The 72,089-nt window shown below is 37.6% G+C and overlaps 4 protein-coding genes across 18 annotated transcripts in view; 3 read left to right on the top strand and 1 right to left on the bottom strand.

Moving 5' to 3' along the window:
- prom1a (prominin 1a) overlaps positions 1–3,336 on the top strand; it is a 130,810-nt gene extending 127,474 nt beyond the window's left edge. For 13 of the 15 annotated variants that reach the window (XM_084719748.1, XM_084719741.1, XM_084719744.1 and 10 more), the window contains 2 exons: positions 69–101; positions 2,389–3,336. Coding sequence is in view for 2 of the 15 variants with exons in the window: in XM_084719750.1 (XP_084575876.1) it covers positions 69–90 (22 nt within the window). In the remaining 13 variants the exon portion in view is untranslated. Of the gene's footprint in view, positions 1–68; positions 102–2,385 lie in introns of all 15 variants that reach the window. The other 2 variants (XM_084719749.1, XM_084719734.1) reach the window with 1 other exon arrangement.
- An 8,086-nt stretch (positions 3,337–11,422) lies between these two features.
- Positions 11,423–12,787, top strand: fgfbp2a (fibroblast growth factor binding protein 2a). The gene has a single exon (XM_084718466.1). The coding sequence runs from the start codon at positions 11,606–11,608 to the stop codon at positions 12,275–12,277; it is 672 nt and encodes a 223-aa protein (XP_084574592.1). The 5' UTR covers positions 11,423–11,605; the 3' UTR covers positions 12,278–12,787.
- Positions 12,788–14,603: 1,816 nt separating this feature from the next.
- On the top strand, positions 14,604–17,810 carry fgfbp1a (fibroblast growth factor binding protein 1a). Its single transcript, XM_084718464.1, has 2 exons — positions 14,604–14,715; positions 17,131–17,810. The coding sequence occupies exon 2, from the start codon at positions 17,150–17,152 to the stop codon at positions 17,765–17,767; it is 618 nt and encodes a 205-aa protein (XP_084574590.1). The 5' UTR covers positions 14,604–14,715; positions 17,131–17,149; the 3' UTR covers positions 17,768–17,810.
- Positions 17,811–29,611: 11,801 nt separating this feature from the next.
- On the bottom strand, positions 29,612–67,345 carry anxa5a (annexin A5a). The gene is made up of 12 exons (XM_084718300.1): positions 67,229–67,345; positions 61,183–61,267; positions 56,732–56,826; positions 49,393–49,506; positions 45,919–46,009; positions 44,206–44,285; positions 43,782–43,832; positions 41,595–41,688; positions 38,143–38,238; positions 37,876–37,934; positions 32,871–32,993; positions 29,612–30,135 (listed from the first exon to the last, which is right to left on the bottom strand). The coding sequence occupies exons 1-12, from the start codon at positions 67,343–67,345 to the stop codon at positions 30,076–30,078; spliced, it is 1,065 nt and encodes a 354-aa protein (XP_084574426.1). The 3' UTR covers positions 29,612–30,075.
- Between the last annotated feature and the right edge of the window lie 4,744 nt (positions 67,346–72,089).

The following is a 72,089-nucleotide window of genomic DNA, read 5'->3' as shown; positions in this document are numbered from 1 at the left end:
ATGTTTTGAATTATTAATTTAATGTTTAAGAAATCTAATTCATTTTTCTCCAATATTTGCCTTCACAGTGCCCTCGAAAACTGGAACTAAAATACACCATAGTAAGTTTTCCTTCTTACTTTTTTAACATTTTAGATTGTAGCCAGTTAATTGAATCTGTTGCGATCGATCCTGCAGCAGAATGGGCTCTGATTCCCAGATCAATAATAAGGTTCAGAAGCATTGTTGTTAACACGTCCATTTAACAAGTAATTTACTCTCGTATCGAGCCTGAACACCTCATTTTCCTTTAAAATGTCTGCCAAATGAGAGTTTGTGGCAATTTTGCATTTGAAAGCCGTTTCGCCTGAATGAAGAATTTTCAGCATCAAGAAAAAGGCTGATCACTATTGTCAAGATAATGAAAATTCCTCCTGAGCCGACTTGATTTGTATTGGAAACAAATGAGATTATTACATCACACTAAAGTTTTTTTTATATATATATATATTTAATTTCAAGTGTCAGTATTAGGATTGATTAGTGCAGGATTATGTGAGTGAGTACTGACACAAAGAGTTAAAATTACAATTCCAAGGAAAACATCATTTTTCCTCTGGTCTATAGTGCTGTTTATTCATTTAGATTGTTTGGGTGTGAGATTTGGAGATATCAGTCTTATGTTGAATATAATGGACTTAAATGACACTAAATGGTGCTCAAAGTGCCAAAATAATAATGATAATAAAAATCAAAAACTTTATTTATATAGCACCTTTCATACAAAGGATGCAGCTCAAAGTGTTACCTACAGGCCGTATCACCAAACAGAAGTTAGAGCTCAGTTGAGGAGGACACAATTAAAGGGACAGTTTGGATTATTTGAAGTGGGGTTGTGTGAGTCACTTATCTATAGACAGTGTATTAGCTACAGTAGATACCAGTTGGCAGACCCCAGTTTGGAGAGGCAGAGAGGGACACCATCCTGGAAGCTAAGCAATGAACTGCTGTGGACAGAGTCAACAAAAGGTACTTTAACCAGTTAAAAAGTTCCACCTAGAAAAAAATCTATATGAATTTAAGTGTCTGCTATATTTAGAATATTTTCACCACTTTATCACCATCAGATGTCAGACAAAAAGTTTGTTGTTTTGAAAGGTTAGTTCAGATTCACAGAAGTCACACAACACAAACTAACTAACTGTGTTTCCCAAACTTTTTTTTCTGAGGCCTCACTTTTTAAAAGTGACAAACCATCGTGACCCAGGTCTTACCAATACATCTTGGGAAGTGTGATTTGTGCATAAATGAATGTTCCAAGAAAATGTTCCTGGCTCACTTAACAGGCCATCTCATTGTTTTCATTTTCTCATCAGAAAAATAATCTTAGGACATTTTATGCTTCTTTATAAATGAGACAAAATAAGTTCATTTAGGTGGAATTATCAGGCCCTCATTTTTTTCCTCTCATCAATAAAACAATATACAAATTTTAAAGGCTTTATAAAAAGTGTACTACAGATATAAATCTGAAATTTGCAGAATTTCTCCCGCAGTCTTTTACTTATTTAATGACCCAAATAAAATCTCTTGTGACTCAGCGTCTGAACTGACAGAGCGAGGCAGTGATAGAAGGGCAACTCTTGTGTTCTGTGAGGTAAAACTACTGATTTTTTCTGGGTGGAGTTTGGTTGGTTTGGAGAAAGCTATATTTGGCTTGTATGATGACGGTTTCCTACTGGAAAAGGCTGTCTGACAGTGAAGTAGAACAGTGAAAATATTCCGAATATGGTATACTTAATGTTTACATTGCAGGTTGTCATGAGCACAAACCTCTCTTAAACTCAGCAGCTCACACCAACACAATCTAGATCAGGGGTCTGCAACCTGTAGCTCCAGACCCACATGTGGCTCGTTTGCCCCTCTCCTGTGACTCCCTGTGGCTTTGTCAAAACTTTATATAAAAATGAATATTAATTAAAATAAAAACTTTGAATATTTTTGTCAGCTACAATGTGCATCATATCCTACTTTGCCAGTGGCTACTTTTAGGTCTCTCAAGGATAGCTGTGAATGCCAAATCCGAGAAAGGAACGGTCTCAGAAAAATCGATATTTTAGTATTTGTGTCTCCAGACAGATTTTTCTGTTTTCTTCTACAGCCAAAATGTCTCTTTTGATAGTAAATCATAAACAGCACTACAGGACAGAGGAGAAATATGTTTTTTTTTTCTTCATTTGGGGATGTACTATCCCTTTAAGAAAAGCAGTAGAAGTTTTTCTAAATTAATACAAAAGTGCAACAATATGTGTGTGCAAAATTATTTGAAGCAATGTCCAGAGAAGCATTTGGTATAATTTTGGGCTGACTAATGAAAACCTTTCTTTTGTTGCATCTATCTTCAAGCAGTTTCTTTCGCGACTCCTCGGACCAGAAGAAGCTCAACAAAAGCTGGTTTACTTACAGAACAAGAACACACAAGGCCCTTTGGATGTTTTTATCTTTAGCGATCAACTGAACCTCCTCATCCAGGCAGATCACACCCTACAGTACATTTACCTGCTCCCCGACGTCCTCCAACCCTCCAAGACGCTCTGCCTGCAGGACATCAGACCCCTCCCCTCCCTCAGCATCAATCTGAGCCAGGCTTGTTCTGCATTTTTCAAAGGACTGCTGTGTCTGCGTTTACATTTGTTCAGACACAAAACCAAGCTGAAACGCATTCAGCAAAGAGGACATGACAATAACTGTGATGCCTGTTCGTTTTAATGTACTTTGTCTGTGCTTAAGAAGATGGTGGCTGAAAGGTCACTCGAAGGTCATGGCAAGCTGTTTCTCCTGCACTTCGCCTGGATGTATCACGTTTGACACAAGCGGCATGTGTGTGAGCGGGTGGCTGTGCAGTATCTTAATGTCTGAGAAGTGAGTGATTTGAACAAAGTGGTAAAAAAAAAAAAATCAGAGAAAAGTTGTTCCTAGGTGGATTTATGTGATTAATATGAAGAAATTTAGCATGACTTTTTAAAAATGTTTACAATATTACAAAACATCCAGACTGGTTTTGGGGAAAATTTGCAAATGACTGGTTGCCTTTCAGATGTATGTGTCACCCTGGCGTTTTGACAGATGTGCTCCTTCTCACAGGGAAAATCCACCCACAGATCCTCTTACACTGTTAAAAATCACCAGCCTGTGATATTACATAAATGTGTACAAGGCATTATTTTGTAGCATTTAAACGTCTTACTTTTACATTTTTAGCTTACCCATTTCCTTTGACCTGTGTCATACTTTTGTGCCAGGTGTTTATTTCCTACATTTCCCAGAATGCCTGAAAATAAGCTTGAAATTATTACAAAAAAAACGTAAGACAAAATATACAGTGTCTTGTCATTGTATTCTGGTCTACTAGGGCTGAAACCGAGCAAACTGTTGGTACGAAATCCTGATGTTTAAGACCCAAATGTTTAGTCAGAAGAGAAATATGTTTCATATTTAATGTAATAAAAAATAAAAATGACCACAATATGTCATTAGAGATGAAGGAAACCTGCCAAACTGTTTGCTAATTAATCACAGGAGTACCAACAATATGCCACAAAATCAGTCAAAAAAGGTTTCACCATAACATTTCACTAACAGTGTAAGTATTTGGGGTGGATTTTCCCTTTAATTCACATGATAAAGTCAGAGCATTTGTTATCTCTCACACGCCATGACAAAAGTGTCAGGTGTATAGATTGTCCCATAGGTGATGAATTGATTAATAACACAAGCTATCATGTTGAGTTCACTAACATGACATTATTACTGAGATCTTTCATGCTTTCATAGTGATGATACTTTTAAAGTGGAGAAATACTTTCTCAAGCCAAATTGTTTTTTTTTTGTTTTGTTTTTTTTTGTTTTGTTTTTTACTGTAGGTCTCAGGTCTTTAGTGGTCGATCAATTATGTGCTTATTGTTTCTGCTTTTTAAAAACCCAGAGTAGCTATGGATACATTTAAAAATTACTGAACGAGTGAATGTATTCAAAAGCTATTTTTTATTTTGTATTACTTGATGATGTATGTTGGCTGAGAAATATGCTGAACTCTATCACTAACGCATTGGGCAAGCCAATCCAGTTATCCCACCCACCTCGCCTCCATGTTTACAGGTTAGATTTGCAGCTGCTGTCAGCGTAGTACTGATGGTGGAAAATTAGACAATCCATTCATGGAACAAGTGAGCGCTGTCAATCAAACGGTAGAAAACCAGTAAAATGCTTTATGGTTTACACAGCTGATGGTGTTGATACACACTGTGAAAAAATAATGTCCATCCTAACTGAATTTTGTATGCTAACAGTGCTAATAGCAGAATAAGCTAGCCTATGGTACCTTACAATATCAAATGTAAAGGTTTACGATAACATAAAAATCTGATTTTACATTTAATCAAGTAAAAAAGTACCAAGAGGATGAAATAAATTAGTACATTTCAATATTTCTACTGTATTTTGAGGATTTTAAGAAAGAGTTGACTTGATTTTTAAATAACTGATACTAGCATCAAAGTTGCCACTTTATCCTACAAAATCAACTGATTAGCATTAAAAACTACAAGATTGTTAAATCTCCTCTATGTTATTCCCTTTTGTGACCATTAACCTACATCACATAGACAAACTAATTAATTTCATGAAGCAAAAGGAATAGCCAATCTATATTAACCTGGCTAGTGGCTACAGCTAGAAAGCTAGCTAACTTTCTTTTTCTACGTATAGTAGCCTTTACTGTCAAGTAAACGTGGACAGTAGATGTGAAGGTTTACACATAAAAATGTAAAACATGATTTTTTTTTATTTAATCAAGTAAAAAGTATAAACAAGATTAAATAAATAAGTAAAATATTTTCACCTTTTGGTGAAGTTAAGAATAAGCTGACATGATTTGAACAACTTTAATGCTAGTATTTTGATACTATTAGCATCAAAGCTGTGTCACTATATCCAATAAAACTGATTAGCATGAAAACCATAGTAATACTTAATCTCCTGTACCTTATTCCCTTTTTATAACCATTTTTAATCTACATCAAACTAATTTCATGAAGGAAAAGGAAAAGCCCATAGATATTAAGACTAGACTAGTTAGCTACTAGCTACAGCTAGAGAGTTAGCTAACTTTCTTTTTCTACATACAAAAGCATACATTACTATATTTACAGTATTGTATATTACCACTGACGTAGTAACAGTATACATAATGTCCCAGGCACCACTCTTCAGAATAAAACCTTGCTGTGGTGTAAATTCAAACTTTTCAAACTAGACTTTTTTACTTACGTCATTTCAGTACAGTTTCTTGTTAAGATGGACATTTTTGAAGTACCTTTGTGTTCACTTTGACAGGACTATCATTGGTTTTCTCGTCTGCAAGAGTCTGGATGTGACCCATCTTGGAAGAAAAAATAGTATGATTTTACTAAGTGCTTAAACTAGATATCATGTAGGCCTGTCCGAAGCCTGGATGGATGCCGTCAGTGGTAACTGGTTTGAACTGTGATGCTCCGAAGTTGGGCACTGATGGAGCCACTGAAGAGGAACTTTTTATGTGGTGGTGAAAAGAGAGTGTACAAATTGTGAATAAACTTTGAAATTCAATGTATTGTTATTCACTGTCATTCTTTTTTCAGTTGTTTGCATTTTCGTGCCAAATGTGGCCATTAAAGGTTCAATATGCAGCAGTTTCTTTAAAAAAAATGTATGGACTCCTATAAACATAAATCCCTTTCAGTCATCGGTTATGACCCACTAGAGGTGTGTGTGGTGGTGTGTGTATCTGCAGAGACCCTGCCCTCTGCCTGTATTTCCTTAGTTTCTCACTATTTTGATGTGCTCTGGATGTTAAATCCACCAGAAATGTTGGTTTTTGACATCTTGGTGTGTATCTAGTGTGTTTAGCAACAGCCGGGACAAATTGTATTACCCTTTCTACCTTTAAGAAATCGCTGATCATGAAAAGTGATCTTGAATTCTCAGCTTGAACAATGTAGTATAACATTTATTCATTTTATGAGTTGCATGTCTGTTTACTTCCTGTCACTGCTATAGTAACAATAACACCATCTATATACTAGGTGATTTTTCATCCTTAAGTTAGTTACTTAACTTTCACAGTTACTTTAGTACATATTGTTAATATTGTGACTGTTGGATTAGGTTACAAATTATATTTTTAACATGTCATTAGTAATTGTACTGGAGTACATTTTTTTAATAACCCTTCCGAGCCTGCATGAACCTGACTTTTTCCACATAATGACCAAGAAACATCTGTTTCCACTGCCTTATTTGTGATTTCCCAATAATGTATTTGGTGCATCCTTAGTGGAAACATTGCAGTGCAACATGGCAGCCACTGTGGAAGAGGACCCGGTCATTCTGCTGATATAAACAGACACTTTTAAGGTTACAAAAAATATTTTCACATTATTATATTTCAATGAAAACACACTAATGAATATTATATCAAATTTCCCATTAAATCTTACACACTGGTCCTTTAATGACAAGGAACTGAAATCTTTAAGCCTTTATGTTAAATAGTGCGGTAATGAAAATGATGTAAATGTGTTAAATGTGAAACAAATGACATGTAACATGAGACATGGCTCAGGGCTTGAACATAGTGTATCTTAAGACTTTAACACAGGACTGCACATTCTTATGTGGTGCTGACAGGACTGGCCAGAACCCACTGGGTTGTGTTACTGGTCAGCTATTTTCAATAGCAGATGATTATCTCCTTCCATAAGCTCCGTTCTGAGGTTTTCTCAGGCACCAAATGGTATATGAATAAACACCACCAGCAAAACCACATGCCAACTCATTCCTACGTCAAAATAGTCTCGTATAAGACACAGATGAGATTTTTTTTTATATACTTAAAAAACAGAAGCAAGTGGTTTGGAGAAAATCCCTTTTATTGTGTTTATTTACACATCAAATGCTGCATTTGGGGTGGTTATTCCCGAGATTCTGCACAAGTTGTACATTACTTTATGTACAATCCAACTTTAGCTTGATGGTAAGAGTCATATACACCAACACACCCAGCAGGAGCCCCTGTGCTTTACTTCAAGGGGCCCTGGAGACTCACAAATTAAAATGCATAATACTGTTTACTGTCAAGAGGGAAAGCCAGCGCAAAAATACTGTATATATATCCTACTACATTATAGATGCTTTATTATAATTGCCTCATAGCTCTTTATTTATTAATCTATTTATTATTGGGGTTCCAGATACATGCAGCTTTGACGTTTCAAATGTCTTATGTCCTTTTAATTCAATTTGATTTTTTTTTTCCAAGGTAAAAAGATGTATTTCACTGTGCCAGCCATTATGTAAGTCTTTCTCTTCTCAACCAGCATGTGGACAGCATACTATGCATTTACACAGGCTGAAACTTACATCAGACAAAGTGTGCCCGTGAATATGCTGCAGTCTCAAGGGAACTCAAACATACAGGGGGTAGGAGAGGGAAGACTGCATGTAATATGAGTGCAGTGATTTCATGCTCAAGAATTCTATATCAACAAAGACAAGAGAAAACGGTGACAAAATTGCTAATGGAGTAAACATGAAAATCACTGTTTAAAAACTGTAAGTGACCTGATTAGCTCTAGAAAATGTGCACTCAACAAAAATACTTTAAACAACACGTTTTTGGTCCTATTTCTCACGAGCCAGAGCAAAAGACTTCTTTGATGGACACAAAAGTTTTATTCTCTCAGATTTTGTTCACAAATGTGCTCGAAGCACATTGAGCTCACCCTGATATTCTCACCCTAACCCTAACCAATCACTCCCCATGCCTAAACCTAAATCAACACATCAAACCAGCACACACGGGGACGTCGCCAAAATGTCAGGCCGCACCCCTTTTGAGGGATAATCACAAATACAATTATATGTGTTTTTGAATTACAATTTTGACAAGTTTGTATGAATTCATGTGGAGTTTTACAAACCTTTGTTTATAGACATGTCTAATAATTATTCTGTGACCTTGTCTGAACCTGAGTGTTCTCGATATCTTAATAAATTAAAGATAATCAGTCAGGCTGCTTCAGGTGGATCAATAAGCCAACACAGTGTCCAGACACTGCTAATATTGAATAACCACGTTTCATTTGGTTTAATATTGTCTGTAAATAACAAAACCTGTCAATAGACAACTGGTGATCTGACTTAGACTGAAATTTAGACGGAGACGACAGTCTGACGCTGCTGTACTGTAACGTTTTGACTGAACTCCAGCAGCCTGACACCCAGAACGTTAAATCTCTAACTAATGTTAGCTCTCCTTCAGTGGTAACAATTACTGTTCTCTGGAGGCTCAGACATTCTCACTGCTGTCTTTCTGGGATCCTTCCCTCAAGATTTATGGGGAACCAGTGGTTTTGATGGATTTGTTTTACAACCTGCTGCTACACAGTAGCTTTTCAGCATTTTCCTATCTCTCCCATTATGTGAAACCATGAGTTTCATCCCAGAGGGGGACGTGGCCTCACTGACGGGCACGTGAGGTGCTGCTAATATATGTTTCTTTATTCTAAAATGTATTTTATAATTGTAATCCTGCTAATAATCCCAGTTTTTACTATATGTATCTTTAATCTGATTACATCTTTTGTTTCTGTACCTATAAAGGAAAACGGTTACCTTTTTTGTATCCTGATTACGTAATTCCATTACATGTAATCTGTTACTCCCCAAGACACCACCAGTCAGGTGGATGGATTATCTTAGCGCTAACACACAAGAACAAAATGTGAGAGAACTAAACCTTCTGTGAGCATAGTGTTAAGATTCTTTTACTCACGAAAAATGGGAGTATTTATATTTTTGCTGAGACTATATCCATGAACATTAATTACATGACACATTGTGTTTTCTGAAAAAAATAATTTCAAAGATCCGACAGTTCTTTTCTCTCCATTCAGTGAAGCTAAATCTCTTCCGGATGTTTTGACGACTCACAATGGGACCTTTTTCTCCAGATGGGCCTAAAAATAAAGCCACTTAAGAATATCCGACCCCACCCCTCACTATCTGGCGCGACATCCATGCCAACCTCCCCCCTCCTGCTCTCATACAGACACTTCTTGTTCTTTCTTAATGGGCACAGCAGCTACTAACCACACACCACACTGAGCTCGGTCCGGCATGTGTGAGTGACTTCTGCTCACGTTTCTTTGTGGTTGTGCAGTCTGGTGTTTAGTGTTTATGTTTGGAGAGAAATGATAGGCTGCGCTGGATAGCTGTGAGCTCCAACTGCCTTTAAAACAAGCAGGAACCTGAGGGCTTCAGGAGGCTTATTTACATGAGTATATTCCCAGACATGCTGCATTTCTGTTTAATTGAGACATACTCAGCAAACACAGGAGAGTTATTGAAACCTATGATGTTACATAAACCCTCCAGCAACAAAAATGCATCAGCATTTTCTTTTTATTGTGTGATTCTTCACTGCAAAAAAAAATCATACAGGAATTTTGTTGAATCAACTTATCTTTTCTCATTAAAGTAAAAATAGTTTTTGGATGTTATTAAAGATAATTAACTTAACATTTTTAGAATTTATTTTCACACTTTTGAATTTTATTCACATGTACTGTCATATGCATGAAGACATGTTTTAGGGATTCCCTAAAAAATTGGTGTTTCACCCAGAGGTTGTGTCTTATGTCCTGCGTCACACAAGAGTGTTGCATGTCTGATGCTCTTTCTCACTGGCTCTCAGTTGGTTCTCTATTATTGTGCCGTCACTTTCTGGAATACCTAGTAAAACTGTAACCTTAAAATATTATTATTAACCTAATCTTTGCTGTATCACCTATATTAAACGTACAGGAGATTTTTGCCCCTTGCATCACTGGCACTGCTGCAACCACAACCAGCATGAGACCTCCCTGATTTTCAAATGACTTGACTGTAGACGAATTCTTAAACTGACCATCATAATGTTATACTGAAAAAACAAGGCAAAATTAGGAGTGCAGTGGTAAATACAGCAGTATAATGCTTGTTTTCCTGCACTGATTAAATTAATCTAGATTAATAAACTCTAAGTCATTTTAAAAAGGTGGATAAAAAGTTCACTTGAATTTACACCTCAGAATTTAAACTGAACTGAATAGAATAAAACTGAATAAATATTTCAAAGGCTTCTTGGGTTTGCCAGTTATGTTACTGACGCAATCCTAGAAATTTAGGTGACCATACTGAGCAGGAAGACAAAAGGTTAAAACGCTTTTCACAATAGTTTTGTAAACAAGCTCCAAAATCTGCTGAACGACACCAAGGGCACAGAGTCTCCTGAGAAGACACTCAGCTGGGAGTCGAGAAATGTGCCGAGGTATTTAAAGTTTTCCGCAGTTTCAACATGTTGATCAAGTGGTTCTCTCTTCAGATCTTGTTTTGTGCAAATAATTAGTTGTTTTCTTCTTCTTCTTCTTCTTCTTCTTCTTCTTCTTCTTCTTCTTCTTCTTCGTTGAGTTCTAGACAACTAATTTGACACGTTAGTGCTAAAATATGTTGACAAGATGGACTAAATTATGTCCAACAACAAAAACATACAAAGATGCAGGGTCTGTATTCTGATATTAGTGTAGTACCTTTTGCCCAAAACATCAAATACACAGTTGTATGCGTCTATTATTCCATCTAGTTTCTCTAATTTTCCAAGCTTCAGACATAAAATCAGCCCACTCTTTGCTACTCTGTCCAACTTCTTTTTGTGTTCTCAGAGCACACGCTGAGATGGTCACAGAGCCCGTCCATGAACTTGCTGAAGCACAAGTCCTGCAAAACCACTTCCATCCAGGCGAAATGCCATGGGTTTTTTGGTTTTATGGTGAAACTAAAGGCAAATTTCCACAATGCAGACAAACAAGTTTTCCCATCTGTATTTGTAACACATAGGAAAAACACTTGTTGTATGTCTCGATCATACTTTAAGATATGTAATAGTTGTTTATTTAGAAAACACAGTGAACCATGATGAAGATTAGTTACCTCCCAAAATCTAGTAAACTGACTGGGAACAGATTCACATGTCGTCTTTGGGGCAATTCTTTGTGTGAAATGAAAAACTGACTTTTCAAAACTGAGGAGATGTGAAAGGAAATCAAATTTGTTTGTAATCTTTGTCAGTGTGACTGAAGAGTTGTTATTTAAACTTAATATCTTAAGATTATTGTACATTTCCTGAAGTACAACTAGAAAAGATTATTTGTTTTAAATCATTACAAAATTACCTCAACTTGTCTTTCAATTCAGTCAGTTTACAAGTGTGAGGTTGTTGAAGTTAAAACAAAGTTTTTTTCTTTTTACAGTGTTATTACATAACACCAGGATAAACGTGAGCATCACTCTGAACTTCTCTTGTGACTTCCTATGAACTGATGTTGTCACTGTTCCTCCTCCTCCCGTTCAAGTTTGGTTTAGTCTGGCTGCTTTTTTTTGGGAACCTGACTTCCCTCTTTGTTTGCTCAGCCAATAAATAGCAGGAGGGACTCTCAGTTCGAGCAGTTCCTCTCTCCTCCTCTCTCCACTCAGCATCCGTCTTGACGCCATGTGGACCCAGGCCAGCTCTCTGCTCCTGCTCGCCTGCTGCCTTTGGTCGGCTGAGGCTCAGGACACCAGGAGACAAAGCATCTGGGAAGAGCCCATCAAATTCAAGACCAAGGGAAACGACATGTGCACCATGATCGTCACCGGACAAGGGGAATACACCCGGCTGAGGCTTTCGTGCAAGGGCAACACTCGCTCCTACTGGTGTGAGTACCTGGGCACGCCTCACACCTGCCGCTCCTACAACAAAAACCCTCGTCACTATTTTGTCCAGATGATGTGGGGCCTCAGAAAGCTGCAGAACGCCTGCCAGGCGCCGAGGCAGATCAGACCTCACATGTGCCGGATGGCCACCGCCGACTCTCAGATGGTCTTCTCAACTGCGTCCTTCTCTCGACCATGGCCGGAGGATTCCTCCAGGGCTGAGGTAAGACAAGCACCGCAGATCACAAGAACTCGACCTCCTGCACCCACGACGCCTGATTCAGCAAGGCAGCCTTCAACGAAGACCATGCGAGTCCCACCGAGGGTGACTACCACACAGGGGCAGGAAAGCAGCCCACAACCGACAGCGCCTCCTGTGGAGACCAACGCCAAGAGGATGGCTCGGCAGTACTGCTGGAGGTCACTGCAAGGTGTCTGCTCCTACGTCATCGGGTTGTTTCGACATTAATGAGGAAGGTGAGCAGCAGAATTGGGCCTTTTCATCACCACACAGCTTCTACTGCATTGTTTTTTGACTAATATAACAGTAACATGAGGGATTCTGTGTATTTAGTTCAAGTTGGCCTCCAGCATTCTTTTGCAAAACTTTTTTCTTTTCTTTTCTGCTTAAAATATTACTACTGTGCATTATTTACAACTGTATATGCATTATCCCCTCTGTTATATTCACAGATTTAAATTTCTGATGAAGATAAATTCTGATGTCTGATTAAAGTGGTCCTTGGAGGGAAATTCTAGACCAGAACTTTGTTCACCCGTGGTAGAAGAACTGTAGCGCTCTCTTCAGGAGGAGGGATGGTATTACTGTGATGTCCAAAGAAGGATTTCTTACTGGGCCTTGCATGCATCGTCCTCCAAATGTCACAGCTGAAAAAACTACCTTAACTGAATAAATGTTTTGCAGAACTGCAATAACAACAATAACTTGTGAAAAGGTTTCTGCAAACCATTACAACAATAAATGCAACTCATTGATGTCACTTATTTGTATTTATATTTTTTACTTGTATATAATCTACTTGCATCACTTAATATTACCTTGAATATAACAATGCTGAAATACCAAGTTTTTTATTTTGGCCTGAAAATAACAGTGATTTCTGTACTGATGTATTTTACAGAATGATATAATGAATGTGAAAATGATTGTGGTGAATAAATAAACAATATTCTCCATTATTCTGTGTTGATCTGCTTTATTGCTCTGTGTTGATGAGAAAAAAAAACTTCAAAGTGACAGTTCAACCCACTTACCTGTTGTGCTGTTTATTTTGGGTTAGTATTGGAAATGTTGACCATAAAGATGTCTGCCTTCTCTCCAATATAATTGGACTAAATGGCACTCAGCTTGTGGTGCTCAAAGCACGCAATACATTTTTGGAAAAATTAAAAAAAAATTAAAAACCAGTGTCCAAAAATCATGACCCAGTTACTTCCTAGTAGAAAATAAAGTAGTTCCAGTAGATTAAACAGCAGAAAGAAAGAAGTTCCTGAATGAAACCGCTCACAACAAGGTTTGTAGATAATCTGCGTTACTGGGTTGTGATTGGAAAGAGACAGTGATTTAGATAGAGAGAGAAGGCAGACATCTCTATGGCCGATATCTACAAAACTCTGCAACTCACACCAAAATAGTATTGATGGATAAATAGCACTACAGGCCAGAGAAAATATGTATTTTTGATGATTTTGCAGTGAACTGTCCCTTTAATATATTAGATTTAGTGAGGTTTGATAGCATAATTTCATCAATATTTAAAACGACTGCTATAAGGTACCATTATGTCCAATAAAAACCATCATCATAATGATTATTTAATAGTGGAATCACTTGCTATCCCACATTTGACCTGTAGGTGTCACTGTTGCTTTAGTTAAACACACCACAGAGTTGAGTCAGTCAGTGATTTTCTCCTGCAGGGATATCTGGCTCCTTTCAAGATATTTCAAGTCATTTCACCTATTAGCACACACTGTGCTCACAGATGGTCTGGTGACAGTATTAAAGAATTATGAAAGTTATTTGCATTTGTTCATAAAAGCCCTAAAAGTGAAGTTGCATTAAAGCAGGCGGTAATTCTTGAAGCAGCCAAAACAGATTACTGTTAGCCATGATATCTCAACATAAATCCAGTGTTTATACCAAAATATGACTTAATCATTTAAACAAGTTGTGACTAAGAACTAAGAAGGAAAAAAATAAGATTTCACAGTGCATGAGATGTGAGAAAGAGTAGTCTGTAAAATTTGAATGATGGTTTCACTGTGCTGGTTGTAATATTATTTCATTTTATGTCACATCATAAATTCATTAAAGTGATTGCAATTTAACATGAATAATGATATCACAACAGCATTCTCTTGTTTTTAGGTTAGCCTGCCTTTGTAAAGTTAAAAAGGTCATTTATTTATTATTATACAACACAAAACCTTTGTCCCTTCATGCTACACACACATAGACATATATACAGATAATTAAATTAATAGAACAGTGTAATAGGAATTTGTGTCTGAGGGAATGTAAATGCAACAACAAGATAGTGGTGATAATATGGTCAATATCTTCATATAAAAAGTTTTACATACATTTTTGTCATAAGAGAAATCATTTTACAGGCAGTAATTTGACTCATAACACCTCTTAAAGTCTACCATTTCATTGGCTGACCAGTGTGCACTCCACAAACGTTGTGTGAGCCCCTAACTGTGTGTGTGTGTGTGTGTGTGTGTGTGTGTGTGTGTGTGTGTGTGTGTGTGTGTGTGTGTGTGTGTGTGTGTGTAAAGGGGAGGGCTGATTCTGCAGCAGCACACTGCAGCTGCAGGTGAAGGCGAGTCTCAGCTCTCAGGTGTCAGGAACTGAACTGAATTTTACTCTGGAAACTTCTGGTAAGTTAATTCATTACTGTTTTTATGACATCCCTGATTAATACTTTGGTATAAGTACAATATTAGAACTTGTACTGTAATGTGTGTGTGTGTGTGTGTGTGTGTGTGTGCGTGCGTGTGTGTGTGTATGTGTGTGTAGTGGCTGCTACTTAAGTCAGTTCCAAAGAAAAAACTACACATAAATCCTAATAAATCGGTGCAGATGTGTGCTGGAATTTATTATTTTCTTTTCTGGACTTTGATTTGAGACCAAGCATGTGGTGTTGCCTTCTACTTTTCTGCTATTTACATTAGTACCTTTTTTTTTTAACAACACATGACCTTAATGGTATAATGTAGACTATATATTCCTGTATGGCACTTATGTAATTTATGTCCTATTATCTTACAACAGATTGTACGTCTGACATAGAGGGGTTTTTTCATATGCTAGCACTATTTTCATATCACCCTTTTCTGTGGCTATCTTTTAAAACAATGATTAAAAACTTTGGAGTGTCTATTTTCACCTGGGTACAAATAAGCACATGGCTGCTATTCAGCTTTTTACAAACTCCTTATTTTAGCTGGAAAGAGCAACAAGGAGAGTAAGGTTTGAGTCTGAAACCTCTCTGGGAGACAAAATTTTGACAACTGAGTGAAATTCAGTGTCAGTGGCATCTGAAATTTACAAAAATACTTACTTACATTTAGGCAACAAAACTGCTTGGTTAGGTTAGGAAACAACACGACAACCCCAGTTCCAAAAAAGTTGGGAAGCTGTGGAAAATGGAAATAAAAATATGATGCAATGACTTACACATCCTTTTCAAATGATATTCAGTTGAATACAGTACAAAGACGAGATATTTAATGTTCGGACTGATAAACTCTTTTGTTTTTTGTAAATGTGCACTCATTCTGAATTTGATCCCTGCAACATGTTCAAAAAAAGTTGGGCATGTTTACCACTGTGATACATCATTTTTTGTTTTAACAACACTCAGTAAGCCTTTGGAAACTGAGGACCCAATTTTTTAAGTTTTGAAAGTGAATTTTATTCTTATTCTGACTTGACATGCTTGCATCAGTTGCATTGCCTCGCTAAAAGAAACAGGGGCGTCACTGAAAAAGACATCTGGATGGCAGCATATGTTGCTCCCAAACCTGTATATATACCTGTCAGCATTAACAGGGCCTTCACAGATGTGACCGCTGCCATGGGCACTAACACACTCCCATACCATCACAGACGCTGGCTTTTGAACTTTTTTGCTGCTAACAATCCGAATGGTCCATTCCTTCTTGAGCTTGGAGGACACTACGTCCACGATTTCCGAAAAACACTTTGAAATCTGGACTCGTCAGACCACAGCACACTTTTCCACTTTGCGTCAGTCTATCTCAGATGAACTCGGGCACGAGGGACGTCTGCAGCGTTCCTGGATGTTGTTGATATTTGGCTTTCACTTTGCACGGTTGAGTCTTAACTTGCAATTGTTGACAACGGTTTTCTGAAGTGTTCCAGAGTTCACGTAGTATCCTTTATGTAAACACATTGGTTTTTAATGCAGTACTGCCTGAGGGCTCACAGGTAGTCAGTGTTGGTTTTCAGCCTTGACTCTTGCATGCAGAGATTTCTCCAAACTCCAAAATCATGATGACATCATGGGTTGTAGATGGTGTAATCCCGAAATTACTTGCAGCAATACACTGAGATTCGTTTTCAAACCGCTGGGCTATTTGCAAACTATTTTGAAACTGGGTTTATACCTGATTAGGTCATGAAACAAAACTACTTGGTTGGGATTAGGAAAAGATCATGGTTTGTCTTTGTCAGCCAGGTGTAAATAGCTAATGTGGCTATGTACATCCTGGGTGCAAATAACATTGTTGGCTATAGACACCAGAGTGACTGACTCTGCCCTGCAAGGCTGAATACTCTCTGGTGTAAATAGGCACATTGGCTATTCCAACCCCTGTGCAAATAACCACATGGGTGCAGATGGCAGCAGCCCTAAAACTTTTTTTGCCACATTTTATTCAATAAACATTTGGGGCTATTTATTCACATCTGTCATTGCATTATAAGTTTTAATTCCTCTGTTTATTCTAAATTATTCTTTTTATGGCTTATTATTATCTTCCCCTTCATTTCATTCTTTCAAATTCTTTTTTCTTAATGCCTTTTTATGTCTTATGTAAAGCACTTGAAATTGCCTTGGAAAGAGCTGTACTGAAAGCTTTGCCTTGCCTTTTTGTTTCAGAGTGAGTCACTATCTTAAGCCTTGAGTATCATCATAATGTTTCAGCAGGAAAACTAGCTTTCCCTCTAAAACATGGGTTTAATAGAGGATTATAATGATTCTTTTTGAGAAGGGAAATGAAAGGGATTTGAGGTTAGATGTCTAAATTTGAATTTTTATCCTCTTTCAGCGTCTGTTCTGCTGGTTTCATGGCTCTCCTCACCAATTTCACCATCCTGCTGGTCCTGGCTTGTATTTCCCATCAGCTGATGTTGAGCAGCTGTCAGAAGAGCCAGGGACGGAGGGGAAGAGGGGTGGACAGAGGACAACACAAGGTGGGGCGTCAACCCAAATCCGTCTCATCTGCGCAGCCAGTTAAGGGCAAAACGGTCACCAGAGATAAGTCAGAGTGCACCTGGGCAGCAACAGGCGAGGACCTCTTCGTCCTGGGAGTCACCTGCAGGAAGGGGGACAGGAGCTTCAGCTGTGAGTACATCGCCAGACCGGCTGTTTGTCCCCAGTACGCTTCTAATGTCAAACTTTACTGGAAGCAGATGGCCAGGGCTCTGAGGAAGCAGAAGACTTTGTGCCAGGACAGTAAGGCGTTGGTCAGGGCGGGTATGTGCAGAAGAGCTGCCAGAGATGCTCATTTCAGACTCCGCAACACTCAAAGGAAGACTGACTCTCCTTCCGCTCCACCACCTGCACCCAGAGCTGTCAAATCCTGTCAACCTGATAACAGGAAGCTGGCAGAAGAGTACTGCAGCGACGCCTGGTCAAGTTTTTGCACCTTCTTTTTTACTATGGTGCAGGATTATGATTGCTGAGACAGGAAAAATTAAAGAACTGAAATAAATTCAGCTCTTGGTGCAGTTACACTAATACGTGTCTTATTATAAATTCCTCATAAATCTATTCTACCACTTGTAACTGTGGTTCAACTCCTCAATAAATACTTTTTTGATATGACTCTATAATTTGTCAGTTTGTTTTGTTTTGTCCTTTGTCCTAAATGAACATTTGAGAGTCATAAATGTTCTTTGTTTTTGTTTTTATGCGATGTGGTGAGGTGATGACGGTTGGATTTGCTTATGTCAGAGTTATGAAATAATTATGGGATAGTTCAGATTATTTGAATTGTAGTTGTATGAGATTACTTATTGATAATCAGAGTATTAGCTACAGCAGACGCCAGTTGGCACGCCACCAGTTTGGAGGAGCAGAGAGGAGCAGCAGCAGCATGGAAGATCAGTGTGGACAGGGTCAACAATAAAAGGTATTTTAGCCCTTTAAGAAAGATGTACCCAAAAACACAAACAAACAAACAAAAAAAACAACCCATATCAGTGATATTTGGCTTATTTAATAGCAGCTTCCTGTCAAAAATTTATACAACCCCACCTCAAATAATCCAAACTATCCCTTTAAATCATTCACCTTTGCTCCTTACATCTGAACCTTTCTTTGTGCATAAACTACATGTTAACTTGTTTTTAAAATACAAAAATATGAAATTATGAGTTATATTGTCGGTATCAGCCATAAGAAACAGGTAAGTATCAGTTATTGTAATGGAATGAAAATTGGTGCATCCTTAATTTAAAGGCATTTGTTTTCTATCATATGCTTTGGATCCTTGATTCAAAAGACCTCTTAAAACACATCTTGTCTGTTTAAAACAACTTCATTTAGCCTCTGTCAGAGCCCCTTTCTGTCTTCTCCAAATGTGTGTGTGCACAGCCCTGCTGAAGGTATTTGCTGGGAGATTAGCAGTTTGAGCATGTTGGGTATTGACACAGTAATTTAACCAGAGGGAGTGTGATTTTTAGAAGCCGTTGGCCTGCATACTTTGGCACCGACAAGCCTCTGAATCCACACTCTCGGTATGAAACCATTAAAACATCACATGCTCAACTTTACAAAATCAAAGTCAAAGGGAAGCAGGGTCTTGTTAGGAGGATCAGATACAACAACAACAAAAATATGTGGCAGATGAAACTGAAGATTTGTACGTTATGTTTGGCATTCAGAACAGGATTATTAGACCTCTCCATTCCATTCAAGTTCACCACAGACGCTTGATTCATGCCCTACTATGTAAGTTAGTACTAAGTGGTTAATCAAAGTTGATCTGTTACTTCAAAGTTCTACTTAACTTTTTTTTACATGACATGCAATCACTAATATATCACATGTAGTTGTAAATTGTCATGAGTTGAATTCACTGATATGTAGGAGAAATTATTTACTTAAAACAGTATCAGAAATATTTATAATGCAGAATGGCCAATGTGTTATTCTATTATTGTGTATTACTGTAGAGTTGTAATGACTAATCAGTTATTAATCAACAATTAAATGAATCGCAACTATTTTGAGAAGCAATTAATCTTCTTGTGTCTTTTCTTCTGAGTTCAGTTTGTCATATGGAAATATTTTCTGGTTTCTTCACACTTTTATCACAGTAAATCAAATATGTTTTGGTTACTTCAGGCTTTGGGAAACAGTGATCAACATTTTTCACCATTTTCTGACATTTTATAGACCAAACAACAAAATAGCAGGAAAGAAAATGTACAAATACCTCAAAACTGTCTTTAATTACATTATTTGAGTAGATATAGATACATTCCACGGTTATTTCTCTCACTGGTAAAGGGAAACTTATTAATGTAGTATCATATTATATTAACACTGTAAAGTTATTAATCACAGAATTATTTAACCATCAGAGTTGCCTGCGACCTGAGGTTCTGTTTTCAAAAAGTATGAGCAAAGTTTGTACAACTCAAGCATTGTCTTAAATGAAGAACACTCAAAGTCATGTTTGCTTTCACATTCACACAAAACAAGATGAAAACTACAGAGACATAAGAAGAAATCAGTGAAAAAGTTAAGATGGAAACTTCGTAACAGATGTAACAAGACAAAAATAAACTAAAATATGAAACACGTCAAAAGAATGATGTAAAAGATGTGACAAGACGAAAAACAGCCTAAATGAAATAAGAAGACATAACAAGACAGCAAGAAAACTATATAAAACTTAGACATAAGAAGACCAAAAGACAGCATAAACAATATAATTAATGTAATGAGATGAAAACTATGTAAAACAACTTAACAGACAACAGTAACATATAAGTTGTATTGAGATCATAACAACATAACAAGAAGAAACAGACAGAGAGGGAGACTCGAGACTCAGTGAAGGTGAGGTTCAGATAGTTTTGCACAGAAACAGTCAGTAGAAACATCCTTCAGACTTACTTTTATACTTTGAGTACATTTCAGAGCCTGTACTTTTTCACTTTTACTTGTGTAAAGAAGTTCAATCAGCGGTTCTATTTTTACCAGAGTCTTGTTTATCTGTACTTCTACTTTAGTACAGACTGTGTGTACCTTTGCCACCTCTGGTCCGTCCAGACATTCTGTTATCATACAAGATTTTTACGTAATATCAAAGACAACTTTCTCCACCCTCTGAAGCTCCAGCAGAGCAGAGAACAGAGCAGCCCCGGGGCGTGCTGTGATTTGAAACACGGGGAATGACTCTCATTTTTCTTGATGATTTCAGCTTCATCTCCTGCTGTAACATAATGCACCACCACAGCTGAAATCCATCAAGTTCAGACTCTCAGCAGGTTGCATTCTGGGCCATGTAGGAAAAATCCCATAATGGCAGATGAGGCAGACGAAGCAATGTGGCGGCAACAAGAAGTAAATTAGAGGGCAGGGTCACAAAATAACTGCAGGAATGCAGAATATAGACGCACATTCAGGGAGTTTTCCCTTCAAGCGAGGTTTTTAGACACCAGCTGCCGAGGACACTTTGATTTTGCAGAGCAGTTTGTGAAATGTGACGCAAAGCATGGCTTTAAGAGAGTGCTGAGTAAAAATAGCTCCCATAATAACATTGAAATACCAGACAAACAGCTATTCATTCTTAATTTAACAACATTTTATAGGGAATAATTTGATTAAAGGACAAAGGCCAAAGGACTGACTGCAGTGTTCAAAGCTGTTGAGAAAGGTCTCATATTAGGCATCAGCTTTCCTGTTAGACAAACCATGAAAAATAACATTGTGCAGGACATGATAAAGAGAATGGATTAATTATCCGTAATGCTTTAAAGTTACACCAAAATAGTTTTTTATGTTCCATCTGAATGACCCGATATAACCCTAACTATGCTACCTCATTCTGCTCCCTCAGACCTGTCTCCAGTGGTAAGACATTAAATAAATCGCTGTCCAACACTCAGTAAGTGGACGGTGTGGGTCACCCAGGTATTATGATAGTTTTGAAAACTTTGGATAAAAGCCTCCAGTAAATAATGGAAATGTTGTTATGCTTCCTACATTGTGGATTATATAGCTAATGGAGTCCTAGAAGCAAACATGTTGTGTCCCTGAATGCAGCTCAGTTAAATCTTCAGAACATTTGAAGTTTTGATGCAGGTGCAGCAATTTGAGGTTATGAAGAAACAGAGATGATTAAAACTGAAGAAATTAGGTTTTAGATACTTTGTTGCACCTACAATCAGTGATAAAATGTTTTTATTGTAGTTTGTCTTAGGAGTTCATTTATGTCCTCCATTCATTCATTTCAGTGATGCATAGCTCATCAATTCTTTTAATTGTTGCAAACAACTGAAATAAAGTCTGTGTAGAGGAACAGGAGAGCTTTTCTTGTAAACACAATTTACAATAACTGCTGAAAACATGCAAACAGACCAAGAAACTTTGAGAAGCCCTGCTCTATGGAAAGCCCAGGAGGCCAAAAACATGTGAAATGACATGTGAGAGGTGTACTACAAAGGTGTGTTCAATCTAAACCCAGCCGTTTCTCTTCCTCATGATAATCTTTAAGAGCGATGCAGCATCTCAACTGAAGGAAGACGTTATTATATCATGCAAAGTTGTTAATCTGTATGTTAGTAATGTCACTGAAAGAAGCTGTATAATGTAATTAGCAGCAACACAAACTGTATGCATCATGGTACCACGAGAACCTTTGTTGGTGATGCAGAAAATATTTTTTTCCTGTTTGCTTCAGCTCATATTAAAGCTTAGATTTTTATGTGGTATTGCATCCAAAAACGAAAAGATGAATCAATGAATCAAGTATAAACACTTTGAATAATATTTTAAATCCTGATCCTGATTTACTCGCAAGTCTGTTTTGCACAGCTGATACTGCATCTGAGAACACTAATTGGTTTATTGGTCCAAAATATCACAGACAATATTCAATCAGTAACATTCATTTTATTTTAATGTGGCCAAAAGTGATGTCCATGTCTCCGTCATTGTGGGACAGTGTCAGACTGACAGTGTGTTGCTTTTAGCTGTAGGATTTAAAAAAGAAATTCTCTGCAGCTCTCCATCAGAATGACTTATTCATCTTGACTGAAGTAGGTGTCACAGATAAATCAAATTGTGCACCAAATGCATGAGCCTGAAGGAGAAAACCTGGGTAAAAGGGATAGTTCACCCAAAAATGACAGTTCAAGCATTATCTTCAAAGTCAGGTTTAGTTTTTTAGTCCACAAAACACTGCTGGAGTGTCACAGGAAAACAGTTTTGCAGAATCTCCCAAACAAACATAAAAAAAACAACCCAAAAGATAAAATATAAAATGCCTCCACACTGCTCATCTGGTGTAATCCAAGTCTCCTAAAGGCCCAGCAAGCCAAGTTGACCTGAAAGATGTAATGTACACCATGTTTTCAGCCTAATCTTCACTATAGATCCTTAGCTTGGAGCCACTTTCTTGTGCGTGTGCACACCGTCTGAACTGGATGTGTGTGGTGTGACGGTGTGCACGCAAGTGAACCGCATGTCAGAGCTTTAGGAGATTTTAGGAGATTATGCCAGATGAGCAGTATGGAGGCATTCTATGTTTATTTAGTGTTTTTGGAGGTTTGTTTTTTGCATTTGAAAACTGTTCATCACTGGAGATTCTGCAATACTGTTTTCATGTGAAACTCCAGCAGAGTTTTGTGGACTAAAAAAAATAAACCAGGTCTTTAATCAACATGAGGGTGAGGAGACAATGACTTAATTTTCATTTTTCAGCAAACCAGCCCTTTAGTTCATCCAAATACCTATTTGTATATATATGTGTATATATGTATATATATGTATATTGAACTTCCTTCGCACATGTACACAATATGTTCCAACAAGTGTAATTTCACATGTTTTGATCTCTTTGACTTTCCATACCACCAAGACTTACAAACTTTAGTTTCTCTATGCTATGAAAGAATCATTTTGGGGAGTATATATTTAGAAAAGGATCAAAACTGTCAGTGAGTCTCTTCAAATGACTGAGCATCTCCTGTAAGTGAAAATATATACAGAAAAGGTATATATTAGTAAAAATGTTTCAGACTAAGCAGCACTGGCTCTGAGTTGTTGTTGGCTATTCTTTCAGGTTTAACACTTCATGCTGCTTTACAGTTTTTATGGGCCGGGCCAAAACATCCACCCTGAGTGAACTGTGGACTTACAGGTGGCCTGACTGACTGTGGCTCCTGATTGGTTGTGAGATGTGGGCCTTGGTTAAACTAAAAGTAGGGAGAACACACCTCAGCACTACCAACTATAAGGAGATTTGGCACAGTCTGTATGAATGTGTGTGTGTTTAACCAGGCTTACACGCTCCTATGAATGGCCTTGTATGTGTGTGAATGCTTTATAAAGCGCTTTAAACTCAGTGGAGCCAGAGATTACAAAGAACTGAATGGAATTAATGAACCACCACAAATATCACATTGTTAGCGTGAAATGAGACTGATAAGTGTGTCGTGCCACCAAGAAATCAGCATCTACCAGGAGTGTGACTGTAACATGAAGCAGCCTATAACTGACAAAAATAAAACAAATAAATCACCCAGTCACATTTTCATAACAGAGACGAGTGAACAGCTGAGTTTGAGCAGAGATTTTTTTGATAAGTAAAGAGCTGAACAGCCACATTGAATCAATGTTTTATTAGAGTATGAAATGTCACACTGGAGGCTGGTTTAGAGCATCTTCCTGCTGTGGAAATGAGCGTCCAGCACAGAGCACAAGTGATTTATGGCAGTCACAGCTCCCAGCCACTGGCCACATAAGCGCTGAGTCACTCTAACTGATTAACAGCTGTATCAATCATCCAAGCTGTTGGCGTATTATAGTGAGTCTGTGTTACGGCACAGTTGAGATCTCAGCTACTGTACCATATAGACATAAAATCATGTAGTGATTGTTGTGTGTATGGTGGTATTTTTATTGTAGACCAATGAATCAGTGACCACTGACTATATTTTTTTCCCTTCCAGCTCAATCAGCCGGCCATGAACAATTCACTCTTTCAGGCGAACCCACAGTCACCATGAGCCAATCATCTTGTTGCTATCAAGACTTTAAAACTCGTCTTTTCTGCTGCTGTCAGTTGTCATCCTTCTCCTCATTTACCTTCTGCATAGACTGCATAAAACATGGACACACTAATTGGTCTCTGAAGAGCGGTGAAGAGAGGCGAAGTTCCTCTCCTTGCATAAGATATTACTTTGTCAAAAGTATGTACGGAAGTTAATGGTGAGAGACAAATAATCTTTTTGATCGTGTTTGCATTGTCCCATGAATAACACACATGATGTCTGTCAAATTAAAAATTTGTGGGAAACTACAAAACATCCTGCAACATGGCTGCCTTTAGGGACACTGTGAAATCAGGATAAAACAATCATTTATCTGCATAAATTAAAGACAGCTGGACTCAACAGTGATCCTAAAAACTTACCAAAGACACAGTGGATCACGGACATTGACATTTGGACAGGAATCGGGTGTTCTGACCTTTATTCGTACGTGATACACAAAGCAATGGAGGCTTTCAAAAGTGCTTTTGACGTTATTTCAAAGCGAGATTTGTTGGCGAAATTAAAGTGACAAGGACATCAAAGGATATTCTGGTTGTATGTGGACATGTCTGTACAGATTATTTTATTTTATGGCATTATTAGAGAGATGTGTTCACATAGGATATAAATGAAAGATGCTACAGTATATAACTTAAATTATGATTTCCCCCCAAAATCTAACACAGATGACACAAAATTGCAACTGCAAAGCCACGTTTCATTGACCAGTTTGCTTCTCTTTTCTTTAGCTTTTGCTGGTTTGTAAAAGCATCGCTCTGGTGTCTTGTTGAATTGATTTGTACAGTCAGCAGCTCTTTCTCATTTTAGATGTATTTTTGTGTTTTGTGGTGTGTTGTCCAGCTAAACACTACTCTGTAATCTTTTTACTACTCTGAGGGTGACCCACTGTGACATCATGTGGATATCCTCTATTAGTTTTTTTTCTTTGTAATTTATGATATGTCAGAGGAAATTGTTGCTATTACCAGTGACTCATCTTTTCATTATATCTTTAAATTTCCTGCATTATGTTACACAGAACTTGTTTGTCTGATTGACTGGATTCACACTGTGGATCTAAGCCTGCCATTGGTTGCTTGGTTTCAGTCAGCATTGCGGCATTCGCTGTCTATGTTTGCAAAGTCCCCAGGGCACAACAAAAACCTCTGAGCTACAACCTACATGTAACCAACATTAGGAACATAAACAAGCCAGCAGCTGTTACATTTTCTTTTACACTTTAATGCCAAAATCATCCTCCTGATGTGCAAACATTCCACCAAAACAAGCCCCCCGTCAACACTATTTTGCAGCAGCACCGTCGCTGCATCCTGGGCTTAGCTCCACCCAAGATGTTTGTGATTGGTTTAAGAAATGAGGAAGGGGCATTCTCTCACACCAGCATGTGCACGAGTGCAGCCAGACCTTTTTCCAGCACTGAGCACACGGAAATCTCTATTAAGTCTGTCCTGATTGTAATGTATCCTACATCTTACACTACATCAGGCCTATTCAACTAGCGGCCCCTGGGCCGGATACGGCCCTTTTGAATTTTTCTATGGCCCGCAAGACTGCTGGTAAATCACGATTACATGTGTGTCATACATGTGATAAAATAAAATAAAGATAGCCTACATCTCTGAGCTTACCCGAGCCGTTCAGGCTCAACGGTTCTGATCTGACTTGGATAGTTCTACATCAATGTTATGTCACACCGTGCACCTATATGCTGGACAGGGGTGTGCTGTAATTGGCTGCCACGCTCGCTCTGCACTTGCACTCAGGGCTCGCAGATGAGAGAGGTAAAGTCTGGTTAGCTAAGCTAAAGTCGTGTTGCAACATGTCGCTCTCAAAACCCAAGAGCCGGAAAGTTGATTTTGAAAATCGGCAGTTCCATGGCAAGTGGACAGACAAATATTTATTTACTTTACCTGCTGCAACAAGTAATAAACCGGTCTGTTTACTGTGCAATGAATGTATATCTGTCATGAAAGAATAGTGTGAAGAGGCACTACAAGACAAATCATGGCTTGTTTTATTTATAGAGGGTTAGGGACCTTGGTTAAAAAGCATTAAAGTGAAAGAAAAGGAATATGTGTCACTAGTTTATTTCATGTATATATCTACTAACATAAGAGTTATTTTTAGCCATTAGTTGACAAATATTCTGCGTGGCCCACGAACCCCCAGTGATTTTCCTATTTGTCCCACTTGGTATTGAAGTTGAATAGCCCTGCACTACATGGTGCCTGTGGACAGTACGCTTAATGCTGCATTATTCAGTTTTGTCCATACTGCATTCACTTGTATTGCACTTCCAGTAGGTATTAATAAACAGTTCATAAACTGGACTTGGACCTGATTACCTTCCCCATTAAGGAATTAAAGGCATTAAAACTGGAATGCCTCGACTCAGCAAGTTCTCTTCATTTACAGTCTCTCTTCATTACAGGACTGCTGTTAACAGCCAGCAGCAAAAAATACTAAACTGTATTATACTGGATAAAGGCCACATAAATCAAAACTTTTCAAATCTTCCACATATTCATATGAGATATTGACTTCTTTGTATCAATGGTGTTGGCAGTTTGTGTGGCATTTTTAAGACCTGTCCTCAAAATTTACCACTTAATGTTCAATGCATCTCTGATATTTTCCTGATACTCGCTTTGCCTGTTTTGTTGTTTTATACTGATATTTCAATTCAGTAATGAAATCTTATTGTGATACACTGGATTTGTTAATAAAGTTGCTAAAAAAAGCAGTCACTTGTTCTGCCTGTTAAACTTAGTCTTCATATTTTGTAGTCTCACCTTGAGCCACGCAATAACTGAGACAAATAGAGGCTTAACTGCAATAAAAAGCTCAGACAGCAACAGAAATACAACCACGCGTCCTCAGCTGAATGACTATAACCACAGAGTCAATTTGAGAGGCAGTTTTCAGTGAATTGGAGTGAATACGTGTCTGCAAAGACAGCATGAGCCTCTGAGGAGAAGCATGCCAATACATGAAAACATTTTCCAACTCAAACCTTCAGGTGGTTTTGAATACATAACACGTCGTCTGGCAGACAGAGATTTTATGAAGATAAAGAGACACTTCAGAGCCACAGAGACATCTATAAATAATCACTTAGGTTGATTTTCTAACATACATGCTGATGTATGAATGATACATTTATGAAACCAGACTCAGATTTACAACTGTGATAGTGTAGCAGGTAAATAAGCTTGTTGCTGTAACTGGTGAGCTCACTCAAAGATCATCCTGCCTGTGAATTTAACTTAAATGGATTGTTCATATTATTTTAAGTAAGGTTGTATGAGGTACTTATCCATAGAGTTTAAACTACAGTAGATGCCCTCAGTTTGGAGAAGCAGAGGGGAGTACTGGTTTAAGAAGCTAAGTACTGTTGTGAACAGGGTCAGCAGCAAAATGACTTTCAGCCACCAAATATATATATACTGTATATATATCAGTTTAAATGTGCACTATATTTATAATATTTTCACCACCTTAGCTTGCCGTCATGCAGCCCTTTCTGACTGCAAACAACTGTTAAGCCAAATATCACTCTCCAAAGCAACCACACTCTCTTGGTACAATCAGTAATTTTATGGTCTGATTTTATGGTCTAACGCTGCCTTGATCAGTTAGTTTTATTGTCTGATTTTGTTGAATCTGAATAAACCTTTTAAAAAAGTTAATAAACTAACAGATTGAGGCAGCGATAGACCAATAACTCCTGTGTCCTGTGAGGTAAAATTAGGCTTTGTCAATGAAGTTTGGTGGCTTTGGAGAGAGTGATATTTGGCTTATATACTGGGGGGTTCCCACTGGAAACAGGGTGACCAGGTGTCCCCCTTTATGAGGAGCTACACAGCATTTTTATCCCTTGTCCCATGTCCCACACACTGAGATCACATCCCACATTTTGATTGGTTCTAGTTTTCTAAAGTCAACACTACTGCAGGACAGACATTTTTTTATGAAGAGAGCAAGGAAGGCTCATGGGACAGAGTTCAAACTGCACACATGCTGGTCAAGTGTTTATGCTACTCTACACCCAACAGATAAAACTGCAAGTCACCACATGGTCGTAAGCCCGGCAGATTTAGGCAGAATACGAAGGACGCTACCACAAAGAAAATGAAAAGCAGCGACAACAAAGACTGAGACATGTGTCTGCTGTCTATTGTGTGCTACTGAATCAACCACAGGACAAAGAATACAGATGTTACAAGCAAAAGGCAGAATAGATTATTTTTTAACCTCTCAGCATTGGTAACTTTTCCCACATTGTCCCAAAGGTTTGTTGGGATCTGGTCACAATAGTTGGAAAAGGCTGTCTGATGGCAAAGTATAGCGATGAAAATATTCTAAATACGGCGTATACTTAAACTGATATTGATTGTTTTAGGAGGCTAAAATATGTTTTGTTGCTGACCTTGTCCACAGCAGTACATTACTTAGCTTCCTACACTGGTACTCCTGCTGCTTCTCTTAACAGGGAGCGTGTCGACTCCCATCTACTGTAGGTAACACGCTGATTTTAATGTCTTCAAACCCAGAAACACTTTAATGGATGACAAGCATTTCTCAAACCCAGAACTTTAGTTTAAATTTTAGTTCTAGTAAATTCAAGTTATAAAATATGTCTAGGACTTAAAGTGCTCCACGAGACAATAAGACAGAGGAAAATACTTCAAGTCAAAACAGTGTGCTTCTCTTTGAAGATTGAAGGACTCAAGTGGCTGAAAACTAGATTTTCATCTGAAATCTTACAAGGTGGTAGGTAAATAATACCTGCTAAATCTAAAAATATTGAACCAATTTGAATGTAGTTTTGAAATAACAGAACTTGACACTGACTGAATATTTAAGATGGAGACTCAGATATTTCAAAAATGAAATACTTCAGTGCTATAAAGTAGGATCTGTTTCAGTGGAACTTAATTTCTCTTGAGTCACTGTGAATGAAAACAATGTGGAGTAACAGTCTGCTCATTTCAGACTTTGCTGCCACCCTGTGGTCCAACTCCTGCAGAGCGAAATCATTCCCTATCGATTGATGTAAGGAACCAATTTGTTTGACATCAGGCTCTTTCATGCAGAAAGACATGGAAGGTAGTAGATGTCTTTATATCAGTCAACAAATGTCTAATAGTGTTCCCATTACTTATTGATCAGTGACAGCCGTATTGCAATTCAAGTCCGGATCAGCAGTTCATTTGTAATTAATGAGAGCGGGAGTGCTGTCGACATGTTGGGTTTAATAATTCAGCAGCAGTATTGTATTTTCTAAGTTGCATTTAACACATGCAGCAAACACTGAAAACAACTTTAACATTGTATTTTAAATTTGACAAAAACAGAGCCACTAAGTGTTTAAAAAATAACAAGATATTAAAGTATTTGAAATGTAACAACTATTATTTTTACATCAAAATCATAACTGTACTTATCAATGTAGTGGAGCTGCTGAATAAATTAAATTGTGTCTAATATTAAACAAAAGATAAATAACTAACTGCTGTTCATGCAGAGGATAATATCATAAGTCAAAATGACAGGTGGGTAGTTCACACTAATTCAATCAATAGCAAGCTGAAGTCAGAAAGAATCATCAACTCTGGATCAATAAACTCATCTCATGTTGTCTCGCAGCAGCACGGCGGCTCATCATTCAGTGCTGCTAAACACATCATAAAGCAGCATTAATCATTCCCACCGCAGAGGTAGAGTAAAGCCTTCTGGTAGTCTCCTGCGGTGTCCTCCTGCAAAAAAAAATGACAGACAGGTTATCATTTTAACAATCGTAGAACATTCAGAAGGTTTCTCTGGATGAATCGATTCTGAATCGATATCATAAGTCCTTTCCAATTAATGTGAGCCTTATGTAGGAAAAAACTTAATCAGTTTCTTCTTATTTCTTTTCCATTTTGTTTTAAATGCCATATTTTTCTGGGGATTTTTTTCCAATGACACTTGTATGTCAAAGTGTCACTCGTCATGTATGTGGGCGGTTGTAGCTGCTTGTGGTTGGACGTTCAGCTCCTCCTCTCCACATGTTGAAGTGTCCTTGAGTACGACAATGAACTCCAAACTGCTCGTATTCTTCTTGTTGCTCTTGACAAAATCGTTGGGGCGAATGAATTTTAAGTTCTGGTGTGAGATTTATTGGCAGAATGTGGCAGAAATGAAATGTAATATTCAGAAATATGTTTGCATCAGTGTATAATCAACTGAAAACAAGAATTGCATTTTTGTCACCTCAGAAAAGGGATACTCAACTCTCTCTACCTGGGGGCCACTTTTGCAAAATGACAAGAGGTGAGGGGTCAGTTAATAAACAACAACAACAACTCATAACTCATCTTTCTTTGAAATATTTTATTTTTTGACTTATTAAGTCAACCAAATCAACTTGGTACAATGATTGACAGGAAGCTGATATGACAGATATATTAGTTATTTTACTGAATTTGATAACTGCAACTGCTTTTTAGTTGTAAAACTTTCTTGACATTTGAAAAGGTTTATACAACAATAATCAGAGCTGGAACCTCTCCCTTTATTCAATCAATGAAATGTTGGAATGATTCATAAACATAAACTGATCCTATCAGAGACAGAATGAATAAATATTTAAGCTCTTTGTTTTGTTTTTAAGCTGATATGCCACTTGAATATTTTATGACTATTATTGAATATTTACTTATTGGTATAAACAAACAAAAAAGTCCCAATGTGAATCAATTTAATTTCGGGCCACCCTGCACTATATCATGGGCCAGATTTGGCCCCCAGGCCTTATGTTGAGTGTCACTGCCTTAGAATGAGCCCTTTATATCCACAGAGGATGGCTGCTTCCATGGAGGCTGCCATGTCGCACTGCCATGTTTCTACAGTAGCCCAGAATGGACAAACCTTTTTGCATTTTGCAAGTTGTGCAGCCGCTGTAGGCAACGGTTAAATGAATGAAAAATAAAATTCTGAGTTGTATTTGTTATGACTGTGTATGTGGAGATGATGTACTGTCATGTGCATTGCATATTGTATTGTATGTGGACAAAAAGGTTTTTGTATTTGTATTCATATTCATAGAGATTCTACATAGCTGGACAGTTAACAACCTGTCTTGGAAAGGTGATTATTTATATTATTATTTAATGCATTTATGTATCTATGTATATCAGTAATATGACTGTTATAAATGTCTAGATTTATTCAAATGGCTATTTTTATCAACACTTCATTGGTATCAAAGTAGAAAGCTTATTTTAGAATTAACAATACAATCCTGTACATCATTGTAATTCAATGAAGCTTTAATGAAAGACTTCTTAATGCTGCATTCACACAATGACAGCAGAATGTAAAAAAAAAAAAGATAAAAATTACCATTATTCTGACATTAGAGGAGGGGGAGGAGACCTGTCATGTTCAGGAGTTCCAGGAACTAGCTGTGGTGCTAATTAGCCTGAAGGAGGGTTGAATTGGTTAAAAGACGAGGAATCAGGAACGGGTGAAGATAATAGACCTTTTTCATAGCAGACATTTTTCAAATCATCATGTCGGCTAAAACAAAGCGGAAAGAGTCACGTGTTCATGACCTGTGAGTGTTCATGCCGTCAGAAAACCCCTGGTGGTTGTTAGATTACAGAGTTGGTGGCATGACGTGAAAATACAATATAGTGGCAACATAAGTATGAATCCATGATAAATATTGGCTCAGTTACTTTGGCTTAAATTCGTCTGCTTTTTCAGGGACTTTAGTATCACAGTATTAAAATTCAGATTTATGCCAATGCTACAAGCCAGACACTTGTAATCATGGGAAATCCTATATAACATGTAAACGGTGAAATCACAGCAGGAAAAACGCAGATGAAACTAACAAGATTAAAGATATCTCTGCTTCATTTCAAAGAGCCAGTAAGCCATGACAGTGACACACGTGTGATCGAAATGTCATAAAAAGTGATAAAAACCATTGAAAAAGGGAGCAAATGGAAATAATAATTGCTATAATTAAATATGAATGAACCAAAACTGTAAGAATATATATATGGGTTCATATTCAGAGGTTATTTCATAGTGACTTATTTATCCATTCAATATTGGCCATTTGGGAGTTCCAGTGGAGGATGGCAATAACTCTGCCTGAACATCTGGCCCCGGGAGAATAGATTAATTCACTTCGGCTTGTGTAAAAAGGGGAAGCAGTCTCATCACACTGAACAAGGCATTTAAAGTAAATCACTAATCTGCACTCCATCACTGCACTGCTATGAATGGTGTATAAGCATTATAACCACAGTACACCCAGCTGGTGCTTTAAAGCATGTAGAGGGAAAGATGAGAACGTCAGGGAGAGAACTGTGAGGAGAATTACTTTTGTTTTTTGTCTTCTGAGGGATTAGACTATCTGGTACATGTCATTTAAAACACAGTGAAATATGCAGAGACACCGAGTTTGATAATGGGTATGTCTTTAAGTGAGCGGTACCTGGATAGTCGTGTAAAGAGACGCCCCATACGTCTTTTTGAAGGTGGCTCTGATGTCCAACATGTCCACTTCGCTCCTCGACACCATTATCCTCATCAGGGTGCTGTCATCAGTTCCAGCACGCTAAAAAAAAAAAAAAAAAAACAACATAGAAACATGTTCAACAGCTGGAGTCGCTGCAGGTGAAGAGTTTAATTCTCTCACTGTTCTATAAATCCACTTTGGAAAGAGGAGTTGCTACTTGAAAATGTGAACTTTAAAAAGACAAGTAGTTTTGTTTTCAGGAGGTACTTATCAAAGGAGTGTTTCAGTTTCTTTTTAAAGAAGCAACAAGTCCAAAAAAAGAGTACGGTGGTCCAAATAGTGAGTTGGAGCCATAGACTGTGTAGTTAAGAGGCTGGAGACCTGTTTAATACACAGACAATAGTTAAAGTGAGTTGCTCTAGCACTTCACTTTTTGCTCCAAACAACTTGTTTTCATTTTGCACATCTGTCTCTGTTGTATGTTACTCTTCTACTCTGGACTGCAGCTGAAACATCCAGGAAATTTTGCACAGTCTGCTGCAGCAGGGTGGCTGGCTGTTAAGCAAGTGCTTGATACGATTTGATTTGAGCTTTCTATGAGTGGCACACACATTTTAAATGTCAATATGTACAGCAGACAATAACAGTGAACATCAAGCCTGCAATTGTGTGGAACATTCTTATTAATTTTCTTGCTAAGAGTTACACAAGAGGCTTGATAGGTAGATGTTGTTATCTTTATGTTTTAATCTACATTACAACAATAATGTGACTTTGATTATGCAGATTTCATGCTCACTGTGATGGATCATGGACCTCAAACACGTCTTAAGAGTCTGCTAATTGATTTTCATTATGTAATGAAATGAAGTGAATCCAGTTTAATTTAGCAGGAAAAACACAATCTAAAACACATCAGCACTGATTACCAAACGTTTAGTTGTGATGTAAAGTCTATCCTATTTCTAAAACACACAAAACCACTGTTATGGTTCTTTAAAGCAACAGTTCAGAGACAGAGGGAAACAGCTGGCCTGGCTCTGTCCAATGTTTAAAACAACCCCTAAAGCTTACAAAGTCACATTTATATTTCTTTTATTCAATTTTTGTGCAAAAAACCATCAAGTTTTATGAAGATTATGTGCTGTATTATTTCTCGTTCTGGGGGAGGTGACTTCCTTGGATCTGGCAGGAAACTAAAGAAGAAGAAAGGGTCATTACATCACAAACATCCTATCCAGACTTTAGTGTCAGTATTATTGAAGCTTATAGGATATACAGTGGAAGTCATGCAATTTGGAGACCAACTGCAAATAAACAAATGCACACATTTGCCAGTATGTTATTCTCTGAACTGTATATTAGTAGTGTTCTTTCATTTTTTGGAGGCATTGCTTTATCACAGGTCATATGAAGTTGCTATGGTGGGTTTTAGTGAGTGCTGCCATGTATCTCTTATCTCTCTCTTATCTATCTCTTAAAAAAAAAAAAAAAGCAGAGTGTTTTGTTTTGTTCTTTCTAAACTTTATTATTTGAGTTTTAGAAACCCCGCAAATTTGTATTTCAGAAAATGTTCACAGTGACCCGTGGACATGATTTGTCATTTGGGGGCTTAAAATGGTTGCAACTGAAAATATGAAATCATTAACCATTAACCATTCACTTCAATGAGTTTATTAAACAATTTTTGAAATACAATTTTTTGGGGCTTTCTAAAACTCAAAGCTTCAAGTTATTATCTGAAGAGGAAAAGTAAATCATCTCTCACAACATTATTAGTTAGTTAAACTCTTTTCAAAACTTAATGGTTTGAGTTGGGCTCAAAACAAGCAAACTAAAAAAAATCTATTCAAGTATGTTGCCTTCAAATTTTGAGTTTTCTTAACTTTTTTGTTTTTACAGTGTAGGTTTTAATAGAAATGGCACCAAGCAGAGCACAGATTGCTTGTTAGTGATGTAATTACTCTTCTTTCTTTTTTAGTTTCCTTGGAATATTGTTGTCACCCAGAGGTTGCCAGGCGACCAGCAGAGAGTCTCGGAAAGAAAGCAAATAAATTCAACATGTACCACAATATTGCTTATTTTCCATTGTAATGCTTTTGAAATAGTTTGTTGTTTTGTTGTGTTAGCTTCTGCCAGTACTTGAAGTCTCATTTTGGAACAAACCCTTGCCTCAAAAAAATATTATTCTATCATGTTGTTGTGTGCTGAGGCATTACGCTGAGGGCAGCAGAGGTCAACCGACTCAACAAACTGATCCGCAAAGCCGGTGACGTTGTGGAGGTGGAGCTGGAGCCTTTGAGGGCTGTGTCAGAGAGAAGGACGCTGTCAAAGCTATGGCTTATCTTGGTCTCCCTCCCACTCCATAATTTGCTGGTCAGGCACAAGAGTACTTCAGTGAGAGACTCATTCCACTGAGATGCACCACAGAGCGCCACAGGAAATCATTCCTGCCTGTGGCCATCAAAATATTCATCTCCTACCTCAGAGCATCTGACACTCAGAGTCAACAGACTGACCCTTGGACTGATTTCATTCCTGTCAGCTATAACTATAACCTGATAATTTATTCTCTATTTATAGTTCAGCTGTGCACTACTGACTGACTTTACAATAATTCTGTTCATAAATTCACCTGTGCAGTTCTTACTTGAAACTAAAGAAGGCAATTGTGGGTGTGAATGCTGGGTTTTGAAAAGCTGACAATTGAAACTTGATTTCTGTCTTGAAAAGTAAAAAAAAAAAATGTTGAAATATTTTAAGGTTTGTTGAAAAGCTGACACTAAACTTAATTGCTGTTAAATAATACAAAATGTAGGAATAACAAGGAATATTTTAATGTTTGTTGAAAGGCTAATGCTAAACCGACTTGCTGTTGAATCATACTAATGTAGAAATCATGTGGAATATTTTATTGTTTGTTGCACAACTGAGGCCAAATTGAATTGCTGCTGAATAATACTTAAAGTGTAGAAATGAGGCCAACTAAGGCTAAACTGAATTGCTCTTAAATAATACCAGTAATATTGGAATGATGTGGAATATTTTTATGTTTGTTGAAAGTCTTCTTGGAGCTTAACTGCATTGCTATCTTTAAAAGTTGAAAAAAATTCTGAATTGTGTGAAATATTTTAATGTTTGTTGAAAAGCTGACGCTAAACTGAATTGCTGCTGAATAATACCAGTGATGAAGAAATGATGTGGAATATTTTAATGTTTGTTGAAAGGTTGTTGCTAAACTGAATTGCTGTTGTGTAATAACAATAATGTGGGAATCACAAGGAATATTTTAATGTTTGTTGAAAGGCTCATGTTAAACTGAATTGCTTCAGAATAATACTAATAATGAGTAAATGATGTGGAATACTTTAATGTTTGTGGCAAAGTTGAGTTGTTGAATAATACCAGTGATGTAGGAATAATGTGGAATCATTTTAATGTTTGTTGAAAGGCTGATGATGAACTGAATTGCTGTTGAATAATACTAATAAAGAAAAAATGATGTGGAATATTTTAATGCTTGCTGAATTGCTTCACTAGTTGCTCAGAGCTAAACTGCATTGGTGCCTTTAATATGTATATAAGAGCAGTTGAGGTATATGAATAATTGAAAATACTCATGAACGGGATTGAAAAGTTGAACAAATCTCATCAAATATGACAGATGGGGAATATTTTAAGGTTTGAATTGAGTTTCTGGCTTAGAAAAGGTGAAAATATTTAAGATCTCTGTGTTTTTGTGTGTGACTGTGCGTCAAGTAAAGGTTGCCATGGTGATGCTGGATCAGAAAATTCAGTTCATAGAGATTTAAGCTGAGGTGCCCCTCTTGTGCTTCTGCTATTACCTCAAAGACAGTAACTCCTACCACTTAAATTGGTGTATCAAAGGAAATAGGAGAACCTGCCGAGGAGACTGTGTGAAATGTGTGTGTGTGGTGTCAAAAATGTGACAACTATGGTTGTTTAGAAAAGTATCTCTCAGTTTAAAGAAGTGTTTGTGCTTCACTCCTGAAAGCTGTCTTAAAGTTGAGTCAAAATAGGAGCCAATGTGGAGTTGGCTGTTGATTTTGTTGCTTGGAGGCTCAGCAAGCCAAAAGTGTAACTCTGTTTGCCTCCAAAGTTACACGTCTGCGACCAGCATTAATTTTCCTTCAATTTGATGCAAAATTGTGCATGTGGAGTGAAAATTTGGGGCGTGGGAGCAAGTTTAAGAGAACATTTTTAGATGATTTTACAGCTCTTCTGCCCTCTGGCATACAAAAGTCTGAGAACAGCTGATAATTGCATGAATTGTGAACCGAGACGGTAGAGACAGTTTGTGTAGAAGATACTGCAAAACTGAATAAATGGGAGAAAGTCCAACTTATCAACATTTTAAACTTTGAAAAGAGTTTCTACGTGAATGTATGAATAAATGAGATAAAGTTGAATTTGAATGGGTTTGAAGGATTTTCTAATTGACTTCCATTGTAACTAAGCTTCATAAAAAGCTGAAAATTTTGAAAAGTCTGAAAGAGATATAAAAGTTAAATGACAGCTGAAACGTCTGAAAGATGTATTCATGTTTGAATAGCTGAAGGCATGAGGATTGGAAAAGTCATAATTGAGCTGAATATTTTGAAGTTTGAAGGTTTTTTTTTGCAGAATTCACACCCAATTACAATTATTTGTGCAATAACACACCTGTCTAATACATACAGCATTATTCGCTCCTTTATATATGATTGTAGCATGATGCACATTTTTACATACGTCTTATTTTATATATTTTGTTACATAATTGTTATATTATCTTGTAGTAGAATATAATTTCTTATAATTAATCTTATATGTAAGCTCTGTGCTTGCATATTTTTCTATTCTTTAATTTCAGTATCTGTAATGTGACCAGTGTCCCTGTGGGGAACAGTAGTGTTTCTGATTCTGGTTTTGATATGTTGAGAAATGAAGGAGTGCAATACTGTGGGACAAAGATACTTACCCTCATAGATTTATACAGGCATTCAGCAAAAAAAGCTGGGACACTTCTGGCACATTTCACTGTGGAGAAAAAACATCAGTGTAAAATTGACTTTTTGTCGTGTTAATCTGAATCATATTGGCATTGATTTCTACTGTCAGGTGGCGTCTTCTGCTGTATTTCATTCTAACATCCATGTCAGGAAAAAAAAAACCCTGGCAAGAACCCCACTGTTTGTTGTCTGTTTGTGGTCATCGCAGTACGATCCTCGTAAATCACAGGTCTTACCGACAGCCAGCAGTAGGTTCTCCAGATTCCCAGTGGTCTCCCCTTCAATGCTGTCCTCTAAATCAGAGCCAGAGATTTTCTTGTAGGCATCAAACACTAAAGAGAACAAAACAACCACAGTGACAACTTTGATATTCTCTTTAAGAGCAGAATAAACCTTATTATACTGAGGGACAGACCACCCTGAGTTAGTAAATAAAGTTGATAAAAGTCTACACAAGTCAACACACTCTCAATATTTCACAATGGCATCATAGCGTTTGTGATGTCACTGTTTCCACTGATGCAAAACAAACCAAAACAATTGTTGCTGCTTCTCCTGCATCCGGGAGACTGTTGCTAACTTTGTTTGATGCTGAACAATATTTACTGTGACTTTTTCAAAGTGCAGTGGTCAAACACAGTTATCACGATAACTACAATTTAAAACTAATATAATACTATAATATTTCCATAATATATATAATTATTGTGAAACAGATTACCATTTCATCTCCATTTGGATTAAAATGATCATTCTTACAGGATCTTTTGTGGGTCTGGAGTCCCCTTCTAGACTCAACCATCACTCTCTCAAGCGACACAAGACACAGTAAAGATCCCTACTATGTCGTTTCCATACATCTCTGGTCGCCTCTGGCTACATCATCAAATACAGTTGTTATTTCATTGGTTGTGCTTTGAAAGGTTAGTGGCAAACAAGTTTAAAGTTCAATAGTAAAGGTAACAAAAACACAAAGATTTCAGGTGATCATACACTAATAAAAACATACTTATATAATATTTTTATCTGTTCTATCAAAAGATCCCACTACATCAGGTGTTTACTCTCAAAAGAGACATTTTTTTTTGCAAAAAGAAAAATATAAGTAATACAATAATTGGAGCCACAACCAGTACATTTTTAAATTACATTTTTTCCTCAGAGATTTTTCTTTTATTGAATTTGGCATTCATAGCTAGCCTATGGGGACTCAAGACTAACCACCAGCATAATTTAGAGGAAAAGGCTCTGAACTGTAGATGTGGGCTATAAAACACATTTCAATTAACCAAATATTAAAACTTTCTTTTTTAATCCATTGCAGAGGCTATACATTTTTACAATAGGAAAATGTAAGAACCACTTCAGGCCTATGACAAAGATAAATGAAAATTAAAATGCAAAAGAAAAGGTTATTAATTAGGTTATTAAGTGAATTTTGCAAACAAATAGCTGTTTGGATATTTCTGCCACAACTTGGTGAAGATAAGGTAAAACTTTATTATCCATTATTTTGCATGAAATGGAAATATGCTTTCAGCATTCTGGCAACACAGCATAAGACAGCCAGTAAAGAGCAGCTAATATACATAATATATATAAAATTCATTTTCAGCAGCAGTGCTCATGGCCTGTGGGGCTGAGATGGGGAGTGGGGTGGATTATTTTATTATGTGTCTGTTTAGAAAGGCCCAAGCAAAGGGCAGAAAGAATATATGGATTATGAATTTATATAGAAAACAAATGTCCAACTGTGTGGCTTATTTCAGTCTAAACATGCCAAAGAACATGTCATTCCACTGTGTTTTAAAATATCTGATTTTGGAGTTGAATTTAGATCCAGGGGGAGAACTCAGCTTTCGTGATCAAGATGACACACCCTGAGCAATTTATTGCCTCAGCTGACTACATTTACCATCATCCGTTCTTCTAATGGCCACCCATTGGCAACTCTTGTTGGCTGTCCTGTTTTCCTTCTAGTAAGGGTCATTGAACCCGTCGACTGACCGTGTTTTTGCTGCTCCAGTCTATACACTTCAATTTTTCAGTGAATTGCGCATTCTGTCGGACACCTGACTGATTAACCAAGAACAAGTCTTAACATTTTCCTCTCTGACCTCTCTTTGCAGGGAGCAGTTTCTGCCCTCAGGACAATCACCGAGCTTGTGGTTGTTGTTTATCACACCTTAATAAACTCTACAAACTCTGGTGCTCTCTACTTTTTTGCTTTGCTCTGCTCTCACCTTGTGTCGAACTTCTGTGTAGTTTCAGCTTCTCCTGCTAATTTCAACCTCACCTCTTCTTAAACACTGGTGATTCGTTGTACTTTAAAAAAAAAAAAAAAAAAAAAAAAAAATATATATATATATATATATATATATATATATATATATATATACATATATATATATACATATATTGAGGTATTTTTGCATTTTCCCCCTTTTTGTGTGAAAAAAAAATCTGAATTTTCATTGGTGCATTTTTTAGCAACACTGATACCAAAAAATTTTTAAAGTTTGTCACACTATTCACTTGATTGATTGATTTGAACTGACCTTTCATATACTTAAAAATGCAATGCATAAAATTACAATGCATAACATGAATGGATAGTGATGGTATGTTGTTTGCAACTTTTGATGTTTCTCTCTTCAGCAAATGATGGATGGACAAATTATTGTCATTGACACATCACTACATACAAAAACCAATTCAAAAAAAGTTGAGCCATTGTGTAAAATGTATATCAAAACAAAGTGCCATTATTCCCAAATCCAAGAAAAGATATTTAATGTTAAAACTGTTGAATGTTTTTTGTAAATATACAATCATTCTGAATTCAATGCCAGCAACATTTTCCAAAAAAGTTTGAACAGGAGCAACGACTGGGAAAGTAGAGGAATGCTCAAAAACACCTGTCTGTAACATTAAGCAGGTTAAATGTTAATAGGTGAAGCATTACAAATCCTGATAATTGTATAAACGATACTTAATGGCCTTAGGAAAACTTTAGAACAACATTAAAATTGCAAGTCCAAATTTCACATTGTTTTTGGAAATTATGGAGGTAAAGGACCATCCAGATTGTTACCAGCGCTAACTTCAAAAGCCAGCATCTATGATGGTATAGGGGTGTGTTAATGCCCATGGAATCATGGGTAACAGTCACATCGGAGAAAGCTCCATTAATGCTGAAAGCTACATCTAGGTTTTGGAGCAACATATGCTGCCATTCAGTCATATTCAGACGTCTCTGCTTATTTTAGCAAAACAGCACCAAGACTCATTGTGCGCGTGTTAAAACAGCGTGATTTTGTAGTAAGAGTGCAGCCACTAGACTGACCTGCCTGCAGTTCAGACCTACTGTATCTGCCATTGAAAAAGTGTGGAGCATTATGAATTGTAAAATATGACAACAAAGACCCCAGACTGTTCAGCACCTGAAGTCAAATGGGGTTTTTTTGGAACATGTTGCAGGCATCAAATTCAGAATGAGTGCATATTTACAAGCTGACAAAAAGTTTGAACATTACATATCTCGTCTTTGTATTCAATTGAATATAGGTTGAAAAGAGTTTGCAAATCATTGCATTCTGTTTGTATTTATGTTTTACACAACATCCCAGTTGTTGGGAGATTGGAGTTGGACAAATATGCAGGCACAAACAACCTGTCACAAACTCACCTTTTCGGAGATGCTCTGCGCTCCTGTTGCCAAGAATCGTAATGATTTTTTCCTCATCTGTGCCGAGCTTGCCCTCACCAGCGGCGTACAAATCCTGTGGTAGCAGACGCACACTTGTACATTCACGCTCATGCACACAGCAGCCTCGTGCAGACGTGATTTATTGTAACACACAGAAAGAGCAGCAGTGACAGCGCTGATGTAGGACCTTGTACACTGCCAAAACAGCACAGAAAAGTTTTGTTTTTCTCAATTCATCTCTGCTTTTGGAAAGAAATTCTGGATTTCGGCTCCTTTTCCCTGAGCTTCTATGGCACGTCTCATCTCATGGTCAGATAAACAATTAATCAAATACAGAAAAAATAATAATAAAAGAAATCAATAATTAGAAGTGGTTTATAGGAAACAAAACGTCCCATTCCTGGAGGTTTATATCCTTTATTTAATTTTTCTTATTGACTGTTCTTCAGCTTTGCCCTTTAGCTTTATTGCACTTTTGAGAGCTGCAAACACAATCATATATTTAACATGCTGACATTTAAAGGAAATTGAGTTAAAAATGATCTGTAGCACAGTGGTCATCTACTTGATATGTAGGATTTTGCTGTTTTCTTTTTAAAATTCTGCTGTATGTTGCATTTTAACATTAATAAACTGTTATCAGCCTATATCTGACTGCTTCATACATATTAAATGGCTTCTATTTTCAGTTTTCATCAAACATGGTGAGTGACCAGCAGCATATAAAGTAGAATGACATCCATACTGGATGATTCTGCACCTCACAATGTCTAATACAAACACTCAGTACCGCTGCAGGAAGTCACAATCTCTCCCTAAACTTGAAGGAATAGTTCAACATTTTGGGAAATGCCCATCTTATTCATTCTCTTGCAGGGGTGAGATGATCGATACTGCTTTCATGTCCATTGAATACAAGGCTACAGGCAGTGGACAGTAAGTTGAGCTGAAGACTGGAGGGTTTTAATCGGGCCTATTCACAGCAGCCCAGCCCTTTGACAACCTCTATCATGCCCTTTGATCATTTAGAAATAAGAAATAAATCTATATGGTTGTGATTTATTTTAATAACCTGCTAACATTCTATGTTTTGCAGTGTTTATGTTGTTAATTAGAAGTTCATCATGTCATGACAAAATAAAGAAAAAGGTGCATTTCTAACTTTATGAGTCATACATCAGGAATGTAAACATCTGCCCCATTGGTACTTTTTTTTTTTTCAAATCTGGCCCTTTTTAAAAAGCAGTTTTATAGGCCTGTGTAAACCCACATCACCCATTTGCTTGTAGACTACTGTTTTGAAGCACTTCTGAACTCAGAGTGCCGTCTTTCTTGCCTGTAAGGTAGATAAAACATGATAAAGTGCCCTTCCAGTGGACAAAATGTGTTAAATTGCTTTCTAAGGTTCCCTTTCAGTGGATAAAACATGCCAAAGTGCCCTCTGGAATGCCCTTCAGGGGACAAAATGTGATAAAGTGCATCACGACTTGGCTCTGGTGACCAACCACATATAGCTGGTTCCTTTTTTTTTCTCCCCTGCCCCTCAGACAGCCACTGTATTGAAGCCTTGAGTTTGGCATTATGACCGTCAACATGCCCATACCTGTATTTGGGCAAGAGTGTTGAGCTGTGGAGGATACATATTGCAACGACTCCTAATTAAATTGTACCTGTCAACCACGAGGTAGCCTCACCCTAAAATATACCCTGATTTATTGTCTTTTAAATTTTATTTTAAATGGGACTAGAATTTACGAAATGAGCACCATGCTGTTTTGAGACCATAAATTCACCAGGAAACATTTTTTTTGAGGTAAAAAATCAAGTGAAAAGTAGGTTTATTTTCCCATAAGCTTTCAAATAATCAGACTTCTTTTTGCAACCAGTGGAGTTAACCCCTGCTGGCCATTATAAATAATCTAGGTTTAAGGCTTCACTTTTCAGACCCAGAGGCTCTGTCCACTATTTATTATATAGTCTATGGACTGGAATCTGGGGGAAGTTTTTTGGAAACAATTGGGTTTATAAAGAGCACAATCCAGATTAGAAAAGTGCTCTGGGATAACCTTGTTGTGATTTGGTGCGACACAAATAAAACTGAACTGAATTGATTAATGGCAGCTTGTTTCAAAAGCACATCTTGCTCTTCTTGTTGTTGCTCCTTACCTTAGCATCTTTCTCGATCTTTCCCTCGTCTACTCCTTCCTCCCTGCTCCCCTTCACAGCCAGACAAATGATCAACACAGACAGAAAGACAGACGGAGAGAAAGACAGGTTGACAAACAGAAAGCAAAAATAGGTCAGCGTGGATGGAAACACAATGAGGTCGGTCCTGCTCAGAGCATCTCTAAACCCAGGTAACCCCTGAAGATTACATTATCCACTGAGCATCCTAGAGCCATGAAGATTACATTTCTGTCTGTAAACCAAAACACATTTAAGAGCCCAACTGTAGTGTATTGTGCTCTCATCGCCCTCCCCCTCCTCCCACTTACACCTAAACCTCTCATGACTTTGTAATGGCTTCACCAGAGGCTCTCATTAACAGGAAAGGAAACATAAGTCTCCCCAGCAGCCCCCCCTTCTCTACCTGTAGGAGGATCACCAGCAGTTTCTGATAGTGCCCTGAGGTATCACCGCAGATATCTTTCTCCAGCTTGCCACTGAACTCTGGAAGAAAGAGGAGAAGAGGGACGTAAGATTGCTTACACTTCCTCATCTCACAACAGTCACTAATGGTTGCAATCGACCCCAGTGGGCCGTCCTCCGTTTTGCAGGAGGATCTCCGACGGCAGCGATTTGATTAGTCGGCTAAAGGACAGCGTGGCCTTCTCTTTTGTCCAGATCAAATAAACTGGCCTCTTTGCCTCTGGCCCTCGGTGCCTTTGTTGTCACACCCAATTTTCCACCGGGGTTTGTTGCAATTTAGAGATGGAGCATTAGAGACGTTCTTGCAGCGGCAAATTTGAGTGAGACAAGTATTAAGAGAGATGCAGTATAATCAAAATGACATAACTCTTCTATGTTAGAGAGGGAAATAAAATGAGCAAATGAGCAAATGTTAATATATTTATGAACAAAGCATTTAGAGACTGACTTGGGAGCCTATTTGGACACTTTACTATTGGTTGCTTGTGGAGTTTCCAATCTTGAAATTATGCTTTTATAGACAAGTAGTCTTAATAACAATCCTGTAAGCAAAATGTATGCAAAAAAGGCACTTTTCTCTCTTTTTTTTTCCAGTGCAGTTGGTACCCTCTCAATGTAGGCAGTAGTGACGGGAGGATAAGGGTTTTTAAGACCCACACTCAGCCCACCTGACTCATGAACTGTCTCTCCCTTTTTTCCCTTCATATTTCAACAGGGGATATTAACATAATAGTAGTATACACGTGAAGGTCTGTGCTGTACTTTTTAGCCTAGTATTGGCTGCACAGTGTAGAAAAAGAACAACAGTCTACAATTTCAAGGTTGAACCTATTTTGTTGTGCTTTGAGCACCCATCAGCTGAGGTGACAGAGCGCTGCCGTGCACACTGCTGCAGCCAGCAGAGACAGACAGAAATAGACAAAGAGGGAGAGAGGAAGACAGAAGGCTTGTTCGCCTGCACACAATGTTTCTGGAAGTCATACATTACTTGCTATGGCTTCTGTTTTGTCACGACCCACCTGCCCAAATCCGTAGTATTTTCTAGAAACTTGACCCAAACCCGCCTACTTAGTGGTTTGTGAGTTGACCTGCGCCTGGAAAAAATGCCGTGGCACGATCTTTAACCATGAACTGTATAACACGTGGATGTAGTCTTTGTAACGTCACCCATAGGTTTCTGAAGAGCCATTGTGAAGCTCAGTGTGGTGGCTGTGGCCGTCGCCATCTTGGGAGTGCCTGACTCTTCTTAACACCCTGCTACTCCAAAAATGTATTAAGAGTGGATTGTGGGTGGAGCTGAGGTGGGCGAATGGAGTGGCTGTGTAGTGGCTAGCCACCTGTGACATTACCCACCTCTCAATCAAAGCGGGCACAAGCTTATTTATGCATAACTTTCAACATTAATGTAATTTTAACTGAAATACGTCATTGCAGCAAAGTGAGAACCAAACCATTGGAAGTCAGTAAAAACAAGACTTAATCTAATGTTAAGTTGTGTTTTAAACTCTTCACAATATTGAAAGATTTGTTCAAGACAGTCGTACATTTCACCTTGTCACAACAAAACACAAAGAAACAGCTGAACTAATCAATAAAAGTATCAGTAAACATATTAATCTGCTTTGTTTCTCTGTTTCACAGCTGAGTAATTCACCTTTCTTGTAGACTTTGACGATATCTTTAAGCTGTTCTCCAGTCCTGGAGGCCAGGATCTCAATCAGCACGTCGTCATCAGTCCCGGCGCCCTGGGAACCAAACGCAATAAGTGGATGAACTCACTATGAGACAAAATGGAGTGTGGCAGCATGTTCTCACAGCCAAGTTATCTTTTGCTATTTTTTCCCATGTCATGGTCTGTAAAGATCAATATTAGTGATTAAAAGTGTCAAAGGCTTAAAATTGCTGAAGAAAAAATGGCTGAAGGAAATGATTGAAGAAAATCAGAAGTATAATTTGTCAGCACAATACACTGAAGAGGTATGAAATTAGAGAATGAATACGTTCAGTTTTCCAAAGAGAATTAGCTTTGAGCTTCAGCCAGAATTTAATTCTCTTCTCTTCGCTGTAATTAACCTTCCAGGAAAAAATATCTGACATACCAAACAAATGGAGCAGAAGGTGTGATGGGAATGTTGAGGCCAAGTCCTAAATGCTTTGCCTTCACTTTGATTGAATATTTAATTTGCGCCGGTAATGCAAATGTAAATGTGATTAAAGAATAATGAGAAGGGGGAGAAAAAAGTGCCATTTGTAACTTATAAGAGAATCCTACAGTTTGCTGAAACTATTTTCTTCAGGCAAGTTCCTGCAACCTTTATGAGCCTTCAGTGTGACATAAAAACCAGCAATTAAGTGAGTATGTGATTCATCAAAAAATATAATGTTTGAAAGTATCTGAGATATAAAACCAGTTGGCTAATGGCAGCACCATTACTTTGATGTGTAATAATTAACATTGTTCTGTTATTAACTCCCAGGTGTTACAACCTGCACTGAGATCCAAAGACAAAATATGAGATGGGAAGCAAAGATAATAAGACAGGAGTGTATCTCTAGAGAAGCTCTAATGAAAAGCTCCGACCTTAAATAGATTTGATGCATAGAGAAAAGCAAGGTTATCCAACTCATGAAAATGACACCATTTGAAGGATGATTTTCATTATAGAGCACAAGTACTCTACTTAAGTCAGGTAGGAGAAAAAGGTTGGCAAGCACCTGCATGACATTGTTGTAACCTGTTTTTAGTACCTGAATAGAGAATTTTTGACATTGCTAAACTAACTGTCAACTAATTTCTCACAGAAAGTCTGAAAACATGGCATGAAAGTATGAGAATATGTCTTGAAGGTCTGAGAACATGGCATGAAAAGCTACAGATAGTCTGACAGTAACATATTCTATTACTGTAATTCCATATTTTCAGACTTTCATGCTATATTCTGTGACTTTAATTCCACATTCTTAGACTTTTCCATATTCTTTATTTACATCCATATAATAACCATGAAAATGATATAAGAGAACAAACTAGTTTCATTTGACTAATGCAGGAAACTATCCTTCCATGGCAACCCTGAACAGCTTCATACCTGTGACAAAATAATAAATACTCAATAATTAATAATTAAGTCCTGCTCTGTCCTGCTTGCTTTGTCCTCAAATTGCAGTTGATCAAACTTGGTAGCCAGTGGAACCTTTTCTCTTTTCCTGCTTCCTGTCAGCTACTTAGATATGTTATGTGCTAAACTCATCTATGTTGAAAAGAAAAACAAAGTTTGAAAATGTTTAGAAGATTCTGTAAAAAATATATATAGTGAAGTTAGTCCAAAAGCTAACTAGCTAGCTCTAACATTGACTGCATCCTAAATCACTCACTGCTAACTACATGGTTCACTATATAGTGAGATCAACCTTTTGTAGTGCTGTCTGAATGTATAGAGAGAATTATAATACTCTGTATAGTGGACTCAAAGTGTCCCGCGGTGCATCATGAAAAGCAGTTGACCACTGACATATATAATGATGAACTACATGACAATTTCCAAAAAGTGAAGCCGAAACATCTTGACTGACCTCTGGTGGCTGGCTGCAGTATGGGCCATAAATCCCATCCCTCTCCATGTTAGCAGATGTGAGATGGGCCAGATTTTCTCTGTCGTTTTAGGCAGCTTTTATCACACTGATGTGTGTTCAAGTGTTCATCTTCTGGATCAGTTTGATTTTAATTAGTTATTTGATGATATAAAAAGCAGATTTCATGTCACGATTCACAGCTGAGCCTTGTTTGCAACTGAATCAGTCAGGTGTGTGAGTGGGAGTTCGAAAGCAAGGCTCCAACCCTGATCACTACTGCGCAGAGTCTGGCTCCAAATGATGTCACCAGCACAAGATGGCAGCAACTGGTATATTTTGGCTTCATTTTTGTTTGTGTGGTCACTAACGAAGCACTATATACCACTGAAATGGCAATAATGACATAATCAGCACCGCTGAGAAAACTAAAGTGAGTTCACTGTATAATCCTCTACAAACCACTACATTGTAAATGGACTGCATTTATATAGTGCTTTTCTAGTCTTCCAACCAGTCAAAGTGCTTTAGAACATGTGTCACAGTCATATTCTAGCTGGCACTAATGGCCAAGGCTGCCATGTAGCCATTAGTTCCTCAAAATTAATCATTCACACACACTCACACCCCTTTGGGGGCAATTGTTCAGTACCTTGCAAAAGGATACTTCGACATGCAGACTCGAGGGAGCCGGGAATCGAACTGCAGATCTCCCTATTAGTGGATGACACTGCTCTCCTCTCTGGTTTGGTTTCCAGCAATGTTTGAGTAAAAACACTCGAACTATTTAGCTGCTAAATTCTCAACTTCGTTCGTTAACTAGGCGCTAACTTTGTTTTGGTCTATCAGAGCGTGTTAACTAAAAAAAGTGCTGCTGGAACTTACCTATAGGTCTACAGTAAGAAGTCATGAAGCCAAAATAATGACGTAAAAAGAAGCGCTCATTAGAGCCACAGAGTTGGATGATAATTCTCTGTGGGTGACCCTTTTCAAATAACAGTAGTCATTTATTGTTAATGGAGTGATTAGTGGAGGTTTAGCTATCATGTGACGTAGCAGATAACCATTAGGACATGGTCCAAAAACCATTTCAACCAGTGCAGACAATTAATAAGAACATTATTCCATATTAAACAATGCATTGGCAATTCATATCACGTAATTAGTCAAGACATCCAGCTATGATATTTTCGCTTTTAAATGATGGATCTCTGTCTGTCCTACTGTAGTTTTACCTTGGATGGCTATTCAACATGAAATCTGCCTTTCTGGCAGACATTTCAACCTGTCAGTCACAGGTGAAACTGATAAAACCAATAATGGCTGGGTTCCATCTGTGTGGGCCAATGCCAGAGCTCTGTTATTATGCATGCTGGCTTACTGGCATGGCCTAAATAGAAGAGAGACTTCATCACAGTAATTAGTTCACATGTGTTTTTCCTGCTATGACAAGTTGAAATGGGTGCACCGTATCATCTGAGGGGTTTCAACTCATTTGCATATAAAAGACTTGCGATCTGGATTAAGTGGAGCGGCTGAGGAAATTCTCATCGGTTACCTTGAGAGCCTTGTGCAGCTGGGTAGCATCATACAAGACAGCCGGGGTCATCAAGGCCACAATCAGACTCTCAAAGAGCCCACCGAGCTCTGATTTCAGTGCGCTGACCAAGTCCTGATAATTAATGATGAGAAGAACAAAACCAGTGATAACTGTGTTTATATAGAACAAAACCTTCAATCATTTGCATGTTGAAACATTAAAGAAACAAAACAAATGAGCGAGCACGCTTTTAACTCCATTCACAGCAATAGTCTTTAAGAGCATGAACCATATTGGACACCAACAATGTAACAATAACATGACAGGATAGTACTTCAGATGTGTAAAAGTAGAAGATGTAGAATATCCAGAAATTATTACAGACAAGAGTGCACTCAGTAATAGTGCCACCAATGCCACCACAACTTCAAGATGCAAGCAGCAGAGATTTACAAAGTTTTAAAAATTTGTGTAGTATAGAATAGTATAGTATTTTCTAGTATATTGCAGTTTAATATAATATAGTATAATATGGTATAGTGTAAGATAAGAAAAGAGATAAAATGAGATATTCCTTTATTAGTCCGACAACAGAGCATAAATAAAAAAACAAGGGACAGAAACAGGAGATATACATATAAAATATAGGAGCAATATAAACACAAATAAATATTTAAAAAAGGAATACTGTATGCAATAAAACATGAACAGTAAACAGACTCAACAGTTGAGTGTGCATCATTGCACATAGGAAGTAACTACTGAACATACTGCACAGTCAAAATGATTAACATGAGTGAGGTATTGATATTGCACAGTTGAATGAAATCTCACCTGAGGCACATGTTGATGTTGCACAGCATGGAGTGAAATTATACTTGAGTAAATAATGATTTTGCAGTGTCAATGTCCATTAATAGTACAGTGCAGTACATAGTGTAAATTTCCCTATCTATATGTATGCAAGTTTTTTTAATGAGGTGTTTTGTATTGTAGAGCCTCAGTTTTCTCTTAATGCATAGAATAGTGTAATAGTATTGTAACCAAGTTTTCTGGGTTCACCTAACTGTATAAACTTAGTAACATTACATGCAACATGCAGGCCCCATTATAATACAATGATATAGAAATCTATATTTCCGAAGAAACAAATTTTGCACTTAATGTTGTTGGAGCCTGCATGTCCCTGTATAAGTTGTGGCTATTCAGAAAGATTAATGCTCTGGCATAGAGCTGATTAGACCAGTGGCTGAATATAATTCCAACAAGTAACCAGTATAAAGTCAAGTATAAAGTATAAAGTATAAAGTCTTGTGCTTATAACAAACCAAATTTCATGAAAATTGGTTCAGAATTAAGTGAGTTACAGTTGAATTTGCTGTTTTGTTTGTTGAAGACTTTTAACGCTCCATTATGACGACTGTGCAGGCATCTCGTATCGTACCTAACTTAAGTGGATCATAACACCCTTGGTATGGAATTTTAGGGCATTCATTTGCTCCTTGGATGGTCCCAATTTTTCCGAGACAGGATGTTGTTATACCCACTTCAGTGTCCTTATGTGCCTTTAAGTTGTTAAGTGGAAACATCATATATGCTACTTAGAATAGAGGGCAGTAAGGGTAGAGTTGGGGACTTCTTTATGGGCGGAGCTTAGGTGGTGGCAGAACAATTTGAGCCAACATTAACTAGAAAGTTTTGTTGGCTTGTTTCCCAACTATGACTGAAGAAAATCCAAGTTTTTCTAAATATATACAGTCACTGTAACACTCACCAGGGCTGTGAGTGTTGCTTGAAAAATTTCAAATTAACCAATGAGACCAGACTGGCCGACCTGTACACACTCAGGCAATGGATGGACCATCTGCCGAAAATTGCCATAGCCCTGGGGGATTGAATGAATATATCTATGACTGGCTGATTACATTGCTGCTTCTTTTTTTTTTTTTTTTTATTTTGCTAATTTCATAGTCTGCAGAGTGACAGATGAGGGGAAACAGCCTGTCGAGTCAGGCTCTTTAACATCTAACATGGTGTTAAGGATAATTAAGGATTTATTTTGACCAAAACAGAGTTGGTGATTGCTGGAACAGTGGAAAGACTGGACAAGACAGTTTTGGTGAGTTTTATTTTGTTTCTGTCTGTCGAGTTCAAATGAAGTGTGTTTTACTGAGCTAATGAGGCAATTAAAGCTCATCTTAGTTAAAAAAAAAAAAAGAGACTTGAATTCAGAAGGTGATGGGTTGTATTTTTCTGTTTAATAATTAAAATAGATGTGAGAATATTTCCTTTCATGACATTGTGTGTTCATTTTCTTCATTTCGTCATTGTTTGCACAAGTCTCCTGGCTTTCTGTTTAACCATAGTTGTCTTTGTTTTTGACTGACAGTGGCAACTGGCGTGTGACAAAACTTCAATTCTGAGCCATTAGATTCCGGCACCCAAACAAACTGACATTTCAGTTTGGTTATGTGGTCTACTACTCCATGTTTGCCTGAAGTTCTTCCTTTGTTTTGCCACCAGCTAACACTGTGATGTAATCATGACATCAGCGCAGCAAGGGTCTGGAAAAAAGAGCAGTCAATAAAATAAGTTTTGTGAATCACCACAACTCAAGGAGGTCCTTGAGCATACAGTTATGACTGTGCACATGACTACGAAGAATGAACAGATCCACAGAGGGTACCAACTCCACTGCCCTCCACTCAGTCTTCACTCACCTTGAGGAGAACATCTACATTAGAATGCTGTTGATTTCAGCTCAGCTTCAACACAGTCTTCCCAGTGAGGCAAACCTAACACTCAGCCTCAGCAAGTCAGCAACTGGGTTCAGACAGTTCATCTCCTCCACTCTAGTGTCCAACACTGAAGTCCCCCAGGGCTGTGTGCTCAGCCCCCTCCTGTTCACACTGTGCACCCATAACTGCAGCCCCCGACATGGAGAAAACTATATTGTGAGTTCAGAAACAACACCACCATCATCGACAGGATTTAAAACATCGATGAGGTTTCATACTGGGAGGAAATTAACAGTCTTGCTGAGTGGTGCACAGAAAACAACACACTGATCAATGTCAGCAAAACCAAGGTGGAGTCTTAGGTTCCTGGGAATCAACATCACAGAGAAACTGTCATGGACATCACACATCTCTACCCTGGTCAACAAGGCTCAGAAGTTTCTTAGGGAAACTTAAAAAGGCAAAATTCCTGTGCAGAGTTCTTTTTGACTTCGAAAGAGAAGCAACGGAAAGCATCCTGACTGGAAACATCACAAACTGTCATGAGCTGTGCACAGCCCAGAACAAGAAAACTCCACAGCAGGTGGTTAAAACTGCCCAGACCATCACTGATATCCATACTGTCTGGCAAGAGATATAAAAGTATCCACTGCACTACCACCAGATTAAAAAGCAACTTCTTCCTTCAGGCTGTGAGACTGCTTAAATTAATCCTCAGCACTCAAGAGGATACCATACTGAAATCCCATTATACAACTTTGTTGTAAATGATGAATATATCACCTTGTATCCTTGAAAATATTAGACTGATTGGTCCAGTAGTATGCAAGATTAACTGCAGACACGGACAGACAGACAGAGATAATAAGCGTGAAGTGTGAGCATAAGTAACATCTCACTGAACTGCTGACATTTTAAAAAAATGATGATAATCATAAGAATGTACCCGCAGAAAAGAAAAATCTATATTTACTCAAACCACCAGGCAATCCAACAGCACATATTACTCACAGACAGGTTCATCTAAACTGATTTGTGTATGCTATGAATCACATATTTGGGCATTGCTGGGAACATGACCTGAATAATAAAAGCATATGTCTTTCTAATGTGCATATGTTTAGTAATATAAAACGCCTATGGGATCCTATCATATACTGTACTTGGCCAGTACGCTTCTGTACGCAGACAAGTCAAAAACTCATCTCTTGAACAGCTCAGGATGGGAAATGTCTCACAGAAAATCCACTTATTTCTAGATCTAGTCTGTTTCCATTTCAGATCTGTTAAAGCCAGGCAAATCATATTCCCATGAATGGTTTGTCGAAAGGTGCATTACAGAGCAGAAATGACTCATGAATTATAGAAAAGTGAAATGAGAAAGGAGAGAAAAGAACATTCATTCTTGAGAGAGATAACTTTTACACTGTTTATCAGTATTCCTATTTACTTGTTTGCACCCATTCTCATTTCAGATGTTATTACAAATGAGTAGTAGTAGGCAGTGTCGCTTGCAACCATTACATTTTATAATGTGTAAAACAGAAGTGCACGGAAAGAGTGACAAAAACAGTTAAAAGCAAATAGGCTCATTTTGATAAAGTGCTGTAATTTTCAGAGATATTCCAGGAGTCACTTTGTGATTTTCCAAGCTGCCTCATCGATTTCTACTTCAGGCGGCGGTTACATATGCTGGAATGTTTTTCAGTAACCTGCACAGAAGACAAATTAACTTGCTGCCTTCAATCCACAGGTGGTCATAAAATAACTTGACAGTGTGGTGGGAAAGTGTGCGCAGGAGAGCATAAAATGACCCAGACCTTGTGTAACTAACTGAACAGCATTCTGGTCCATGAAGACTCATTATTTTTTCCCTCTATGACTGTCGGCTTGCTCTTTTAGTAACAGAACAACATGGCATTTTAGATGGCTGAGTGACTTCTGTAATTAAATTTGTGTCCCTCAGAAAAATGGCCTCTGGCACTGATATTATATATGATATTATTAGATTTAAGTAGGATTCTATTTCTGTAGCTTTAACTACTTTATGTACATGTAGTTTTAGTCGAGTGGTTTCCATCGTGGGGTCAGCCTCTATGCAAAGGGTCACAACCAGGCCTGGAATTTCATCATTTTATGTGCAAGGCCAGTTGGTGTTTGGGGTTGTCAGTTTTTTAAGGGCACAAAGGCTAAAAGCCAGGGCAGAAAGGCCATTAAATAAAACAATGATTTAAGTCCATGGAAATGATGTAACATTAACTACTAATTAACTTCAGGGTTGAGGATGATTTCATTTTTATTCAATTTTGTCTTAATTTGTCAACACTAAGTACAGTCGGCGTATATAATGACATCGTAATAAATAGTGTGCGATATATAATGAGATTCTGAAAATAGTCATTGAATAATAATGGGAAGGCTAGTCATTATTTTGAGGTAATAAGTCATTATTTTGAGATACAAACTCATTATGCCATAGAGGTCATCATGCAATTGCATGTGTGCGTGCATGAGTGATCATGGGACATGCAGCTTGTCTGCAGCTGATTTTGGATACTACCAGACAGATAAGTCTAGTTTTTTTTTCATGCACTTTCATGACCTTATGCTGAAGGACCTTTGTGATTCAGAATTTTTGAAACACCTTTTTAATGCCTCCACAACTGTGGCAGCTGTGGCCAGAGGCGTTGTGTTTTCAGGTCATTCCATTCTTGTCAATGCAATACCTCAAGACCAAACTGAGGGAATTTCTTCACACTTGGTACAAATGTTTATTTTGACTGAGGGATGAGCTGATTAGATTGTGGTGGTCGAAGGTCACAGTCACAGTGACCTCACCAAACATATTTTGGGCCATAACTCAAAATTTCATACGCTAATTGTGATTAATTACAGTATTTAACAGGATAAAATGATGAGGAGATGAGATTTTATACCCAAAATTTCAAAAGTGAACTTGACTGTGAGATCATGATGTTCAGTTCTCTATCAGTCCTCTGTACTCCTCTGTAAAAAAAAAAAAAAAGTCCCTAAGTGAAGACAGCATGTTTCTCACTGGAAATTATTCACTAGGATCACACATGTATGATAACTTCCATTTTGACAGAAAATAAATTGGTACTTATACCTCTCACTTACACCTTTAATAAAAATTCCTTCGGTGTTACAGGTCAATATATTGGTAATTTCACATCAAATCCCTTCAAAGTTTTCTCTATAGTCATTAATATGAGCCTGGACAGACATGGATGTGAATTATAACTTCACTAGTTGGTGGAGACAAACAACTGTGAGGCAGTAATTTATTTTTTGGCTGCTCTGTTTTATACAGCTATTGACAGCAGACTCCCTAGTACTCAAGTCCAAATTGTGAATTGAAGCCAAAGATGGTATATGAAATACGTCGGATCCCTACATAATAATTGAATTATGGTTGAAGGAAGTTGCTTACAGCGGCTCCCTCCTCTCCAGACTCAAAGCTCAGGCAGCTTGCCTGCAGGCTGCAGGAACAGTGAAGTGCAAGATGAGCGTAATATTATATTTTGACAAGTGACGACGAGTCATCCACTGTAAGTTGATCAGCTATTTATAACTGTCATTTCTGTTGTACTGAACCAATGTAATAAGTTGTCACTTCCATTCATGCCCTGGGGAGGCCCGCTTCCCACCTCTGCCGCAGAGGAATGGTTCCCAACCTGATTGGCTGTTTTGTTCAAATATTTTCTCAATGCAACACGGATGCAAATAGACCAAGTACTGGTAAATGGATAAAAGACCTGTGAGCATGTAAATTCTAGGAAAAGATTATTCTGTTAAGGTAAAAAATGAGGTGCTTTGATTATGTACACAGATCTGATCAGCAGAGTGGATTTAGAGATGATTTTTTTCTTAGTGTACATATATATATATATATATATATATATATATATATATACATATATATATTTTTTTTTTTTTATCTTATTTTATCTCTTCTATTTATCTGTTGTCTACATTAATACAGTTATGTATTAGTTATGTGTCTTTGAAATGAAGAAAGTAAAAAAGAAAGAACATCTAATGTTATCTAGTCAGTCAAAAGCGAAAAAGAAAGATCAAAGAATTCATTGAAAAAATAGCAGCTATAATTTTTTTGTGCCCTCAGATTGAACTTGCTTATAAATTAAAAGTTCCCAGTGAAGCATGATTTAGTTGTTTTTGAAAAATATTTGCTCAAAAGAACAAATAGCTCAAGAGTACAAAATATCTTTTTTTAAAAATGAAACCATATATTTTTTAAAATGTCTTCAGTTGTAATGAATGGCCTTGGGACTGAGTGCCACAGACATACAAGTTAGAAAGTATTAATACAGACAGAATAACACAATGTTGGTTTGGAACTTTTGGTTTTGGGGTAAAAACATAGAGCACTCAAATAAAAGGAAAATAATGAAGGGAATGTAGAAAAACTTTAAGTGCACTTCGGCAGATATCTGTTTGCCTTGAATGCTGTTGGATTGTGGATCATCCAGGTAATGCTGGTAAGAAGGACACAGCGGCTAAAGTGACTTGTGGCCATCCATCATTCTGTCCGCAGATTGTCGTCAGCTCTCTGTTTCGTTCCCAGCGGCTCGCCTTACCTTTCCGTAGGCCTTTTTATATGCCGCCTTAATTTGCTGGCGCTGATCGTTGCTGCGGGCAGTCAGAAGCATGAGGATGGCATCTTCATCCGTCCCTGCACCAGAAGTAAAATAAGCATTAAAGTGAGCTTCACATAAATGCATGCCAGCACTTCACTGCTTGTATTTTCAAAGTTTTATTGTTTTTATATCTCATCCTTGGTATTTTATGCATGGTTTTCAATCATCCGTTGTTTTGTTTGAAGTTTCATTTCTCTTTTATTCCCTGTGCCGGCCTGTTTATTCAATCATTACTGTTTATTTTACTGTCGCATTTAAGGCACAATGTAACGCTGGTTTTGATAAGTGCTATAAATTAACTTAATTATTATTACTGTTATTATGTGGGATGCAGATAAAGACTAAAACCAGCTTACATTTTCATAAACAACGCTTTATTCTGTTTGCATCCATCATCTGCTCCCCTCAGCAAAACCTGACTGAGAAGAATTGGCAGGTTTGAATGTACTCTCAGATTAAGAGTTAACCTCTTAAAGCAGGAGATCAGCAGTCGAAGGGATTTGATTGAACGATCAATAGCTCCTGGAAGACACCAGCACCTCAGGGAAAACATCTCAGATAGATAAACAGGCTGAAGAGCAGCACAGGATATTTCCTCCGAGGGATCAAAATGTTAAATTAGTTGGAGGTAATTATGGCACAAAGCCTGACTTATCTGTAACTGACAGCTCTGAATATGGACATGTGTCTTCTAGGATCATCATTGTTCTCCTTCCTTTTAGTTTTCTCAAGTTCCATATTAAATTACCAGGTGGAAAATCCTAATTACTCTTATTGTGAAACTGCGAGGAAACAGGAGTAGGTGATCAAAGGGCAAAAGGTGCCAGTGGTCAATGAGGTTATATTTAGCAGGGGAATTATTAATTGTTACATCATGTGCACTAGTTGTACCCTTTAATTTAATGATTGTCATCAGGTCCATTGATTTACATTAATGACTGTAAAGGGATGTTTCTTTCTACAATGAAAGAGGAGAATGGGGTCGGAGGTCAACATATTAAAAAGTAATTCAAAGTAAGGCAAACAGCATTTAACCAAAGACATAAATCATGTGAGATTAGATGCTTGCGACATTTCTCTTTGTTTTGTAATTTTGTGCTCTCAGTAAAGCATGTAACATTAAAAGTGAGATGCTGACAAATGTAAGGACTTCAACAAAAGGGAGTTGGGGTTTTTCCCTCCATCTGAGAAATACAGGAAAAGTGCCCTTTCAGTTGCCCTTGTGGCAGATAAAACATGAAAATGTGACATCAAGTGCATCTCCAGTGGTCAAAAGACAATAACATGCCCTCCAGTGGACAAAAGGTGAAAAACTGCCATCTACAACAAGGTCGTCGAACGAGATTTTGACACAGTTCCCTCTTTGACTGACTGATTGGACTGGCTGAAGAGATAAAAGAAATTATTATCATTTAAATGGTGGAGTGCTGATTGAGCAGCGTCACAGCCTGAGGGAAGAAGCTGCTCTTCAGTCTGGTGGTACGGCAGCGGATACTTCTGTATCTCCTGCCAGACCGCAGCAGGGTGAACAGGCTGTGGCTGAGGTGGGTGTCATCTTTTAGTATCCTTTGTGCTCTGACAGACATTTTCACTCAGAATATATCATTTTCCTTTGTTCACTATCTCCTTTATAAATTGCCTGTATCATCACTTTATTACCAAACCTATACAAAAATGTACTATTTAGCATCTCAGCCTCTGCTTCTGCCGTCATACTACAGAGCCCACTGTTTCTATGTTTGGTGGTGCTCATTACTGTGCCTTTGCAGAAATGACTTAGTACTATGACGTGCTTGTGCAGTTTGTGCTATAAAGTTTAAGTTTAAAACTTGGTGATACTGAGTGTTATTTCCTAATTAGTATAAACAAACTGGGAAAGAACAAAATATTTTTCATGCAACAGCGGTTTGCTCTAATTGTTAAGAAAAGTGAATGGAAAAACTTTCTGACAGCTGTGTCATTACTGTGTTTTAGTGTTTATTTTTAGATAAAAGCAAAAGAAACATGAAACTGCATCGCAAAAATATTGTTTATTATTATTATTTTATCCAAAACACCTGAATGCATAAACAAGACACAGCTGTCACTGCGAGTACGTGCAAATAAACCTACTGTTGCGTAAATCTGAGTGATGAAGTGAGTCTATTGTTGAGGATGTTGGGGAGCGACTGTATTGTCTAATATCTCCCCAACCTCATGAAGTGTTTTGAGAAACTCCAGCACATAAAGAACAACATCCCAGCCAGCCTGGACCCTCAATAGTTTGCAGAAGTGGGATGTAACTAAGTACAATTTATTGTACTTAAGTAGATTTTTCAATTGTCTGTATTTTACTTATTTATTTTTCAGATGTTTTATTTTGACTCCCTATATTTTAGCAGGAATATCTGTACTTTGCACTCCTTACTTTTGCAAAATAGGCTTGTTACTTTTGTTTTAAGGTGTTTAAAGGGAATTATTGATTATTTTTATTTTGCATCATGTGCCACCCTCCCAAGGACAAAACTTTGAAAAGACAGTGTCTTGTGTATCGAGCACAGACACAATCAGACAGAAACTATGTAGAAAACATGACAAGAAGAAAATGACAAAGGAAGAAAAACATCATAAAAGATGGAACAAGATGAAAAAAGACGCAAAGACATGTGACAAAAACTACGTAGTAAGACGTAAAGAGCCAAAGGCAATGTGAAAAAGATGTAACAAGACAAAAAAAGACATAACATCATAAAAAGGTGAAAAAGACATAAAAAACATAAGAAGACAAAAAAAACCTGTAAGACGTAACAAGACGAAAAAGATGCAACAAGACAAAAGCAATGTAGCAAGATGCAAAAGATGAAACAAGATTAAAAAAAAGATACAAAAGATGTAACAAAACGAAAAGTGTAACAGGTGTAAATGACATAACAAGATGAAAACAATGTAATAAGATGAAAGCAATGTAACGAAACAAAAACAACTTACATAACGTAAGACAAAGAAAAAATAATGAAAAACAAGAAACAGACAGAGAGGGAGACTCAACAATGGTGAGAGTGAGGTTTAGTGAGCTTTTCATGGAAGCCACCTTAAGAAATGTCCTTCAGAGGGAGACTTTTTACTTTTATACTTTGAATTTATGTCAGAGCCTGTACTTTTTCACTTTTACTTGAGTAAAGAAGTTGAATCAGTATTTCTACTTTTACCAGAATGTTTTTTTTTACACAAGTAGCTGTACTTTTACTCGAGTAACAGATATGTGTACTATTACCACCTCTGCCAGTTTGCATTCAGGACCAACAGATTCTGTCCTCCACTCAGTCTTCACTCACTTTGAGAAGAACAACACATCAGAATGATGTACTATTCAACACAATCACAAACAATGGAGCAAACACTGTGGGCCTGAGTGCCATGCTCAGCAACTGGATATTAGATTTCCACCCAAACAGACCCTAGACACTCTGGATTGGCGGTCTCACCTCCTCCACTTAAATGCTTCACACCAGAGCCCCCAGGGCTGTGTGCTTAACCCCGTCCTGTTCACGCTATACAACCATGACCATTCACACAACAATGAGACTTTATATCAGGAGAGAATCAACAGTCAGTGCAACAGAGTGGTGCACAGAAAACAACCTGCAATGGGAGCAAAACCAAGGAACTGATTGTTGATTTTCAGAGAAAGGAGGCCAACACACACATCAGTGGAGCTGAGGTGGAGCAGGTGAATTGTTTTAGGCTCCTGAGAATCAAGATCACAGAGAGCCTGCCATGGACACATCTGTAACCTGGCTCAGAAATGGCTATATCTCTTGAGGAAATATGCTATGCTCTTGGCAACTTTTACAGAGGAGCAACTGAAAGCATCCTGACTAGAAACATCACAAATTGTCATGGGATGTGCACAGCCCGGGATGGAAAAACTCTACAGCGGCTCATTAAAACCGCTCAGAACGTTATTGCTACCCATCTACCGAGAATCAGTGATATCAGGGAGAGTGCCTGTGCAGAGCCCAAAGGATATTAAAAGACAACACCCCCCTCAGCAACAGCCTGTTCCTCCTGCAGCCAGCAGACAGGTGATACAGAAGTATCCACTGCTGTACCACCAGACTGAGGAGCAGCTTCTTCCCTCAGGCGGTGAGAGTGCCAATTCATCCCCAGCACTCCTCCATATAAAATCGTTTGTTCTATATTTTTTATTTATCTCTTCAGTCAATCTCAATCAATTAATCAAAGAGGGAACTAGAAGAATCTCGTTATACAACCTTGTTGTAAGGGATAAATAAATCTCCTTGCATCTTTGTATATTATATAAGATGGTTCAGTGACCAGTAATAAACAAATAAACAGTGTGAGTGTAAAAAGTGAACAGCAGTGGAGTCATTCCTGTAAAGAAAACTGACCGATTCCTTTCATGGCTCTATGGAGGATTTCAGCATCATGTTTGGCGTTGAAGTTGACGAAAGGTCTAACGCTGCCTCTGTACGCCTGTGGGAGGAGAGCAACATAAACATTTAACACATTTAATAAAGGACATCATTTTATTACTTTATGTTTCTATAGATTTTCAAAAACTTATATGTCCATGTGTTTTTTTACTTGATTTTGTTTCTTCATATATCTTTTTGTATTGTATTTCAGTTACGATATGATGTGTAATTATAATCAGTCAATACCTCCAATTATAGCTACATAAAAACAATCAAAAACCTGCAATGAAATGCAGTTTTAATTGTTATATCATATCAGCTCATTCTTTTCAATCTATGTGCAAATAAGGTGATATGCCAATGCTTAACATTAAAAATATGTGAGGTTACATCATGTAAAGTGTGAAAAGTCTGCCTATGGAAGAGGAAAACAAACACAGGACTTTTACCCTGGAGGCTGGGGTTTGTGTCTTGTGTGTAAAAAAAATCAACGTTATTTAAAATTTTAAGTTACATGATGTTACATGCATCAATACATTTCACACAATGTACTTATTTTAACCCAAATCATGATCTTTTCCTAAATCTAACTGAGTGGTGTTGTTGTCTAAACCTAACCAAACTTCACAATATTACCCACATGTTTATCTTGTTCCCATGACAATGAAGGCCATCTGACTATTGATGACAGAATTGAAGATGAGCACTACACAATTTAAAAGTGCAAAGTTGTGCATAAAAATTTAAAGGTGCTGAATATTACTGCAAATGAATGTTGTAACTGCATTATAAAAACATATTTGCCACAGGTGATCAAAGGGTTTAAAAACGTTGCCTATCCTAAGTCTGGGGCAAGTACTGTAAATATGACTTAAAATGCTGCTGCTGGCTACTGAGGCTTCTTCTTTGTGTTATTCTTTTCTTTTCTTTTCTTTTTTTTTAAGTGTTGTGTCTCACTGGTTCTCCAGGGAAAATGTAATTTGAAGAAAAAGCAATAAAACATCTGCCTCAGCTGCAGCATCGTGTTAAACTCTGCGCAGGTGGGAGAAGCAATACAATATAATTATCTCTCCCTCCTCTCAGTAAAGGTTTCTGATTATTATTTCTTTTGTTGGTCATTTGTTTTCACACGGAGAAGCTATTCTGTGTTTGACGTGCTCAAAAAACAACAACCTGAGGTTTGCCTTGAAATGTCACTCTTTAATACATCACTGTCACAACCTCAATCCTGTCTGCACGCAGCATAGAGATTTAATTTGACACCTCTCTTTTGTATTTTAGAAAATACACCTTTTTTCTACAGTAATATCAGTCATGAGCTGTTTTTAGACTGACACTTACCCCTAGGATGTAAATTAACATTTATTGTTCATTTAAGTTTTAGTCTTTTGTTACAACAACTTTATCCTCCACCAAAATGTGAATGTTAGCTAGCAAATGCTAGCTAGTCAAAGTCTTTTTAGTCATGCTAACTTTGTGGTAATCTGACACATCAGATGATTTGTTACATAGAACCATCTGGGAAGCCGTCCGTAGAAACTGTTTGGAAAAGGGTAAACACTTTCAAGAAAACTCTTGGCAGGTGATTGGATGAACCATCTGTCATGTCTAACATGGGCAAAACCAATCAGATCACACTGAACAGAAGCCAAAGCTGGAAGAGCAAAAACATCTTTTCCACTGATAAAAGTCTTCAGTGCCATTCTTTGTCCTTCTGTCAATGAAGAAATACTCCGTAATTCTGATATAACTGGTGCTATCACAGTATCTATGCTAAACTCTTCAGGAGCTGCCATTGTTGTTGTTGTTGGGACACCTAAAACCACGTCCATAGTTGCCAGTAGTCCCTCCGAGTACACTGACTGGCTTGCACCACTTCTGGTGCAGACACAAACACAAACTTAAAGCATGGCAACATGGAGTCTTGTGTGACCTTGTGATCTTGTAATCTCTTGATCTTGCAAATCAGTTGCCTTGCAAGGTAAACTTTGTAGCTCTAACAATCTTAACGTCGGTCAGTCAGTCCAAGCTGAAATATCTTCACAGCTATCGGATGATTTGTCATGAAATGTCAGCCCCTTCTCATCCCAGGCCTTCCAATACTGACGCTGCTTTGTCAAAGTCCTTAGCATTTCATACTGATGCACAAGGTACCCTTTAGTCTTTTTAACATGTGAATTGTGAAACAGTCACAGTTTGGATAGGCTGAGGCAACAAAACTTAGTAAGGTTTAGGAAAAGATCATATTCTGTTCTGTCACGTACCTGTAAGCGAGGTAAGTCATGTGACAAATGTAAGGTTACATAACTTAAACTTGACTTCTGGTTTGGTTTTTTGCATTGTGTCAACTTTTGGTTTCACACAGGACATGATCCCTGGCCTCCTGTGTGAAAATCCTGTGTTTGTTTGATCGATCCATAAACCCCACATCCTCCGTAGGCGGACTCTGACACTCTGTATACTATGCCACGTGCTGTGAATGGGTTTACGTTGAAGTTATTTGAAAGCCTGGTGCATACAGAGTACCTTGTACGAGACACAGAGAGGCGGTGTCAAAACAACAGTATTTCACAAACTGTGAATGAGAACGGGCTGGAAATGTTCTACAGACATTTTAAGCTCCCCAGAGGATGAATCTCAATGACTTGGTTGATCCACTGACTTTTCATCTAGCGCCCTCCGCAGGTCAAAGGTATATTTCACTTTGTCAGTGAAATATCTCCACTAGACTGATTAGCTTTTCATCTGCTGCCACCATAAGGTTACCATTTTTGATTCAGGTTCAAATGTCTCAACGGCTACTGGATGAATGGCCATGAAATTTGGAAGATATTCAAGCTCCCCAGAGGACTGTGGTTATCCTCTCATGTTTCATGTAGCTCCATCATCAGGAGAAGATTTCACTCTGTCCAACTTTGATTTAAAACCAAATGCCTGCAAAACTAATGGTATTCCCATCAGCCTCAGTGGCACTTTGTGTTAATTAACAGATTAACTTGGACATGATTCAGACTCAAGTCCCACTTTTGCAGTTTAACTTGGACTTCAACACCAGTGACTCGGGACTTCACTCAGTCTTGAACCTTTTGACTTGAAAATATTTGATACCATCCCCATGTCCAAAGATTAAAAATTATGTTATTTAAAAAGTGTGAGTCCACAATTTTCCCTTCATTTCCTCAACAATTAATTCCTCAGATCCACTTTGTTTGAACCAATCCAACATCACCCAGTCAAGTGTCAGGAAAGACCAATGAAGAACTGATGTATTTTACTGAGCTCCAGTTGGAAAAAAAATGATACCAACGATAATTTCATTCATGTACAATAACTACATGGTGGTCAACAAAAACCTAATAGCAGTATGACAAACATACAGGCAAAAAAATACAGACAGAGGTTTAACATCTGCCAATTTGTTCGACATTTTCTGGAGCTGAATGACACGGTAAAAAAGCCATAATGCAATCATTTTGAGTGAAATTGCATTATGCAGTACAAATAGTGGGAATAATAAATGTAATAAAAAGGTTTTGCATTACAATTTTTATTTTTACTGAAAGAAAACTGTGATGATATGGGGTCTGTACCAAATACACATGTTTTCATTCATCTGGAGAACAACATTTTTAGGTCGGGACATCTCTGCAGCACTACTGTACTTCATTATAATGCTGTTTTCTCACACATTTTTCCTTTTTCAAAAATTGCAATTTGGTTCAGGTCCTGCAATTTGGATGTTGCACTTTTCCATACTGTGATTTCGAAAAATGCAGCTTCTGAGATCTTGATATTGCACTTGGCCATATTGTAGTTTTGATAATATCTCAATTAATTGTGCAGCCCTAGATAAAACAGTCAAATTCTTTTCTTTCTACATTGTGCTGCAATAAGTCCTCTTTTCCTGATTCTCATGCAGCAGTTCCTTGAACACACACTAATCAGAGATTGTCAAGTATTGAACAGGATGGATGTTTTTTGCTACAGTCAAAGACTGTAAAAGAATAAGTTTTATTATTTTTTTTCAAAAGGTGCAGAGTGCATAATTTTCAGCAGCAGTGTCATCAGAGAGCATTGTCTCCCACCTGTCCTCTGAAGAAATTGTAAGCCGGTAGGGACACAATAGACTCCTGCAGTTTCCATGCACATGGTAATACAATATGGCACAAATGAGACCACCGCCTTCAACTGAAACAGAGTTCTTGCCATCACTTTAAATCAACTCATCCTCATCAGACAGTCTGAGTTCTTTCAACAAGCTGGAGAGGATAAAATCAAATCAAGGATATCAAATGAAGCTGCTCCTTTTCCTTTCGTGCTAATTTGAGTATACTGCAAGAGTTGCGCTAATGTTTTACTAATGAGTGCATCTTCACAGAAAGTCCTCTCAGTGAATTAGGGATCATCTAGAAGTCAGGGTAGTCTTCACAAAAGGTATCTAAGGTTACATGCAAATCAGCGGCCGGTGCTGACAGTTATTTATGATGTGTATTGTTAAGGACTGATCATGCAGCACAGGTCCTAGTGTGGCTCAAAAAGGCACTGACCTTTTAAGAGTCAAGATACACTTCATCACACAAACATGTAGGTTATTTCTGGTTCTGTGGCTAAACAGTGCTCGTCTTAAAGGGATAGTTCAGATTATTTGATGTGGGGTTGTATGAGGTCGGTCAACATGACCCAGTTTGGAGAAGCAGAGAGGAGTACTGGCAGTGTACTGCTGTGGACAGGGTCAGCAAAAAGGGTAATTTAGCCACTTTCTGAAATCAGTATCAATTTACAAGATATTTTGAGTATTTTGGCCACTTTGCAGAAATCTGATGTTATATAAGCCAAATATTGCTCTCTCCAAACCAACCAAACTCCATGGGCGAAATCATTAATTTTACCCTGCAGATCTGGTCTACTGCTGCTTTGATCTGTAACTTTGTTTGTATTATTGTTTGACTTTGGAGTTTTAAAAGGTTAGTTTGGTTTCACAGAAGTCACACAATAACACAAACAAACTAACAGATTGAGGCAGCAGTAGATCAGCATCTTCTGTCTTCTGCAGTGTAAAATGACTGATTTCGCGCACGGAGTTTGGTTGGTTTGACTTGCATGACGGAGTTTTCCCATTGGAAAAGGTTGTCTGACTGCAAGATAAATTCTAAATATAGCGCACACTTAAACTGATATTGATTTTTTCGGGTAGAGCTTCTGTTAAGTGTCTAAAATACCCTTTGTTGCTGGCCCTGTCCACAGCAGTGCATCGCTTAGCTTCTGTGCCAGTGCTCTTCTCTGTTTCTCCAAACTTGAGGCATGCTAATTTAAACTGTCCCTTTAATTCCAGCTGTTTTGTGCAAAACAATGTTGTTTCTCTTGGCTGGTCTCACGGCATTTTGAGGACCTTTCATTAATAAAAAATAAAAGAAAGCAAGCCAACACTTACCATCCTTTTTGCAGGTGGAAAACAACTGTTGTAAACTGAAAGACAAAGAAACAGATTACAAAATCATTAGTACAACATTCTCAAGGTTTGACTGTAGATCACCTCTATTTGTCATTTCAACTATATGCAGCTGGTACAAATGAATCAACACTCCACCAGGACCAAGGTGCTTCATAAGAGGCTACACATTAGCCAACTATGATACCACAAACTTTACCAGATTACATAAACATTCATAGACCATGCAGGACTACATGAAATGCATTTAGTGTGTAGCCATTGAGCCTGGGATATATAAAAAAGTTTGTGCAAAAAGTACTAGAAAGTACAAAATTACAAAGAAAAGTAGTAGCTGCTGCAAGCGTAAACTCACACTTCTGTACAAATGCTGCCAAAACTGCAAAGCAATATAATAATTATAATAGTTAAACTATTGAATATTTAAACACATGCCGATGTAAATGTGGATTAAAGGGTTGTAGATATAGTTAAATTAGTCTAACTGTCCAAAAGTTTGGATTTAATTACTCAGCAAATGAATAAGCATCTATACAAGTGGAATAAATAATTATAAGACTGTGTTCTTACCAACAGGTGTGTTTCTTCTTTCTCCTCACAGGTGATCCGTGGCTCAGGTACAGGCTCTTTATTTTCTGTCCGGGCTGCAGCGTCACAGGGGAAAGCTGACAAGGTGCACTTCCTCATCCGCACGAGGCGTTGTCTTTCACTCAGTTGTCAGTCACGGAGATCATGACCTCATCGAGCATTCAGCTGCTTTGTGTGACCTTCACAGAAACGACAAAGGGGCTAAACATGTCGAGAATGGCTGCTGTTATAGATATTGGAGGCTATTTTAAAGAAGTTATTATCCTTTCCTGCAGTGTTTTTCATATATCAAATTACTATTAATTAAGAAAAAATGTTTCCACAATCATCTCTTTAAGTTTTAGTTTAGATTTAGTTTCTTTGCAAATGATAGTTCTGAACAAAAGTACATAAAACATCAGCTGTTCAGATGAAAAATAATAGTTTAAGACCACACACACCTAGATTAGATTTGTTAGGCTGCATACTCTTTTCAAATAAATACTAACTTTCTGAAATAATCTATTTATACATAGGGAATAAGGATGCAACAATATATTGAATATCACAATATTGCACTAAAAGAAATGTCTCATACTGGACTGTAAAGATATCTACTGTGATATTACATGGATATTGTAATATAAATAAAATATAAATGTGCTACTGACCACAATTGTTCAGTCATGACTTGCTACTAAGGCAGCTGAAGCACTTTAAGAGTAAATAACTTAAAAATAAGTAAAAAAAGAAAAGAAAAAAAAATAAATGTAAATAAATTTTGTACAAACAAAAAAATGCACACATCAAATTTATTCTTTAATAAAGAACAATTTTCAAATCATCAATTTTCTTTGTTTTTAGTGCCGCAATAAATATCGCATCATTGTGGTACTAGTGTTCCTTGAGTTTTTGGTATTGTTACATCCCTACTAAGGAATTTAGATATTTTATTTAAGCACAGCTAACAATTCCACAATATAAAATATTTTATTATAGTAAAAGTACTTAATGCAGAACTCTGTGAGTTATACTACGGAATTTTTTTTTTAAAATGTAGTGGATTAAAGTACAATATTCATCTTTAAATTGTAGAGTAAAGTGGTATGAAATGTAACCACTGAGCCTCAATGACATCCTATTGGAATATTATTTTAGTGTCATGAATCAATCTGAGGTTGTCATTTGTTTTAAATAATAAATCATTTCGTAATTAGTCTTAATTTAACATGCAATTTTTTAATTAGGTGCATTTGCCCTCCGTACCGTTCACTTGATGTTTCATGCTCCACATTTCTGAAAACAACATGTTCACAAGCGTGCTTAATCTAAGGTACATGTTTGTTATGGCAAACAGGAGACAAACAGGAGATGCCTGATGCCTGATAGGAGTGAAGGGATCAACAGAGCGAAACGCCGAGGTGCAGCTCACATATCATCGTCGCTGTCCTCGTGCTTTAATTAAAGTGAGCGCTGGTGAGGAGATGAGAGTGTGAAAACCATCTCTCAGGTTATATCCAGTTACGGATGCCTGCCGTTTCATCTCACAGCCTCCCAGACCGGTGAGGAGCCAAATTTCCTTCAATCACAAATAAACACGCGCACAAGCAGCTAATAACAAAACTTATCAGATTAAATGGTGGTTATTTTTCCCCATAATTGAGTGGTATTCTTGTCCACAACTGTCAGGCCTAATCATGCTGAGTGAATCATGTACTGTTTTGGATATTAAATGTCACTATCATTTGAATATTCAGTGTGGCAAATCGTTCCAAAAACAGGCAGAGATTTCATTTAAAGTTGCCAATGCAAACAGCTCAGATGTTTGTTTTAAACATTTTCCACATAATGAAATCATTTGTAAAAAGAATTACAGGGTGAGACATTAAACGTAAAGGCCCTGAAAAACTATTTTCTCAGATTCTTCCTATTAATGATGGGATCCTACATGATCCTGCAAGATTTCTGCCAAAATTTGAACCGTGTTAATTATTTCACATTGTATTTCTGCTTTGTCCTGCTTTTGTTACTGATTTGATTTGGGCAAGCCTCAGTTTAATAAAGGACATTTAAGCAGCACAAGAGGGTTTACTGTACCGTCAGCACGACAGCGATGCGGCCTGTGAGCATCATTGAAGATTATACAAAGGATAGCACCAAAATAAAAGCTTTAATCAAAATGTATTCAAAATGTGGAGCGACTCATTCTCAACATATAAAACTTTTTGCTAGTATTGTCTCCGTTTCCTTTCAAACACATGGGGCCTAGGCGTCAGTAGAACACCTACGTAACGAAGCCTAGTTAGCTTTTCCAGCAAGTAGTCTGACCCTTAGTAACAGCCTAGCAACAGAGATGATTTCTAGTTCCTGTTGAGTCAGCAGCCAACTTAATGCTTTCTAAAAGATCATGGGGATTTCCCAAACTGAATAAATACCACACAAACTGCTTTGCCAGCTCAGTCTTGCTGTAACTAAGATATCTATTGAAAGAAAATACTTTTTCATGGGCAGATTTGTCTTCTAGTTATTTGGACAGAATTTGGAGCAATTCTTTGGCCATAAACTGATTGGCTCTCGGGAGGCACAATGATTAATGATTACACACAGAAAATCAAGTTGCTTGTCTTGTAAAGCGCTGAAATTCCGCCTTGGCAAAATATCTAATTAAAATGTCATACACAGCCATAGTATTTTTGGAGATGGCATCTTAGCTGTTGCCTTGTGAACAGTGCTATTTTCATTTTAATTAAATTAACCCGTGAGGCTTATGGTGAGGCTGAGGAGGATCTTGTGATATGATCCAAAGCTACTGAATGGACCTCGAGGGGACATTGTGTTGTCGAACGCAATTTCCAGGGTCAAGAATGAACTTTGAACCACAAAATAAAATTTATTTGATATGAAAAAAGCAACAGCTGCTGAGTCTTCTAAGTCAAATCGATGAGTCTGCAAACTGCTGACTGTTGTTTTCACTTCCTGCTATCATCCCTGAGTTGTCAGTTTCCAAACTGAATCACTGTGAGTTTTTCATTTATGAGCGCAGCACCATGGGACAGCCTGGTGTACAGCTGTGGACAGCTCAATTTGTCAGGTGCTGACTGACAGACAATAAGCTCTATCATCAATCTAAGAGCCTCCCCAGCCACCACTGATGGCCTCTGCTGTTTGCTATCTTCCTCTGAGCCCTGCACACACATGCAGATAGCTCCATTTTAGCAACCATTACCTGGCATCGTGGTTCCACTGTGAGCGTCCATAACAATCACAACATAGTATTTGTGGCAGGGTTTTTTTATTGTGAAAATACTTGGTAACTGTCCATGGTCTGATGTATAAAACCATGTAGCTTCAGTGGTTTCATTATGCTCATCGTGCAAAGTACATTTTGATTCATTCATTGCTTATCGCCGATATAATAACTTCAAAACATAGGTGACAACAAAATAAGGGAGCTATATTAGCAGCACCAACAATGGCTAATTGGAGTTGGTCAGGAAGGCAGTCAGGTAGTAGTTACAAATTAAAACTACAGCCGAAAAGCTGGATTAACCCACTAACATCTATTAATAGTTTGAATTGTGAACATTTTTATCTATTGTCTTGCATGAACTGCTTTATGGAGCTACAGCTAACAACGGATTAGCTTATTTTAGCACAAAAGGCTGCAAACAGGTTCTGCCCAAAGAGCTGCATATTATCACCTCTAAAGCTCAGAAAAAACATGTCTCTTGTTTAAACCACACAAACCAAAATGTGAAAATGGTAAACTAAGCCAGTCATCTCCTGGCTTTTGCTCATGGATGTATTAAGAACAGGATGTTGGATTCAAATATGGTGCCTATTCAGTCCAATAAGAATTAGTTCCGTGGCGCATACTCCAAAAAAGTTTCTAGCTCTGGCTTTACGCGGTATATGACTAACTGAATGCGCAGAAGTGTTTTGCCCATTAGTCCCACCCACCAGTTCCTGCTCAGCCCATGAACTTTAAATTCTGATGATGTCACAGATTTTTAAATCGCTTAACTCACTCAAGGAAAGTTTTACAAATATAAAAGCAAACCAAATATAAAACCACCATCAATCAAAAATTCATAATAGAAAGAGTCATAATTAACTGTGTTTGCAGTTTGAGGTGTACTGTCAACAGTCTCTTTTATAATGGAGGTACTATGGAGTGGCCAATGTTAAAAATGGAAAGCAAGGCAATTTTGGTTACAGTATATCCCTTAATCTAAAACTTCATAAAAATGGATTTTTCATTTAAAGTAGCAAAGTAAGCATTTGTAATATATCCATTATTTTCTAAGCAACATGAGATAGTTTACATAGTGACCAAATTATGAGTTCAAATTACATGTGAATTGGCTCCTGTTAGAACCATTTATAAAGGTTCCACTTGGAACCCTTTCAGAGAGTTCTACCTAGAACCCAACATAAAGGGTTATTCCAAGAACCATCTGGGAAAGGTTCCACCCAGAACCTCCTATGAGAGGTTCTACGGAGAACCCTTCCACCTTCTAAGGGTGCAAACAAACCTACCCAGTGGGTTTGATGAGTACAGCGAACCGTTTTATATTCCAAAGGATTTATATAGAACCCACCTTTTTATATTCCAAGAGTTTTATGTAGAACTCACTAAGAGATTGTCCCTATAATTTTTTATATTCCAAGTGTCTTATATAGAACATACTTCAGGCCATTTTAAGCACCCAACTTTAAACAGTTCCAAGCATTTCCACAAAAATAACCTAGTTTGTAAACTTGGTTCCCAGCTGGAACCAAAAAATAGCAGGTCTTCCTTGGGAGTCATATTCTACTGGTCGCTGTTCATTGCGCAGCACTCTCTGGTGATAGCTTCACTTTA

This window comes from Lutjanus erythropterus, chromosome 5, assembly GCF_056507025.1.
Source record: "Lutjanus erythropterus isolate fLutEry1 chromosome 5, fLutEry1.hap2, whole genome shotgun sequence".
NCBI classification, from domain to species: domain Eukaryota; kingdom Metazoa; phylum Chordata; class Actinopteri; order Lutjaniformes; family Lutjanidae; genus Lutjanus; species Lutjanus erythropterus.
The sequence above is the reverse complement of the archived record's forward strand: the minus strand, read 5'-3'. Positions and strand labels throughout refer to the sequence as shown.

Bases quoted from the DNA above. Each gene is read 5' to 3' on its own strand.
- fgfbp2a (XM_084718466.1), top strand. From the start codon at position 11,606: ATGTGGACCCAGGCCAGCTCTCTGCTCCTGCTCGCCTGCTGCCTTTGG.
- fgfbp1a (XM_084718464.1), top strand. From the start codon at position 17,150: ATGGCTCTCCTCACCAATTTCACCATCCTGCTGGTCCTGGCTTGTATT.
- anxa5a (XM_084718300.1), bottom strand. From the start codon at position 67,345: ATGAGGAAGTGCACCTTGTCAGCTTTCCCCTGTGACGCTGCAGCCCGG. The intron at 38,239-41,594 runs GTGAGTTTGTGA...TGTTCTCTTTAG, and splicing joins CGCAGAGCATCTCCGAAAAG to TGTTTGATGCCTACAAGAAA. The intron at 30,136-32,870 runs GTACCGCTCACT...TTTTTTTTGCAG, and splicing joins CTCTTTACACGACTATCCAG to GAGGACACCGCAGGAGACTA.